The sequence below is a fragment of the Phocoena phocoena genome, chromosome 1 (genome assembly GCF_963924675.1).
Source record: "Phocoena phocoena chromosome 1, mPhoPho1.1, whole genome shotgun sequence".
NCBI lineage: Eukaryota > Metazoa > Chordata > Mammalia > Artiodactyla > Phocoenidae > Phocoena > Phocoena phocoena.
In genome coordinates, this window is record NC_089219.1 from 166,606,414 (window position 1) to 166,678,502 (window position 72,089).

The 72,089-nt window shown below is 45.1% G+C and overlaps 1 protein-coding gene and 1 non-coding gene across 2 annotated transcripts; one reads left to right on the plus strand and one right to left on the minus strand.

The window, feature by feature from the left end:
- The first annotated feature begins 3,993 nt into the window (after nt 1-3,993).
- HHIPL2 (HHIP like 2) lies at nt 3,994-18,860 on the plus strand. The gene is given in 9 exon segments (XM_065871824.1): nt 3,994-4,127; nt 6,830-6,932; nt 6,935-7,042; nt 7,044-7,173; nt 7,176-7,509; nt 8,600-8,745; nt 12,901-12,982; nt 17,648-17,730; nt 18,436-18,860. Coding segments are annotated over 9 exon segments (1,545 nt in total).
- A 6,944-nt stretch (nt 18,861-25,804) lies between these two features.
- On the minus strand, nt 25,805-25,877 carry TRNAT-UGU (transfer RNA threonine (anticodon UGU)). Its single transcript has one exon. It is a non-coding gene; the product is annotated as a tRNA-Thr (tRNA).
- Between the last annotated feature and the right edge of the window lie 46,212 nt (nt 25,878-72,089).

Below are 72,089 nucleotides of genomic sequence, written 5' to 3' on the forward strand. Positions count from 1 at the left end.
AACTACCAATGAATAGGGTCGGCTTCACCACTGAGAGTCCATGCTTGGGTGGTAAAGGAGTTCTGTATAAGATCAACACTATAAGGGTGAAATTCCCAGAGGATGTGGACAGAATCTCACAACCTAAGCCAAGATTATCAGGGCATCTACTTCCTGAAACCTATAGTCAAAAACTCTAAAATAGGATTTATGAATTCTCATGGTCCCTAGCAGGATGGAGGTGAGAATGAAGGAGAAATGAGTAGATATGGTTATCAAATGTTTGTATCTAATTGTGCAATAAGAGCAATGTGAAATTTTTTCCAACTGTGAAATTTTTTTAAGCCCACTAAAAGCTAGTTTCATGAGTCATAATGGCTAAAATTTATCAAGCACTTTGGGCTTTACATTTCATCATCTCATCACTGCAGTCCTATGAATTATCCCTATCTTAACAAGAAAGAAAGTGGTGTCTTCAGAGATTAAGTCACTTGCCCAGGGTCACAGCTGGTAGGTGCTGGCTCCAGGACTATAACCCGATCAGTGTGGTTCCAAAGGTCACACTCTGTGTACTGCCTTCCAGTTTAGTCATGTTTATAACCTGTAGCGCCCTGAGCTAGGGAGCAGGAAAAAGAATAGAGGGGATCCATCACCCATCCTTTCTCCTGGGCATGGAAGGTTCCCTCTCTGTGTCCTCACTGATCCCTCCCCATACAGACTCTTGTGAAATCACCACATTGTTTAATGGTCTTTGTACATCTGTCTTTCTCAGTAGTATATTACCTAGCCTTAATAATCTCCATATCACCAACACCTAACAGAATTTCTGGTTTATTAAATACTGAGTAGAACTGAATGAAAATTTATGAAAGCTATGGACTGAGTGCACCTGTCCCATAGGCAGTAATAATCTTGGTGAATTTCTGCCAAGGGTAGGGCCTCAGGAGACTGTTAGGTTTGAATCCTGGGTTTATCATATGCTTTCATTGTTTCTTTACCTACAGAATGGAGACAAGTAAAATTGATTGCTGTAGTTTCTTTTTTATTTTTATTTTAATATTTATTCATTTTGGTTGTGCTGGGTCTTAGTTGCAGCATGCAGGATCTTTAGTTGCCATATGCGGGCTTCTTAGTTGTGGCATGTGGACTCTTAGTTGCGGCATGCATGTGGGATCTAGTTCCCCAACCAGGGATCGAACCTGGGCTGCCTGCATTGGGAGTGCAGAGTCTTACCCACTGGACTACCAGGGAAGTTCGTGTACTTTCTTTTTAAAAAAATACTTTTATACATCATGATGGAATGAGAAAAATCTGGGATGTAATTCAGAACACCTAAACTTTCTTGCCATCTTTTGCGGTCACCTAAAGCATGACCCTAAATGTTTCATGAAACCTCTGACTTAAGCCACTTGTCTATACATTGGTAATGGCATATCTACCCTGCTTAGCTAATAGAATTATTGTGAAGATCACATGAGATGAAGTGAGAAAATACTTCATAAACTATAGTACATAATGCAAATGAGAAGAATTGTTAATACTTTCCCTAAGCTTAAACGCGCCTGCTCATTTTCAGACTGTGAGAGAATGCAGATAGATGCCAGAGAAATCAGTAAACTATATGCAAGGCTACTGAGCTGGAGCATTTCTTTTTATATTTTCTCTATTTTATTCCATGACCTGATTCTAGGATAAACACCAGACCTTAACCTCACAATATCGTTTTTAAAAGGCACTTGCTGGGCTTCCCTGGTGGCGCAGTGGTTAAGAATCCGCCTGCCAATGCAGGGGACGCAGGTTCGAACCCTGGCCGGGGAAGATCCCGCATGCCGCAGAGCAGCTAAGCCCGTGCGCCACAACTACTGAAGTCCGTGCGTCCTAGAGCCCACGAGCCACAACTACTGAGCCCGCATGCCACAACTACTGAAGCCCGTGTGCGTAGAGCCCGTGCTCTGCAACAAGAGAAGCCACCGCAATGAGAAGCCCGCGAACCGCAATGAAGAGTAGCCCCTGCTCGCTGCAACTAGAGAAAGCCCACGTGCAGCAACGAAGACCCAACGCAGCCAAAAATAAATAAATAGATATATTAAAAAAAAAAAAAGTCATTTGCCATAGGAAACGTGTGTGTGTGTGTGTAACTGCTATGGGATGAATTGTGTGTCCCCAAACGCATTGAAATCCTAACCCCCAGTACCTCAGAATGTGACTTTATTTGGAGATTGGATCTTTATAGAGTTAATCAAGTTAAAATAAGACCATTAAAGTGAGCGCTAATCTGACTGATGTCTTTATAAAAGGGGAAATTTGGACACAGACATGCACACAGGGAGAAAGTTGTATGAACACGACAGATATTGGGGTGATGTTTCTACAAGCTAAGGAATGCAAAACATTGCTGGTAAACCCTGAAAAGCTAGGGGAGGGACGGGGGCCAGATTCTCCCTCCTGGCCCTCAGAAGGAACCCACCCTGCCGACAACTTGATCTCAAGACTTCCAGCCTCCAGAACTGTGAGACTATAAATGTCTGTTATTGAAGCCTCGCAGTTTGTGGTACTTTGTTACGGCAGCCCTAGCAAATTAACACAATAATTTTTAAAGGAAATATCATGCCTGCTTCAAAAGTGAGAGCTAAAGTGATTTCAGATACTCGGTCTTGGCCCAGCTGGTGGTTCCAGGTTTATCTCCTAAGCTCACCTCACAGTCAAAATTTGTCCTCCGTTCTTCCCCATCTGTACCTTATCTCAATATCCTGATCAACTTTCATTAAGACTTTTTTCTTTGTCCCCTCCAGCCTGATGTCATCTCTCCCTCCTTGGAATCCACTGGCAGTTTGCTCCTTCCTTATTATCTTAATATAATCTGCCTTGTATTATTTGGAAATTTATTTTAACTTTTCTTCTCAGAGCATAAATTTCTTGCAAAAGTTTGTTTCATGCATCAGTTTTCTGTTCAACATTCCTCTTCCAGCCTAATGCTTTGCACATGCTCATACAAACCTACTGAACTGACATTGAGACATCTATGATAAAATTAATTATTGCATAATTATTACATAACCACATGTATTATGGTATTATATCTAAAATATGCAGTCCCATCTGAAATATTACATATTTTAATAATGAGAAATTCATGCTCTCATTACATCTGATGGGACCTGCAAGCCAGTCTCTCCCTGCTAATTTTGTAATCACTCTGCCCAAAGCAATAAGATCTGATTTACATGTCCTGGGTAGGTAGGAAGATTTGTGTTTTCATATGTCCAAGTTAATTTTTTTAATGCCGAGTTCTAATTCTGTAAACAGGATCATTTAAAATTATTTGCCAAAAAGGAGGCATTCCTTTGGACTCAATTTTTTTTTCATGGCAAAGGAAAACTGAGACAAACGTTAGTACAATCAAAAAGTACTCTCAGGTCCTACACGGAACAAGAGAATGCACTCATTCTTACACGTCACAGGGTAAACGGTCACCTCCCATTTCTGAGGCCTCAGGGCTGTAGATTCACTGGCGGAAGTTGGTCCAAGTGTAGCTCCTCCCGCCCAAGGCTTCCAGAGCAATGACATTATCTGAACTTCGAGCAAACAACCCCGTGGAATCAAGCACAGCCACCAATGAATTACTGATGCTGTATTATGTTTTAAAAAGCAACATTCAACGAGGTATGATGTTGAACAGTACCCCAGGGATCATTCTAAGGACTCCCTCCCCTTGACTTTTCTCTTAGTTACAAAAACGTTTGTATTTTAAAAGCCCTTTAGAAGCTTGCTCACCTGCCAGCTGCCTCCACCTGGGGCTTTGGGCTCTGCACAGACACACTGAGGTGGAGTTTGGTTTCCACAGATTTCCCAAAGCTCTCCCTCTGGGGTTCTGCGGGCCCTGATGCTTTCTCAGGCCCCAGAAGAATGCGATTGGTATTCTTCATGGAGCTGTCTGGGCAGCCGTGGTCTGGGTCCTCCCTGCAGGTCTCTGAGAGCTGAGCACAGCACACATCTGTGGTGCTCACAGAGCGCATGGGGGAAGTGGTGGCATCTGTGGGGATGCAGCCCTCATCCTGGTCATTTGTGCCAGGGGGTCTCTGGTGTGATGATGGGGGCTCTCCCCAGCTTTCCAGACCTGGCCTAGGAGAGCTTCAAGCTGCTGAGTGGCAATGACTCAGAGGTTCTGCTTCTCCTGGCTCTCCAGTAGCCAAAACCCACATGCTTGGCAGACATCACCTCAGTAGGTCTCAGCCCGAACCCACGCTGGATGCAGACTGCACACACTGACTTTGTGGGAAGAGGGCTTCAGGGGTACAGGGGAGAGTCTGTGTTGGAGAGCAGGTGAAAGAGGTTGCTGTGAGGAGTGTTCTCATGATGTGCTGGGGGTGAGACACAGCAAATCCAGGCAGACCTTTGATCTGAGACCCGCCTGGGCATGTCAGCACAATTACTTGGCTCTCCTGCTGTGATTCCAGAGCCAACGGGCCACCCCAACTCCCAGTGAAGGGAACATAGAAGAGGCTGGCACAGAAGCCAGCCACCTGTGAGGCATCGCTCCGGGCTGTCCTCTCTTACCTCGGGTTCCACCCCTTGTCTGTTTCCTGGAGAATTAACTCTGGGAAAACCATCTGGGCAGAAGCTGGGCTCTTATGAGCAACACTGAGACTCTTAATTTCTGAGATATTCTCCTGATAAAAATGTCTCTTCCCTCCCTCTCTCCTGCCTCCCCCTTCCCTTTTGGGTGAGGTTTCAGAAAGCCAAATTCAACAGCTCTCCAGTTTTAAGAATTTGAGGAATAAGAATAACCTACACATGTCCATAATGGGAAAGAATGCGAAAAAGAATATATATATGTATAACTGAATCACTTTGCTGTACAGCAGAAATTAACACAACATTGTAAACCAACTATACTTCAATAAAATTAAAAACAAAACCAAAAATGAAACAAAAAAGAATAAGCTACAAGTGTCTATTAAAATTCACAACTTTATTCTCCCTCTTTCTTCCCCCCCCCCACACGTGGTGTGTTCCCAGCAATGATCCTGTAGGCAGCTATTAGGACCCCCATTTTACTGATGAGGAATCAGGAGTTTTAAAGGACTTACTGAAGGTCAAACAGTGTCGGGGCACAAATCCGGAGGCTCAGGCTCCAAGTCTCGTGCCCTTTGGATCACACCACGCCAAAGTAGAGTCACAACAGCCCTCGCCCATCCACTCAATGGTTCTCTGACCTGGGGCAAGCGTAAGGCCCATTAGAACAGAGCCTTTGTACACCTTGCTCACTGTCATAGCCCCCGTGCAGAGGACAGTGCTTGGCACACAATAGAGACTCTTCCTGGGCCTTCATTTTCTTTTTTTTTTTTTTTGCTGTACGCAGGCCTCTCACTGTTGCGGCCTCTCCCGTTGCGGAGCAGAGGCTCCGGATGCGCAGGCTCAGCGGCCATGGCTCACGGGCCCAGCCGCTCCGCGGCATGTGGGATCTTCCCGGACCGGGGCACGAACCCATGTGCCCTGCATCGGCAGGCGGACTCTCAACCACGGCGCCACCGGGGAAGCCCGGGCCTTCATTTTCTAAGACAGAGAAATGATAGTTACTGAGCTGATTGAGTAAAAGGCAACTGTGCAGGCTCTAAATTGCTGCATAAGAGTGTGCCATGGTAGTGATTATATGTCCACAGCCTCCTTTGCTCCTGGGTATTTCACCCTTATTTTTGTCTTCCATCTCTCTTCTTTCTACTCCCCAGGGGTGGACAGCTCAGCCAGGGACTCAGAGCGGTTCGTATGGCTTCTTGTCAGCAGCTCTGACACGTATCCTGAATAGAAGCAGACAATAGCCCAGGGAGAGATGCTGTGAGTCTCTGGGCTCTCTCTTCTGCTCTTTCTGATAACCAAGAAGTCGCTCTGCAGTCTGCAATCAGGGCTGAAATAAGAAAGAATGGGGAACTCAACATATCTGAGAAACGCTGCTGGTCCCTCTGTTAAAGTGATGAGAGAACAGACGTGAATGAGACGGCCCTGGGGGAGGCATCAGTGACCAGAAGCGGGTTCTGGGCCAGAGGACCCTGCCCTACTCCACAGCCCCAAACTACCCCCTTTAAATTGGTCTTTCTTACTTTCCTCATCTCCTTGCCTCTGCCTTTCGTCACTATTGAGAGTTGGTTGTCTGCCCACAATATTCTATTTTCCTCCTAGAAAACGCTATAGTTTAGGGAGGCCCGAGTAGCAGATATTCCTTTGGTTCACAGTCCTTGTATGTTTGTAAAGAGCAGTCATATGGCCCCATAGCCACCATTTAAATTTGTGTGGCTCCCAGCATGGTGTTTTGTGTATATTAAACACTTCAATATTTTTAATAAATAAGGAAAGAAATTGCTAGATGCCTAATCCCTGGGAATGATGTAGCGTGTTCACTTTGATCATTTTATTTTTAAATTATACAATATTTTGAACGTATGGAAAAGCACAGAAAATTAAGTTATTAACACTACGGATCCAACAGTGAGATTCAACAAATGTAAAACCCTCGCCACATTGCTTCAGATGTGCAGAAAGAAATTAAATCTTACAGACACAGCATTTAGGATAAAGGGGAAGATGGAGACATTTGGTACTCTCTCTTTTTTAGAAAAAATTGATCGTTTAATAAAACTATATGTCAATAATGAACTTAAAATGCTAGAGATGGTGTAATGAATATGAGGCTTTTTTTTTTTTTTTTTTTCCTTTCTGCTTTCCAGAAGCATTAACTGGGTAGAAAATTTGGGTCCCAGAGAGGAACTTTACCAGTAGTTGGTAACAGGAGCTCCAGAATCCTGGTTCTTTCCCAGATCTTTTTTCCCACTGTTTGCTCAAAAACTGGTTCCAGCTCCACCGTGGTCCGTCTGCCCGCTGGGGCTGAGCTGCCTCTTCTTTTCCAGGAGTGCTCGCGCTGCGCAGCCCACCGCTATGATGCTGAGAACCCGCGGACGCCCCCCCCCGGAACCTTCCCGACCTCTGCTCTGACTACTGCTCTGCATTCCACTCTAACTGCCGCTCCGCAGTCTCCCTGGTCACCAATGACCGCCACCTCCAGGAATCCCCATGAAAAGGATGGCGCGCGCTTCTAATAGCTCCTCAACCTTCCCGACAAGGACCACTGTTTCCCTAACGTCCTGAGGAGTGACCATCTCAACCGCAACCTGGGGGTGGTGGCCGAGGACCCTCGGGGCTGCCTGTGGCCAGCGGGCTGAGGAACCCGGTCTCCATGGTCCACGCTGGGGACGGCACCCGTCACCTCCTCGTGGCCGAGCAGGTGGGGGTCTATCTGCCTGATGGGAGTCGCCTGGAGCAACCCTTCCTGGACCTCAAGAGCATCGTGCTGATCACTCCCTGGATGGGGGATGAGAGAGGCTTCCTGGGCTTGGCTTTTCATCCCCAATTCCACCGCAACCGCAAGTTCTATATTTATTATTCGTGTCTGGGCAAGAAGAGGGTCGAAAAGATCCGGATTAGTGAGATGAAGCTTTCTCGGGCAGATCCCAGCAAAGCTGATCCCAAATCGGAGAGGTGAGGCATACCCACGAGAATCTGCAGCTGTGTACTGTGTTTCAAAATGTTGCCAATCAGTCCTCTGAGATGATACAGGGGAGCTTTCCTGGGTTTAGAGCTACTAGCTTATAATGATGATAAAGGAGTCATTGTTGATTACTGAGGTTAACCCAAGTTAGCTTCTTGAGTCCATGGCTTCTTCATGGCTACAGCCACCCACCTTACAGTTATACCTGGAACCATGCTTGCTTGAGTTTACAGAGGGTAAGCAAAGGCCGGCAGCCGTAAGGGTTTGAGAAATGATTTTAGATAATATCAGTATATTAAATGTAATAGCAGCCTCTGATTATTGCGTGACCATTAGATCCCAGGCCCTTTACCATGAACACGGGAATTCTCATCCTTGCAGGAAGCTGTGACGCAAGGCTGTTAAGTTACTGATATCTGGTCAGATGAACGGCTCAGTTCTAACTGATCTTACACTCCTGCTCTTTCACTCTACCATGCTGCCTTCTTTCCTTCTCCTTTCTGCCTTGTCTCTCTCTTCCCATATAGACAGGTTAGGGGATTGAAAAGAGCATGAAGAAGTGATAGACTGACCCCTGTGTGGCTGCCCGAAGGAAGGGACTGAGAGTTCTTGTAGAGCAGAGAGTAAGGCTGAGCCCCAGCTACTGGTTTTGAGCCCTCACTGTATGCCAGACACTTAGTGAGATATTTATATATATTATCTTATTTAACATTCACAATGCTTGCCTATGGTAAATTCTCTTACCATCCCCCATTTTATAGATTGATAGATTTTATAGAGGCTTAGAGGTGTTGAGCAACTCACCAGTTAATAAAAATTAGATTAGTCTTTTGTAGTGGTGCAACCTTCACAGGGCACCAAGCTCCTCTTATAATAGCAAGTGAACTTCCCCATCTAGGGCAAGTGGGTGACTGAAATATTTCTGCAACAGCTCTTTTGATTCCTGAGAGAGGCTAGTTATTGGTCTCCTATGGGAGACTCACTCCTGGTAGTCAAGGATTCCTTGATCCTAGGAGGAAAAAATATCCTGCAGGGTGGAAATATGGATTCCTAAAATATAAGGTTTTGCTTTTCATCTAGTCGACTTATGGCTTTGCAGGAAGATAGAAAAACCAAGAAATGGGAGAAACAGGACATGTGCCTGGGCAACACTGAGTCCTGTGCCTTCCCAGGGTCGATCAGCACATACAGCAGTTTTCTCATCTCCTTTGCTGAAGACGAAGCAGGTAACAAACGTACAAGGTTATTCTATTTCTGCTTACTGGAACTTAGATAATCACAGGCATTGTGAACTGAACATTTATTACCATAATAATCATTATTATTGCGATTGTTATTATTACTCTTATTATTGTTATTGAAAAAGCAACTACCACTTTTTCTATTTTCACTGTAATCTAGTCACTTTTTTTTTTTTTTTTTGGGAGACATGGGCCTCTCACTGCTGTGGCCTCTCCCATTGCGGAGCACAGGCTCCGGACGCGCAGGCTCAGTGGTCATGGCTCACGGGCCCAGCCGCTCCGCGGCATGTGGGATCTTCCCGGACCGGGGCACGAACCCATGTCCCCTGCATCGGCAGGCGGACTGTCAACCACTGCGCCACCAGGGAAGCCCTAGTCCCCTTTTATAATGTACTGGATATTGTTCTAAGCACTTTACATTTTCAAATCTTATTTAGTAATCACAACACCCCCATGATGTAACTGTTATGTTTATTTCACCAATGAGGAAACAGTGACTATGCCGACTTACCCCTTCTTTGTTGAACTGCACTGCTCTATGCAGGGCAGGCCAAGGTCTACACTGTAGTCTTTTCAATTCTTTGACTATGAAGGAGGTGCATGTACTCCTTCCTTCCTGATTTTATTCTAATCTGCAATTATACAAATGTGGACAGGGCCAACAGTGGGGCAGGCAGTGTGGGTGTTTATCCTGTTGGTGTTGCCTGAGAGAACGTACCTCTGATGATCCACCGGCTGGGCTGGGCTCTTCCTGACGCTGCCAACAGTTTGTTAGGCAACTTCTGTGAATGAACAAGGGAGAATTTCTTTCCTGAGAGATCTGAGAAAAGGGTAGACAGCTAGGTAGGAGGCTACTCATTAGAGAGATTAGGCATATGTTAAGGGCATCAGCAAAGCAAGGCATGCGTGCACATAAGAGCGGTGGGGAGGGAGGGAGGGAGAGAGAGAGAGAGACTCAGCTTTAGTAAATATCCTCAAATTTTGAAATCAGAAAATGAGGTTTTAACTTCAGCTTTACGTAAGTTATGTGTCAATTTGAAAGTTAAATTTTTATTTTGTTTATGTAAGTGGTAACAAGGCCTGTGATCCTTCCGGTATTTGGCACTGCACCTAGCCATGCTTGGAGGCAAGGAAGAGAATAAAATGATCTCTTAGGGGTCCCTTCGAGTCACAGGACTCTACAAGTGTAAACCAAAGCCTTGATGGTTTCCCACTTTCTACTCTGAGCCACTGGTGGCTGTACAGGAGCTTCACTTGAGTGGGACATAAAGAAAACCAGTCAGCAGCTGCACCGTTTCCTCTCAGCTAGCTTATGAATAGATAGTTCAGGATGAATATTTTTTTGTTTTGTTTCGTTTTGTTTTTGCGGTACGCGGGCCTCTCACCGTTGTGGCCTCTTCCGTCGCGGAGCACAGGCTCTGGACGCGCAGGCCCAGCGGTCATGGTTCACAGGCCCAGTCGCTCCACGGCATGTGGGATCCTTACAGACCGGGGCTCAAACCCGTGTCCCCTGCATCTGCAGCCGGACTCTCAACCACTGCCCCACCGGGAAGCCCAGGATGAATATTTTGTAGGAGAGGATATTTTGGAAAATTTAAGCGTTCTTAATAGAGAAAAGTCTTTGTGAGTTCCAAATTGGAAGTCCAAACATACTAAAAAGCAGAGAAACCACAGGCTGGCCTGTGATGCTCAGTGGAAAGTAGATGATGTGAAAGCCACAGGCCATGGTGGGGCCCTGTCTCCTGCTGGTGCCCAAAGGAAGCTGGAGCCCCTGAGGCTGGAGACCCTTGGAGGCCACCTGCCTGGGGCCCCTGGGCTGCCACATTCTGTGGCTTGCTCCTTTTCAGGATGCCACAGAATACCCAGGTTTTGAAGGTTTGGTTTGTTGAGCTGGTAGACTTCTCGCAGGAGAAAACAAGGCAGTTTTTGAATACCACTCAAGTACATCTGGCAGACAAAACTAAGTGTCCTTGGCTGAATTGGATGGAGTGGACTTGCCAAAGTGTTCCCAAGCCAGACTTTGCCCAAGGGCAGCCCTAAAGCCAGGGAGGCTGTCCCCGAGGCAAGTTATTTTCTTCCAGAGTTGCTTGCTTTTGTGTTTTTGCAAAGAGTGATTCAGGTTTTCTGCATGTGTTATAGTCTTTCCCATTATTGACCTGTTTAGAACTCAGTATTATTTCATTATTTTACTATTAGTCACCCGCTTGAGATAAGCCACATTTTAGTTGCACCAGAGCTCTGCCTTCACTGTTGCTACAGTTTATTTCCCGAGTCCTTCTAACCAACAGCTGGCACAAATAAACGAGTGAATAAATGAGTGAGTGGCGGGTATGGGGCTACCCGTGGCTGAGTTCTGATGGGTTGGATTTCTGAATGTCAGTCACTGAAGCACAGCCTCAGGAGGACTGGCTGAGGTCACAAAGCCTGCAGTAAATTCACATTGCATGCATTTTGCTTTACATGGCCTGTTATAGTTTTTTGCCCTAAAATACATTTTTAAAAAATGTCAGACCCTACAGATGACATTCACTTCTAGCATTGTCTTCCCCTGAAAATACATGCATGTCCAAATCTATGGCATGTTTGGAACCCAGAATTTACACCAACTGTAGTCATGTGTAGGGAATATGCAGCAATGCAGGGTTTCCAATTCTCCTTTTAGACCAGAAATTGTTTGCGTGGTTTGGAGGGACCTTTGCCCGAGGGTGACCTGTGCACATGCAGACAGTTGGTAGGCACCTCATTTATCTAATGTCAGCATCATCTTGGATGGTACCTGGGGTTTCTAATCAGAGGGGCAAACTGCCTCTAGGGAAGGGTTTGTCCTAAGTCCTCAGACCCCCTTACAAGGGGAAGGTTATAAATACAGTTTGTCAATACACAAAACCAAAGTCTATTATTCAGTTGTTACCTTGTGTGTTACCTTGTTGTGTGTTACCTTGTCACCTCTGCAAAGAACATCAGTCTCTCACACTCGGCCCGAGGCAAACATTAGTCACTGCTCTCCACGAATTCAAGGAAGAAGATTGTTTAACTAGCTCAGAGATGTCTAAAGCTCTAGGCTTTTCCAATTTTTACCTTATTAAGACGTTTCCTTCCATAAGCTTGAGAGAGAGCTTGTGTAAAGCACACAACAGCAAGTGCATTAAACCCAGTGCGATAGCATAAAAGTTGTGTCAGGCTCACAAAACTGTCACGGTGCCAGGCTTTAGGGAACAGAGACATAAGGAAGTAAGAGGAACTGCGGATGACTGAACACTTTCTCATTTAATACCTAATAATCAGGGAGGGTATTCTTATCTCCCTTTTACAAGTGAATAAATAACACGAGCGTTACCCAGGTGGAGAGGCTGCCCAAGACAACACAGATGGTAATGGGTGCTATCAGATTTCAAACTCAGTTTTATCTACCCAAAGTTGGGCTCATAAACCCTGCACTGTCCCTCACAGGGAACCGTGAAACGAGGTGGAATGAGGTACTTACCATGAGAAGGAAGCAGTGTTTTCTGGAGTTCAAACATGAGGAAATGGGAGGAAAAAGGGGTCCCTGGTAAAAGAGATGAGGAAGACAGTGGGTGGAGGTGATTTCTGTGGGGTGTGGAGAAGACCAAGGGGGTGCCGAGGAGTGGAGGGTGTCACAGGAAATAAGGAACCCAAGACTGAAGAAGGTGGAGCTGGAGGACACGGTGAGATGGGGGAAGGGGACTAACACAGTAAGGAAGGGGTAATAGAATGTAAAGTATCTAATAAGTGGTCCTCAGCCTGTGGCTTGCCTATCTCTGGGCTTTACGGAGACTTCCTTATCAGTAGTGGAGAACTGGGGAGGGAGATGGAGGCTCACTGAGGTGAAGTTTCTGAAAGCAAAGAGGTGATAAATGAGAAGCCCTTTAGCTCAGGGAACATGAACAGAAACGTGCCTCTGCTGGGGGACACCCCAAGCCGGTCTGGGGGGCTGAGATGGACTTTCTCCTTGGCGAGCTCACAGACCTTGAGGCCTCACTGTCAGTCAGGATTTCAGGGACCCCTTCCTGGGGCTCACGCATTTCAGGGCCACAACCCCTGGTGATGATTTTCTGTGTGTTCAGCTGTCTTGGCCCGGCCTTGTGTCCTGTCCTTGATGGCCTGTTCCTGTTTTATCAGGGGAGCTCTACTTCCTGGCCACCTCTTACCCGAGCGCCTACACACCGCATGGATCCATTTACAAATTTGTTGACCCATCGAGGTGAGACTTGGGTTACCTTTTCTTCTCAGGTGATTGGAATTCATCTTTATCGCCATGGCAGGTCAGAAAAACAGTCCTCACTCCCCAAGAATTACCAGATATGATCAACGGAGGGTATCTTTCTTTTAGATGCAAAGCAGATTGGTCTGGGACTTCCCTGGTGGCGCAGTGGTTAACACTCTGAGCTCCCAATTGCAGGGGGGCCGAGTTCGATCCCTGGTCAGGGAACTAGATGTCACATGCACGCTGCAACTAAGGAGCCAGTGAGCTGCAACTAAGGAGCCCACGTGCCACAACTAAGACCCGGCGTAACCAAATAAATACATTAAAACAAAAAAAAGCAGATTGGGCAGACAAATGTGTAGGACAATGCATCTGTAGGAATTATGGAATATTTGGGAAATGGTCTCTTTGTGGTTGGAAATGAGGATCTTGAGCCTTTCTAGGATGACTAGTCCAGACCTGTGGCTCCTGTCTTTTTTTTTTTTTTTTTAAATATGCTTCTGGAAACTTCTGTCTGGGATCATCTGACAGTGGGTGTACACCCCTGCCCACTTGAGTAGATATTGCCGCCCTATCCCATGGGCTGGTCTTTGGCACATACAGTTGGCCCTCCGTATCCATGGATTCCACATCTGTGGATTCAACCAACTGTGGATCAAAAATATTTTTTAAAATTCCAGAAAATTACAGAAAGCAAAACTTGAACTTGCCATGCCCTGGCAACTATTTATGTCATATTTACAGCTAATTACATAGCAGTTATATTTATTTACAATTATTTACATAGCATTTACATTGTGTTAGGTATCACAAGTAATCTAGAGATGATTTAAAGTATATGGAGAACGCGTAGGTTATATGCTGAACACCATACCATATCACATAAGAGACTTAAGCATCAGTGGGTTTTGGTATCTGTGAGGTCCTGGGACCAATCCCTGGGAGCTGTATCTAAAACTGTCAGGTTTCTCAGTGTCTCCACCTGATCCTTCCTGGAATTCAGTGAGAGTATTTATTCACTTGGTAGACTCTATGATGTTTAACTCTGCTTCTCTGCCCACCTTTCTCAGAGACTAACCAACCTTCAACTCATCAGGCAAAAGCCATACTACAGCCTCCCATCTGTGAGGTTGTTGAAGGTGTGTCCGTATCTGTCCCTGGGAGAGTGATCCAGTGTATCCATCCTCAGAGCTCTGGGCAGTGTGCGGGATTTATCTCAGGATTCTTACCCAAAGCCAGAAAGTCTCCCCATGAATCAGCTTGAAGGTAGACCTGCAGACGAAGACTTCCCTGTGAGGCGTCTGTTACCATATCCGGGGTGGTGTTCAGAGTACATTTGCTGCTGGTGAGGGCTCAGAAGCCCAGCCCAGCACAGCTCCCCTTGGCAACTGGGCTTGGGTTTGGTGTTCTCAGATGTTCCCAGAAGAGACTCAGTCCCTGAGGTTGTGCCCAGGGGCTCTCCTGGTGGAGTGCAGCGTTGTCAGGGGTGAATTAGGGACTGGCTGTCCCCACTGCTGGGTCTACTCCATGCAGATCTCCTGTGCTTGAGGGATGAAGCAAACCCAGGGTCTTTAAAGTGCTTCCAGAGGCTGAAGGTGCCTGGGCGGGGAGTTTTCTGCTCTTTCTATCAACAGGTTTCCTATGTGAATCCCTTTTTCTTTCCTTTGACAGTTTCCTGATTTGGCTGGGGGATAATTTAGCTTACCTCTAGTGGCATGAGAGATCAATCATAAAGCAACTGTAAAGGCTGCTCCATGCTGAAGACACCCTTTCTCATGCACCTTTCTCTCAGTTGACATTTATGGAGTCATTTCTGTGTCGCAGGCACTGTGCTGGGTGCTGTGTGTGCAGGCTGACATTTGATGCTGGCAGAATCCCAGTGAGACAGGGTAACACCCTCAATCTACAGATTAGGTAACTGAGCCTAGCTACCTTTGATCACTTGCCCGAGGTAGAGCTAGTAAGAGGTGACAGAGGATAGGAACGCATTCCTCTTTGTGGCTCAATCATTTCAGCACTACCTATTCACTTCAGTTATAATGACGACTTGAATTGTACAAACTTCTGTAGCAGTGGGTCCAGATTCTGCTCTGCTTACTTCTTTAGCCCGTCTTTGCACTAAATGCACCTCCCCCAGCATTCTAAGGAGCAGTTGGTTTATTTATGTATGCTTTTACCCTTCCACCTTTTCCTTCTGCCCTTCCCTTAGAATCATAGACTCTGGATGCTGGGTTTGAATCTCAGCTTTACCACCTAGTCTGCAAAGTCCCTTTTGTTTCAGAAGGTACACCCAGGGGACAACAGTTTGAGAATCAGAATACTAGGAGGCAGAGAGGCTGCCATTACTTAAGGGGCCGTGCCATGAGTATCTGAAGAGATTTTCTTTAAAGGGAATCACTTTTGTATGTGCTGAGCACTGCTCCAATCGTTTTTTTAAAATCTCATTTAAAAAATAATTTAGGGCTTCCCTGGTGGCGCAGTGGTTGAGAGTCCACCTGCTGATGCAGGGGACACAGGTTCGTGCCCTGGTCCTGGAAGATCCCACATGCCGTGGAGCGGCTGGACCTGTGAGCCATGGCTGCTGAGCCTGCGCGTCCGGAGCCTGTGCTCCGCGACGGGAGAGGCCACAGTGGTGAGAGGCCCGCGTACCACAAAAAAACAAAAACAAAAACAAACAAAAAAATAATTTAAAAAATTATATATCAATCACTTATGGTGTGCCAAGCACACAGTTCTTTTTTTTTTTTTTTTTTTTTTTTAAACATCTTTATTGGGGTATAATTGCTTTACAATGGTGTGTTAGTTTCTGCTTTACAACAAAGTGAATCAGCTATACATATACATATGTTCCCATATGTCTTCCCTCTTGCGTCTCCCTCCCTCCCACTCTCCCCATCCCACCCTTCCAGGCTGTCACAAAGCACCGAGCTAATATCCCTGTGCCTTGCGGCTGCTTCCCCCCAGCTATCTACCTTACTACGTTTGTTAGTGTGTATATGTCCATGACTCTCTCTCGCCCTGTCAAAACTCACCCTTCCCCCTCCCCATATCCTTAAGTCCGTTCTCCAGTAGGTCTGCGTCTTTATTCCTATCTTACCCCTAGGTTTTTCATGACATTTTTTTCCCTTAAATTCCATATATATGTGTTAGCATACGGTATTTGTCTTTTTCTTTCTGACTTACTTCACTCTGTATGACAGATTCTAGGTCTATCCATCTCATTACAAATAGCTCAATTTCATTTCTTTTTAAGGCTGAGTAATATTCCATTGTGTATATGTGCCACATCTTCTTTATCCATTCATCCGATGATGGGCGCTTAGGTTGTTTCCATGTCCTGGCTATTGTAAATAGAGCTGCAATGAACATTTTGGTACATGACTCTCTTTGAATTTTGGTTTTCTCAGGGTATATGCCAAGTAGTGGGATTGCTGGGTCATATGGTAATTCTATTTGTAGTTTTTTAAGGAACCTCCATACTGTTCTCCACAGTGGCTGAACCAATTCACATTCCCACCAGCAGTGCAAGAGTGTCCCCTTTTCTCCACACCCTCTCCAGCATTTATTGTTTCTTGATTTTTTGATGATGGCCATTCTGACTGGTGTGAGATGATATCTCATTGTAGTTTTGATTTGCATTTCTCTAATGATTAATGATGTTGAGCATTCTTTCATGTGTTTGTTGGCATTCTGTATATCTTCTTTGGAGAAATGTCTATTTAGGTCCTCTGCCCATTTTTGGATGGGGTTGTTTGTTTTTTTGTTATTGAGCTGCATGAGCTGCTTGTAAATTTTGGAGATTAATCCTTTGTCAGTTGCTTCATTTGCAAATGTTTTCTCCCATTCTGAGGGTTGTCTTTTGGTCTTGGTTATGGTTTCCTTTGCTGTGCAAAAGCTTTGAAGTTTCATTAGGTCCCATTTGTTTATTTTTGTTTTTATTTCCATTACTCTAGGAGGTGGGTCAGAAAGGATCTTGCTGTGATTTATGTCATAGAGTGTTCTTCCTATGTTTTCTTCTAAGAGTTTGATAGTTTCTGGCCTTACATTTAGGTCTTTAATCCATTTTGAGCTTATTTTTGTGTATGGTGTTAGGGAGTGATCTAATCTCATACTTTTACATGTACCTGTCCAGTTTTCCCAGCACCATTTATTGAAGAGGCTGTCCTTTCTCCACTGTATATTCCTGCCTCCTTTATCAAAGATAAGGTGTCCATATGTGCGTGGGTTTATCTCTGGGCTTTCTATCCTGTTCCACTGATCTATCTTTCTGTTTTTGAAGCACACAGTTCTTATTTAATCCTCCTTGTCTCCCTGTGAGGATGGGTGATATTACTTTTTCTATTTTACAGAAGCGAAAATCGAAACTTAGCAAGGTTTACTTGCCCATGGTCCCCAGGTACCCTATTCTCTCTGTTGCCAAGCCCATGCTCCAACCCCCTCACTACACTGTCCCTGAAGTGCCTCACTACAGTGTCCCTGTGATGTCCATGTCCTTTCTCCTCTCTGTCTGAGCTCATCGCAGATTTCCTGTTACATCTGTCCCATCCCTATGGATAAGGGAGGGCTGAACCCAGTTCTTGCACATGTATGCCTTTTGGTGACCGGAATTTCATGGTTCCATCTTCAGAGTCTTGTATCCTCACTTTTTCTCTCTGTTTTTAGGCGAGCACATCCAGGCAAGCGCAAGTACAAGCCAGTGCCGGTGAAAACCAAGAGTAAGCGGGTCCAGTTCAGGCCACTTGCTAGTGAGTCCCTCTCTGTCTTTAGGCTCAGGCCTTGGCATCCAAGTGCTGGCACAGTGCCATCTGCAAACAGCGGCAATCCCGGGGTGGCAGGTCTTATTTTCTCACCTAAGGCTTATCCTCTGGCTGAGGACTATTACCTGTGGTCTGTATGTCTCCTCTGTGTACCAGGGTGAGAGGTGGCAGCACCTCCTTCTGCTGTGACCTGCTGTCATTCATTCTTTCATTCATTTATTCGTTCAAGTATTCATTCATTCATTTAGTACTTACTTTGTGGCAGTCCCTGTGCCAATCCCTGAGGATACAGCAGTGAACCTGACCTGTAGGAGTCTAGAATCAAAGGAGAGGAGGGCATGTAGTGCAGGCAAATGAAGAAATAAATATAGCATTGAGGTTCTGGCTAGAAGCATGCCCAGGGGACTGAGAAGGCCCTCAGAGTGAGAACCTCTTCCTCCCGGGAGGGTAGTCAGGAAAGACTTACAGGGGAGGGACAGTATCTTCAGGGAACTATTCTAGAGTCATGCATCTCTGGAGTGATCCCATTACAAAAGTAATCTATTTAGATCAAGGCCAGGGAATTAAACATATTAACTTCAAAAGAATTTATATTCAAGAACCCTCAAGTGGGCATAGGCTTCCTGGGCGGCACTTCCCTTCGAGCTACTTTCCAGAACTAATATTTCTCCTAAATAAACGCTTGTTTCCCAGAAATGGTCTTGGACTTGCTAAAGAAGAAGTCCGAGGAAGCTGCTAAGAAACTGTCCAATGCAACTTTAGCTTCCAGTCCAGACCGGACCTCATCTCAGAAAGGCTCCTCCAAGAAGCCGGCTTCTGCCACAAGCAGCGGGAAGACGTTTCCAAGGTCTGGTGCAAAGCAGAGAGCTACAGCGTGGTCCCCAGGCCCCCAGGGGAAGAGAAAGAAGAGCCCGAGATGCCCCCGAGGCAGAGGCAGCCAGTTGGCACAGTGGAGGCGAGCTGGCAGAAGTGTCCCTCTGCCTCTTCGGTCACGGTGGCAGGTCAGGGGACGAGTGCCCAGAGAACCACCTTGCCACGCGGAAGCTGCTACTGCTGAAGGTGACCTTAGACGCATGGGAAGCCAGGGGTGGAGGTGGGAACCGGCGGAGAGAGCTTGATTTAGGCGGCACGGTTGTCCTGTCCACGGGAATTTTTCCATCTAAACGGATGCTCCTTGTCTGCTTCTGCGGGGAGACCAAACCCCATGTTGCCAGGGCACCTGGCTACTCATGTGCACTAGTCTGTAAACCTGCTTGGAATTCCACTGTGTGTTTATGTTTTGCTTTGTAAATGCCTTTGACCTAAGGTAGTAAATCAACACTTGCTCCAATAGACAAGCTTCTTTGAGCTTGGAGAGCCCCTCTAAAATGGTCATCTCCTTTGCCCCCTTTAAAGATCAGGGTCTGAATAAGGTTAGGTCCTGTTCTGTACCTCCAGTGCCTACTATTTTGCCCTGGCAAATAGCATAATAAACGTGACTACTTTTTGCATACCTACTGTGTGCTAAGTTCATATGTTATATTATCTGAAACCTCAAAACCTTGCTTCTTATGTGTTGCCATATAATTTATGTTGAAGGTGAGGGAAGTGAGGCTTGGTGAGGTTAAGCCATGTGCCCTAGACCACAGCAGCCAGGGAGCAGGGAATTGTTCAGCTGGACTTGAGCCAATGCCCCTGTCAACCTCCGGTGAACTTGCCTCCCTGGAGGGGCCTCAATGAGGGTTGGTAGCTTTTAACCAGGTATTTGAGGAATGAAAGGGCTAAGAGAGGAAATGACCCCTGTCTTCAAGAAGTTCTCCAAATTGTGCAAAGCATCCAGAACGGTATAGGCAATTTGACTTAAGCAGAACGAAAACAAAAATGCCCGGGTTGTTAAGGACTTTTAGAGGTCACGTGATCCTTGCTTTAGATGAGATTGGACATATCCTGGACAGGTTATTTTAGACTTCCAAAGAAGTAGATTCCATTTTGTTTCTTTAGCAAACTCCATTTGTAGGGTAACCTAACCTAATCTAAATACACCAAGCTTCTCTGATTCTCTTCCTCTTGCTTTCTCTTTATTAACGATGCAAAACACTGGTCATCACTTTCTGAAGATCATTTTTAGATCATCTCTTATCTACCTTCCTTTGCCCTGTCTCATGGTTTTGCTTTTCTTTACTTTTGCCTACCTTTGTAGCTCTTATGAACACTCTAGTTGACTGAAAAAAATCACACAATCTAAAAGTTGAGAATTATACTTTATTTGGCAGACTTACTGAGGACTATAGCACAGGATAGCAGCCTCTCAGTTAGCTCTCAGGGGCTGTTCCAAAGAGGTAAGTGAGGAGCCAGGATATATGGGAGTTTTTGCTGAAAACAGACAGACAAACAAACAAACAAACAACATGTGGTTGAACATCAAAAGATTAATGCTAATCACAACAAAGAGACATTTCAAGTTAAAGATCTTAGTGCTTTTCTATGTATGGGAAGATGCAAGAGTCTGGGCTCACTGAAATTATTCCTTAGGTATGCATCTTAACTCTCTAGAGCCAGTCTCCTGTTTTTCTCCATCCTGAATTCTCCTCAGGGTGCACTGTCAGGGGAGGCTGCAGTGGCTGATGGCTTATAGCCACAACACCCTTTGTTTACTGAAATGGCGGGCGACATTCTCTGTACACACTCTCCAGGATAGAAATGAACTTCAGGGTCTGACCTACCCTGATATTTTACAGTTTTAGCTTCTCAGATGAAGATATCAACATAAAGATGGGAGGGCTTACACCCTGCATCATTTTGTTGAAAGATGGCTGAAAATCCTGGTGTAGTTCAGGGAGACTGGATCTAACCTCTGGAAAGAATACATGAGCTCACTCTGTCTCATTTTTTCCCTGTACAATCTTTCTTCAAAGACGTGTGGCAAAAATAGGGTCTGGCCCTATTTCATGAATATAAATGCAAAAATCCTCAACAAAATATTAGCAAACTGAATCCAGCAATACATAAGAAGGATCGTACAACATGATCAAGTTGGATTCATTCCAGAGTTGTAAGGATGGTTCAACGTATGGAAATCAATCAATGTGATCTAACAAAAGAAAAGACAAAACCATATGATTTTCTCAATAGGTACAGAAAAAGCATTTGATAAAATTCAGCATCCATTCATGATAACGACTCTCACCAAAGTGGGTAGAGGGAACATATCTCAACAAAAGCCATGTATGACAAACCCACAGCCAACATGATACTCAATGGCGAAAAGCTGAAAGCCTTCCTGCTAAATTCAGGAACGTGACAAGGATGCCCACTCTCACCACTTCTATTTAACATAGTATTGGAAGTTCTAGCCACAGCAATCAGACAAGAGAAACAAATAAAATGTATCCAAATTGGAAGGGAAGAGGTAAAATTGTCATTATTTGCAGATGACATGGTCCTCTATATAGAGAACCCTAAAGACTCCACGCAAAAACTATTAGAACTAATAAATGAATTCAGCAAGGTAGCAGGATACAAGATTAATTCACAGAAATCTGTTGTATTTAACACTAACAATGAAATATCAGAAAGAGAAAGTAAAAAAAAAACCAAACTGTTTAAAATTGTGTTAAAAACAAACAAACAAACCTAGGAATAAACTCAACCAAGGAGGTGAAAGACCTATATGTTGAAAACTTTAAAACATTGATAAAGAAAATTGAAGATGATTCAAGAAATGGAAAGATATCCCATGCTCTTGAATTGGAAGAATTAATATTGTTAAAATGGCCATACTACCCAAAGCAATTTACAGATTTAATGTGATCGCTATCGAAATAACCATGACGCTTTTCTCAGAACTAGAATAAATAATCCTAAAATTTATATGGAACCACAAAAGGCCCAGAATTACCAAACCAATCCTGAGGAAAAAGAACAAAGCTGGAGGTATAACCCTCCCAAACATCAGACAATACTACAAAGCTGCAGTAATCAAAACAGTGTGGTATTAGCACAAATCAGACATATAGATTGATGGAATGGAATAGAAAGCCCAGAAATAAATTTACTTACCTATGGTCAATTAAGCTATGACAAAGGAGGCAAGAATACACAATGGAGAAAAGACAGTCTCTTCAGCAAGTGTTGGGAAAACTGGACAGCTCTATGTAACTCAATGAAATTAGAACACACCCTCACATCATACACAAAAATAAACTTGAAATAGTTCAAAGACCTAAATATAAGACATGACATCATAAAACTGCAAGAAGAGAACATAGGCGAAACATTCTCTGACATAAGTCATGGCAATATTTTCTTAGCTCAGTTTCCCTAGGCAAAAGCATTAAAAGCAAAAATTAAAAAATGGGGCCTAATCTAACTTAAAAGCTTTTGCACAGCAAAGGAAACCATCAACAAAACTAAAAGACAACCTATGAAATGGGAGAAAATATTTGCAAATTATGTGATTGACAAGGGGTTAATATCCAGAATATACAAACAGTTCACACAACTCAATATCAAAAAAACAAACAATCCAATCAAAAAATGGGAAGAAGACCTAAACAGACATTTCTCCAAAGAAGACATACAGATGGCCAACAGGCATATGAAAAGATGCTCAACATCGTTAATTATTAGAGAACTGCAAATCAAAACTACAATGAGGTATCACCTCACACTGGTTATTAAAAAGTCTACAATAATAAATGCTGGAGAGGATGTGGAGAAAAGGGAACCTTCTTACACTGTTGGTGGGAATGTAAATTGGTGCAACCGCTATGGATAACAGTGTGGAGGTTTCTTAGAAAACTAAAAACAAAGTTACGATATGATCCAGCAATCCCATTCCTGAGCATATACCCAGAAAAGATGAAAACTCTAATTGGAAAGACACATGCACCCCAATATTCATAGCATCACTATTTACAACAACCAAGACATGGAAACAACCCAAGTGCCCATCAACAGACAATTGGTTTAAGGAGATGTGATATATATATATATATATATATATATATATATATATATATATATATATGAGTGTGTGTGTGTGTGTGTGTGTGTGTATGTATACACACACATACACACAATGGACTATTAGTCATAAAAAAGAATGAAATATTGCCATTTGCAGCAATGTGAATGGACCTTGAGAATATTATACTAAGTGAAGTTAGGCAGAGAAAGACAAATATTATATGATATCACTTATACATGGAATCTAAAAAAATAATACAAGTGAATCTATATATAAAACAGAAACAGATTGCAGACACAGAAAACAAACTTATGGTCACCAAAGGGAAAAGAAGGTGGGGAGGGATAAATTAGAGTATGGGATTAACAGATACAAATTGCTATACATAAAATAGATAAGCAACAAGGATTTATGTATAACACAGACGACTATATTCCATATCTTGTAATAACCTATAATGGAAAACAATCTGAAAAAAATGTATATATATAACTGAATCACTTTGCTGTACACCTGAAACTAACACAGTATTGTAAGTCAACTATACTTCAATTAAAAAAAAAAAGGCTCTGGCCTGGAAGTGGGTTTTTTTGGTCATGCTTTTATTTAATTTAATGAATTTATTTATTTGGCCATGCTGGGCAGCTTGTGGGATCTTAGTTCCCCAACAAGGGATTGAACCTGCACCCTCAGCAGTGAAAGAGCAGAGTCCTAAACATTGGAAAGTGTTTTGAGCCCTGAGAGAAAGGTGCTCAGAATTCATCTGTTAAAGTAGAGGACCACATCCATCAAATTCAAGGCTTTCTGAACACAGCTTTTCAACAGGAGGATAGCGGGTCTAGAGAAGGGCACTGAACAGGTACCCTGAAATGCTGGGAACCTGGGGGAGAGGCAGGGTATTCCTCTCCGGCAAAGTGGCTTTATTTTTTGGAAGGTGGCTGGCAATGCCCGTGAACTTTCATGAAGGGGTAGGACTGTGAGAAAACAACCACTAGGTCACAGCCAACATGTATTCAACTTCCTTAGAGCCTGAGGAGTTGAAAGGTTCAGAAAAATGCACGCATGCATGTGCTTGTTCTTTATAGAAACCGGCAGGAGGGGGTGAAGGGGATGAAACATGAGGGCTGGGAATGGCTGGAGGGAGATGGGACTGGATTGCATCTTTTTCTTACTAACTCTGTTACTTGATGACCACGTAAAGCCAGGGTAAGGAGTCTTGGTATTAAGGTATTTGAGGATCTGAAATGGCTTTGCAAAAAGGCATTCAGCGCCAGTGAAATGATGCCCCTTATGTGATAATTATGTATATTTTTCCTGCATAAATGGGGCCTATTTCCTGAAGGCACTCTGACCACTTGTCTCCCAGCACTCCTAGCAGCAGATATCCAGACCATAGAAGGGCAAAATAACCAACAAAAGCATGTGTGTTTTTCCAGAGCTAAAATCTTGCAAGCCAAGGTAGAAATTCTTACAGTTACATCATTCTCAAAACTAACGCACTTTAAGAAATACATTCTCTTAATGGACTTCAGGACACCATGGGGTAGGGGGAGGGTAAGCCAGGACGAAATGAGAGAGTGGCATGGACATATATACACTACCAAATGTAAAATAGACAGCTAGTGGGAAGCAGCCACATAGCACAGGGAGATCAGCTGGTGCTTTGTGACCATGTAGAGGGGTGGGATAGGGAGGGTGGGAGGGAGACGCAAGAGGGAAGAGATATGGGGATATATGTATATGTATAGCTGATTCACTTTGTTATAAAGCAGAAACTAACACACCATTGTAAAGCAATTATACTCCAATAAAGGTGTTAGAAAACAAAAACAAAAACATTCTCTTGTTCTTTGTGGAGTTTTAGATTACGTTGGGGAGATATGTGATTTCATTTCAACCAATGCCATGCTTACTGCTTGCCAGGCACAGTACTGGCTCTGGGAGACCCAGAGATGAAAGGTTTACCTGGTGTGAGCACGTGTTAAGAATTAACCTTGAACTCAAGGTCACAGGACCCTGGCTCCTTGAACCCACATCATCCAACAGAAATATGAGAGCTGCAAGTGGGAGCCACACATGTAATTAAAATTTTTCTAGTAGCCACATTAAAAAAATAGGTAAATTTAATGTATTTATTTAAATTAATCCAATATATTACAGTATAATCGTTTCAATATGTAATCAATTAAAAATTACTAATGGGACAGTTCACTTTTTTTTTGGTACTAAATTTTCTAAATCCAATGTGTGTGTATTTTATCCTTTCAGCACATCTCAATCCGGAATATCCACGTTTCAGGCACTCAGTGGCCACATGTGGCTAGTGGCTACTTTACAGACAATCCTTTATCAAGAAATCCTGGGTGGAGAGAATTCATTTATTCAGAAAAGGCTCTCGTGACCCTACTGTCACGCGACATTCTGGAATTCAGGGAAAAAACGGAGAAATGAAACCGGTTGCAAAACTTGGCTTCCCAAACCGCCCGAGACTATTTTTATGAATCGCTCCCCCTTCCTCTCGAAGGGGGCAGGACCTTGGAGCCAGGCTGGGCTCCGAAGCCAGGGCTGCCACGTGTCATCACAGCGCGGGCCTCAGTCCAGGCCACGCTGGCCATTCTCTGAGCCCCGGGAATAGTGTCGGAAGGTGCACTCGCCGGCCGGGAACAGGAGAGTGGGAGCCTGGCCACAGCGCCGCCCGCCGGCCTCGTGGCGTAACTGCAAGCGCCGCACCGCCTCCGCGCGCCCCGCGCGCCCCGCCGGAGGTCGAGTTCCCAGCGCCGGCCGCCCCTTTTCCTTTTGTAACTCAGTGCTGGGGGTCTGCAGGGCGTTGAAAACTAGCCGGTGGAGCCTCGCGCCTCCTTTTTGCCGGTTCTTGGGCCGCAGGTCCGGGTAGCGCTAGGTCGCAGAGGACCGCTTTTCTTTTCTTTTTCCTGCTCTTTGTTGCATTCCAGGATTTTCTCTTCCGGGTCACTTCTAAAGCACAGTAAGGATGCTCATGATTTGCATTTCAGGAGTAACTTTTAATCCTGCCAGAAGTAACGTTTTCAGAAATCACTTTGCATTTTGGTGGGTGTTTACACAGGACGATTTTAAAAAATAGCACGAACGAACACGAGGCCCCAGCGAGGATCGAACTCGCGACCCCTGGTTTACAAGACCAGTGCTCTAACCACTGAGCTATGGAGCCTGCCTTCTACCTGCACTTCTGTAGTTCAGGGACATTGGAAGCAGCATTGCTTTCTGGCAGTCTGAAACTGACCCTGTGCATCCTCTATCAGTGACAATTATAAAGACAGCATAATAAGTAGAAAAAAGCCCAGTCTCAAAATTTTATGATTACAAAATACTAAATCATACCTACGATAAGTTATGCATACAGATAAGTGCTGGAAGGGAAAATGCAAAAATGAAATAATGTTCCGACGACGTTATGAGTGGTACCTTTACGTCTTAAAAATTCTCCAATCTAGTGTTTATATGACAAATTGTATCAAGTTTTGCACTTATAAGGAAGTTATGGGGGGTGTCTTTGGTTCTTATAAATTAAATAAGTTATTGATTATCGATGAATTAATTGATTCAACACATTTATTAATTACATACTATTAGACATTAGAGTGAATAAGTAAAGCTCTGTCCCTGCTCTTTTTTTAATGATTGGGATCATGAAACGATGCCTTATTTCCTTTTGCTTAATTAACTCTTTACTGAGGGGATGAAATTATGCCCGCAGCATGACCCGTCACCGCGCGAAGGAGGATGGTGGTCGCCCGCTCGCAGTGGTCTGCAGGCTTCTCTCCCTCACCTTCTTCAGGTGTCTGCTCACATTCCGTTTCTCAACAAGACACCCACCCCCTGCCCCTTTAAAGCTGCACTGTCCTCCTTATCCTGCCCTTTTGCCCCATGCTACTTAGCTTTCTTTCCTTCTAGATAATGTGCTTATTATTATTATTATTTGCGGTACGCGGGCCTCTCACTGTTGTGGCCTCTCCCGTTGCGGAGCACAGGCTCCGGACGCGCAGGCTCAGCGGCCATGGCCCACGGGCCCAGCTGCTCCGCGGCATGTGGGATCCTCCCGGACCGGGGCACGAACCCTTGTCCCCTGCATCGGAAGGTGGACTCTCAACCACTGCGCCACCAGGGAAGCCCTGCGCTTAATATTATGTCTATTATTCTCTCCAGGTTAGGATGTTCCTTCTTCGAGGCCAAGGGTTTTTGTTTTATTCCCCGCTGTATTCCCAGCATCTAGAATAGTGTCTAGCATACAGTAGGTGCTCAATAAATGCTGAATGAATGACATCTACGATGATGTTCATTTTGTGAGCCAGGAGAAATCAGGGAGACGTTTTGGGAGGTGTCGTGTCATCATTTTCCTTTACTTCCACTTCCACAGCCTCTCCATACAAGTTGGAAATTTTAACACCCTTTAGTTTCCTCGGCCTATCGGATTTTCTTATTGTCCTGTTTCCCCGCCCTTTGCTCTGAGATTGATTGGCCTATTGCGAGGCTTTCCTCCTCCCTCTGCTCCAGGAGCCTCCAGGGGCTTCTCATTGTTCTAAGGATAAAGGGCAAACTCCTCGGGTAGTTTCATTGTTTGCATACAAACTTCTCCTCCCTCTCAAGCAAGCCTAGGAAACCCCTCCATTTCTCATTTTACGTCGTGGCTTCTTCTGCTTGTAACATCTTAGCCTGATTTTAATGTCTCACGTCATCTTGCCAAAAGCACCAAGAACTGGCTTATTTTCCATCTGAGGTGATTTTGAGGAGTGCATTTGTTTCTAGCCCTGGCAAAATATCAAACACGGTGGGGCTTAAACAATAGAAACGCATTGTCTTACAGTTCTGGAGGCCACAAGTCCAAATTCAAGGTGTTGGCAGGGTTGTTTCCTTCCGAGGGTTTTGAGGAAGGATCCCACCCAGGCCTCTCTCCTTGGCTTGTAGATGGCTGTCCTCTCCCAGTGTCTCTTTCCTCTATATGTGTCCATTTCTGTGTTCAAATTTCCCTTTTTATAAGGACACCAGTTATGTTGGATTAGGATCCACCCTAGTGATCTCACTTTAACTTGATTACCTCTGTAAAGACTCTGTCTCCAAACAGGCCACATTGTGAGGTACTGGGGGTTAAGACTGCCACATGAGAATTTTGAGGGGACACAAGTTAACCTGTAACAAGTAGATCAGGCATTGAATCAAGGCAGCAGCAAGGCATCCCTCCATTCTCTTGATCCCATGCTGCTTCTGGCCAGTGGGAGCTTCACTAGCGATTTTCACCTGCACCAGCCTTCCCCACAGCCCTGGTGAAGAGGATCTGCAGGCAGCCACGGGTGGGATGTGACGGAAAAATGGACCCTCTCCTCTCAACTCAAACTTCTGAACTGTAGGATGAAGGACAGGATGAAAGATCAGTAGGGTGGGCATCCTATAAAGACTGTAATTTGCTCATAAGTAACACGGCATTAGAGGACCATGTCTGGGAGGATTTTATATTTAATTTTATATCCCTTCCTCCTTCTCTCTTTTTTTTTTTTTTTTTAGTGGTACGCGAGCCTCTCACTGTTGTGGCCTCTCCCGTGGCGGAGCACAGGCTCCGGACGCGCAGGCTCAGCGGCCATGGCTCATGGACCCAGCCGCCCTGCGGCATGTGGGATCTTCCCGGACCGGGACACGAACCTGTGTCCCCTGCGTTGGCAGGCGGACTCTCAACCACTGCGCCACCAGGGAAGCCCCCTTCCTCCTTCTCTTGACCCCCTCCATCGAGCCCTAGCTCAAGCCCTTTCACCACCTGTAAAATGGAGGCCATCATTCTGGCTCTATCTCAGAGCACTTTGGGGGATTCAACACAGTTGTGAACTTGACAGTGGTCAGAGATTGTGAAGTGCCAGATACAAACCTGATAGGCGTTGTTCTTCATAGGCTGAACATCTCCCCCTAGTCTATGGTTGACCCAGGGCAGAACATCTCAGGGGGAGATTCCGGCTTGAGGCACTGGGAGCAGGGAAGGCCTCCAAGGTCCAATTTGGGTGAAGGGAGAGGAGGACATGGAAACAGAAGTCCCTCAACTATGCTGTGTTTGTTTTTTTTTTTTCTGTAAGACAGCAGTCTGCATGGCAGTTTGCTTTGCTTGCCGTCACCCACAAGCTCTCCTTTCTCTCCAGCTGTGCAGGGCTGAGTCACCTGCATCCGGGAGGTGGGGAAGTAGGACGGAGGTCAGCTCTCCACCCACCTGGGGCAGCGGCTCTGCTGTACTGTCCTTGGCATCACTGTTCCTGCATCCGCTGTCCTGGGAGCAGGCCTTATTCTATCCCATCCAAAATCAGGTGAGGATGTGAGGTGTAAGGGTCAGGGGGGACTTTCAAGTTTATGTAGCCTGCGCTTCATTTTGAAGATGAGGAAGTTTGGCCCCGGGAGGGGAAGGGGCTGACGTCCACGATGAAAGGTAGGCTCTTCAGTGGGGACCCGAGGGCCAGGATGTGAAGAGAGGGAGGAAATTGGAGGGTCCTCCCTGGGATCTGGTCCCTCTGTACACCCACCCACAAGTGATCTAGGGGTGTGGGGTGGGAATAGGACCCCTTAGCTGGGAGAACCCCAGAGTCTGGGCTTGGAGAGAGAGAGGAACAACACTAAAGAAGGGGAGGGGCAGGAAGCCGAGGACCCTATTGCTTTATAAACCCAACACAGATTCACAAGTGGAAGTGACAGCAGTTAGGGAGTGTGGCCCCATGTCTCAGGAAGCATAGAGCATACAGGGTTGTCTAGTTACAGGAGATTCAAAATGAGCAGAATAGGAATCCCTGCCATCCAGGTTTCCATTTAGTGCTAGAGAGGAGGGATAAATACCCGAGTGCATTGCAATGTTCTTGGTGTCCAGTGAAGCTGGCTGCCTGGCCCAGGTGTCTGAACTCTGACCCGCACCTCCCCCCCACCCCCAGGTTGATAGGAACTCAGGACACAGGAGGGGCTCAGGGGCTCAGAATCTGGGATGCTGGGGTCAGGGACTCTGAGTCCTAGATGACCCTCTCCTCTATTTGCCCAGACCCTTGGTGGGAGGGGCTGTAGCATCCTCTAGAATGACTCAGGGCACACAGCTCTTCTCAACAACCCGGACCCATACCGCTTCCAGCTGTCAAGAGTTCAGAAAAAAAAAACAGAAGTAAAACCAATGAATCACTGAAGCAGTAAATAGTAAGAGTATTGTTCACGCACCAAAAAGATGGTTTGCAAATGGGGAGCACTGAAACCGAACCATGTTATGAGGCTCCAAGGAATATTGCTATAGAGCAGCTTATATAGTGTGGAGTCCGTGACTGTTGATTCTTCACAGCGATTGGTTACAGTATTAGAATTGTTTACAATATTAGAATTTTCTGAAATGAAAAAGAATTGGTTTCTTGGTTACCTCGTATCAGTTTTGGGGAACAGTTTATGTTTTGCTTCTGATTTTCAGCAGCATAAGGAAGAAGTGATCTAGGTCAAGTTAACCTTTTGCTTGTTTTGCAAAAGAAGCTAAATTAAGCTTTGCTTGTATAACTAAACTGGTCTTGTCTGCTCAGGGACTTTGTGAGTCTGGTCTCTGTGTTTGAATTTTTATTTATTTATTTATTTTTTTGCGGTACGCGGGCCTCTGACTGCTGTGGCCTCTCCTGTTGCGGAGCACAGGCTCCGGACGCGCAGGCTCAGCGGCCATGGCTCACGGGCCCAGCCGCTCCGCGGCACGTGGGATCCTCCCGGACCGGGGCACTAACCCGTGTCCCCTGCACCGGCAGGCGGATTCTCAACCACTGCGCCACCAGGGAAGCCCTGTGTTTGATTTTAACAGGCCAGATGCGTCCCACACGTGGGTGGGCAGAGTCTGACCTTCCTGGGGGCAGTTCAAGAGCGAATGCCTCCCTGCCCTATGCCCGATGGAATGCACACGCTTATTAAAATCATTGTAACAAAATTCATCTCCTGGATGTTGGTCCCATCTCATGCAAAATAGACCTCTCTCAGACAGGATTTTAATCAGATTGCTGGCCTTTTGGATGGGATCAATGCACGCGCTTCAATTCTGAGTCTGGAGCTAGGTGTGCACCAGCCGCGCGGGGGTGTCATTGGGTCAGGGCGCACGGCCAGTTAGTGGTGGGACCGGGGTCGCTGGTGTTTAGGTTGTTCTGGGAGGGAGGACTCTGGAGGGGTGAAGACCAAAGAGGCTGGAGAAGATGCACCCCTAGCCCCACCACCTGCTGAGCTAGTTTACTAGCTCAGACACGGTCTCATTTGGTTGGTGCCGCTGGTCCTGGCATCTGTTCACGAGCTGCTGAGCCAACAAAGACTGGCTCACCCCGGGAGGGTGAAAGTTGGTCACTTGCAGATCAAAGTGCAGGGGGAGGGCAGGGCACTGGGAAGACCAGGGACTCTGGGGTCTGGTAACTGAGTTTGAATCTAGTGACACCTGGTCCTGGTCACCTTTTGCTGACTGCAGAGGGCTCCAGGCTGCACCATGGACCAGCTCAGTCTTCATTGTCAGAGGGGCCTGGTGCCCAGCCCAGCTCCGCCCTCTGCTGGCTGCACCGAAGTTACCTAACTTTTGAGGATCCGTTTTTTTCACTTGTGCAGAGGGGCTAAAGTGTCCATCCTTCTCAGGGTGGTCGTGAGGGTAGAACAAAATTCTGGTGTAAAGATGCCAGCCCAGGGCCAGACTCACTTCCCCTTCAGGTACCACCACCACGTGGACCTGCGAGGTCTGGTCGGCCCTCTGGCCTTCCCTCTGGCTGTGGCAGAGACAGCCGGGGACCTGCAATACCTACTCTGCCCTCTATTCCTCGAACATTCAGCCTCTCAGTCTCCACTGGCCACTTCCCATCAGCTTTTAACATGCTGGAGCCTCTCTCACAAAAAGCATAATAAAACAAGACAAAACAAACCAAAACAAACTCTCCCTCCACCCTAGGGAGTTGTCTTCACTTGTTCCATAATAAGGAAGACACTTTGTATTCTGTTACAAGTTAATCACTAAAGCTTAAATTATACATAATGGCCCCTCTCTGGGAACCCTGCCTCCAAGGTAATGAGCATTAAGCTAAAATACCTTTGTTTAGCTCACAGGACCAGGCCCTTGTGTGAATGGCTGCAGGGAGGAAGCAATTAACACATCTCCTCTGGAGTTTGGCTGCAACCAGGACTCTCCCCCCTCCTCTTTTAGTAGAAAAGAAGCCTGAATTCCAACTTGAGGAGGATGGTTCTTTGGGACACTAGTCCGCCATCTTCTTGGTCTGCTGGCTTTCCAAATAAAGTCCCTATTTCTTGCCCCAACAATTTGTCTCTTGATTTATTGGCCCGTCTTGCGGAGAGCAGTACAAACTTGGACTTGGTAACAGTTCTTTCCGTTCCTCACCTCCCACTCATTCAACTCTCCAGCTCCCTTCTACCCCAGAGCTCCCCTGAAATGACCCTCCCTGGCCTCGTCATGGATAAAACCTCGGTGTCTTGGCGGCACTTGACACCACCGGCCATTTATCCTCCTTCGATTCTCTCTTTCGTGTCCGTCATGGTCCACACTCCTGACAGGTGGCTCAGCTCCCAGGAAATGGTTTCTCAGCCTTCTTTACAGACTGTCCAGGCACGCAGGGCCCAGCCTACCTGAGCCTGAATTCTGGCTCTTTTCCTGCCAGTCTGGGGGTCAGTGGTGAACCAAACCGGATGTGGTCCCTGTCCCTGTAGATCTCATGGGCCGGTGGGAAACCGCCATCATTCAGATAGTTGGTGGCATCATGGGGACCAAGGCTGAGGAACAGGAAGAGTGAATGCAGACAACTCGCTTTCCTCATTTGTAAAATGGGGATAATGATGATGTTAATAACAATATGCCTTCTCATGCGGGTACTTGGGAAGAAGAAATGAAGCAGTGCGTGTAAATACTCTATCCGGAGCCTGGTGTCTGGGGAGCGCGTACTGATGTAAATTACTTTTATTACTCATTTGTACCTAGAAGTACTGAGTGAAGCCCTCCTATCGTCTGTGGGAAACGGAGGTGGCAGGAGGCAAAAGAGGGGATGCAGCCCCATTTCTGCATCCAGAGCTCCTCTCGGGGACCTGCTGAGTGAGATGTTATCACTCTTCTTTGAGCTGATATAGGAGGCAGTGAGTCATGTCCAGAAAGAGGAGATTCTCTCACCTCCCCAAAGACCACGGATTAGAATTAACCTTATTAAAGTCAGGCCGGGCAAGCGCTCAGTGAGGCCAGGCGGGGGATAGTCTTTCTTGGATGCAGCTGTCAGCTGTCTTCTTTCATGTTCCCTGCTCTTTGCAGCCTTTTGTAGAAGGAGTTTCCACCCACCACCTGCCATAGACAGTGGGGTGGGATTTCCAGACTTTGGGTTGGTAGGATGAGAGGCTGGAAATGTTGAGTTCAGGGACTGGAGGGCAGTTGAGACACTGAGGAGGTCCCAGGAAATTGTTCAAGGCTTTTGGGACAGTCTTAGGAGACAGAGAAGCTAGGCACCCCCGAAACAGCTTTGTGTGTTGTGGAAGGGGGAAAAGAGGACCTCCCGTCTAAGGGGAGTTGGGTCCTAAGGTAGAAACACAGAACTTGAGGGGCTTAGTCCCATGAGTCTCAGTTCTGGCCGCACCCTGAGTTACCTGGGGGCTTAGAAATGTTATTGCCCAGGCCCCAGAAATTCTGCTTTAATTGGTTTCGGGTGACTCCTAGGCATTCCTTTTAGTATGCTCCCTGATTTTAGTGTGCATCCAGGGTTGAAAACCTCATTTAACCCACCCTTTTTATCTTGTAGATGAATAAACAGAGACTTTGAGAGCTTAAATAATTCACCCCAAATAAAGGCCATATAGTCAATTATTGGCCACAGGGTCTGAACCCAGACCCAGGGCTTTCCCCTGGAGCAAAATCTCTTCTGCCATAACACTTTGGATTGATTTTCTTACAGAGAAGAGCTACAGTTTTTATGTCTTTAAACCTAAATCTGGATATATTATTTTAATGGTGCTGGCACACTCTAGAAGGACTGTGGACAATCAAGACTGTTCCAGAGACACTCGTGATCTGTGGTCCCAGGATCTGGAAGTGGTGATGAGCTCAGGGTTTGGAGTCACAAAAGCCTGGTTTTAAATGGTAACTCTGCCACTGCCGGCTGTGTGACCTTGGCCACATTACCTGACATCTCTGAGCTCCAGTCTCTTTATCTGTAATGTATTTCCTCAGAGAGTCAACACAAACTGGTTTCTTGGTTGTGAAGATTAAATAAGATAATGTCATAAACCCCTTAGCACGCAATTTGTGCCTTTTAAATGGTAGCAGTGGCAGTAGTAGTAGTTGTTGTTAGTATTACTGTTTTATATTTCTATGTACTTGCCTTCTAGAAGAGTGGTTCTTAACTAAGGGTGATTTTTCATGCCCAGGGAACACTTGGCATTGTCTAGAGATATTTTGATTATCATAATGGGGGAGAGGGATGCTACTGGCATCTAGTGGGTAGAGACTAGGGATGCTGCTAAACATTCATGGTGCACAGGACAGGCCACCCCCCCGCCAAACAAAGTCATCCAACTCAATGGTGCCAAACTCTGGTTTGATGGTCGAGAAACTCTGCTCTAGATATCTGAAAAGAATGGGGAGCTTGAAGGCCAGAACCATTGAGTGATAACGGGATGATAGATTTTGGTTCTTGCACTGGCAGGGGAGCAAAGGGGCGCTGAGTTTACAGGGGCTGTAAACAGCCCCATCTCTGGGTAGCTGCCACAGAGGAAAGACTTAACACCTCTTACATATGAGTTCCTGCAGGTAATAATAACACGGAGATTTATACTCCTTAGGGGTGCTGTGAGGATAATACTGCATCCAGAGCTTAGAGTCGCTGGTATGAAAGGCTAAGTGAAGCCAAGACGATTGCATCAGGTCCCGCGGGAGGGCTGCCTTTCTCCACGGTTGTGCTTTGGGCACCTGGGGGTTGCATTAGTCCTCGTCTCTCATGAGCTCATCGTTTATAAATGACAGCCACCCAAGTTGGAAAGTATGACCCGGAGCTGGCAAGTAGAAAACTTACTCAGCTTTCTTGTTGGAGCCTTGTGTCTTAACTTATTTATATTAAAAATAACACAAATATAATACTGCTAGGCAAGCTCTATTATGCGAGAAGAGAAGAATGCGCGTAGAGATTCTCCTTGAGAGCACAAAACTTTTGTCAAGGTTAACCACCGTTACTTATCTTGGCTGCGGTTGAAAGAATGGACACTAGGTGGCGCTACGTTCTCACGCGAGAGGACGGTGCCTTCCGTGTTAAGTTATTAATGTCAGTCTTGGAGTACATGCACCCCAGAGTGAAAAATATAGTAACAGGAAAGATTTAGTTCTTAAAATAAGTCAGCAGCCCAATGAAGCAAATACTACCGTGGCAGGTACATTTTCTTGCTGGAACTGATGGAAAAGGGCATTTATTGCTTACAGGCATCTGGCTACATATATCAAATGATAAAAATACACAATTAAATGAAACCTCCCAGCAGGCCTGGCCTCAGAAGAGAATGAGAAGCAGCTGAGCTCAGCCATAGGCCTGGGATCTGGCACTGATGTGCCTCTGTCACGACTGTTGCATAAAAGTGTAGTCGTCATGCGAAGACCCTTCTAATTGTCTGGTTGGCTCTTCCTGAATTACGAGCGGCCTGGCCCTGCACTTAGGCAGCCATGCCACTTTTTTTGACCCTCAGGTTTTTTACCAGTTAGAATAGGGATCACTTTTCTGGCCCACGTTAGAAGGTAAGCAGAGTGAAGATCCCAGGTGGCCATGGATGGGACTGGAGAGGAGGAAGTGCTGTTTGCATGTTGTCATGGTGATGGGGCCAAACTTCTCATTGGTCCCTCTGCCCAGCAGTTACCATGCGGTCTCTCCAACCCAATTGTAAATGGATTTGGACTCACTGGCTCTGATGCAGATTCACAATCATCTTGCCACTGGTCTCCACAATCTGTAGCCGCTACTGTGAAGTCCCACGTGGGTCAGGGCTTTAGAAAGGGAGGTACAGGATTGAGAGGGTAGCTGCAGACCCACCAGTCCTGCATTCTAGCTCTGCCACCAACTAGCCCTTTGACCTTGGAAATGTCATTTCACTGATGCCTTCATGTTCTGCTCTCATCTGTAAAATGTAGATTAAATGGGCAGGATGGTTGCGAGAGGGCCTGAACTTCTCCAAAGGCATGCACATCGATCAGAACCTAGAAGGTTTGCAAATCAGGTGGCCAGACAGCCACACGTGATGTCAGAAGAAGTGTTCAAGCTAGTAGAGGGGCCTCGAATTGAGATGGGCTGATGCCATTCCCACCAATTCAGTCCCTTTTCATTTTTGCTTGTGTCTGCCCAGACTCGGTCCCTACATATGCTTAATAAACTGTTACAATTTAGTCTCTGCTCTTCAGTTTCCTGACGTGTAATAATGTACTGAGAGCTCTCATGGATGGCGCAGTCGGGGCACTGCTAGCACTTTAGGGACATCAGCTTTCTCAGTTAATGCTCACGGCACGTGCAAGGTCAGTACATCTGAGGAAATGAAGGTGAATCACTTCGGAAAGTCCTGGGGCAGGTGGGTGGTAGAGCTGGGAGGCTAACTCAGGTCTCTGAGAAAGCAGGTAGGCAGGAGACTCAACTGCCCCATATGAGAAGCAGACTCTGCCTTTTCCCTCGGATTAGAAAGTGCCTAGAGGCTGCTCTGGAAAGAATATGCAATGAGTTCTCGTTCAATCACTGATGATAATTCAAAGGACATACAGATATACATCTACTCCTCCACGTAGGTGCAGGGCTTTATTTTTATCCCGAGTTGCACACATTCATCGTGTTATAAAGAGCCATGGACTCAACTGGGTGTCCCACAGGGTGGCTCTCCTAAGGGCCATTTTAAGACATCTGTCAGCATGGAAGCGGGACATGAGCTTGCTGGTCCAGGCCTGAGCGAGTGAGCCCCCATGCTCCCCCATTTGGTTTAGGACAGGCCAGTCCCCTTACTGCTGGGCTATTAAACCAGGGCTGTCTGGGCCAATGATTCTTCGGGGCTGAACATTCACCTTCCTGCCAAAGTGACAGAGTGGTGGACAGTCTCCAGCTCCCTGCTGAAATCAAACCTTTGAGATGCAAATGATTCTTGAAATAACTCTGATTTTGAACTTGCTAGCATCTCGCCATCTCCCAAACCTCGTTTCAGGCCTCCCAAGAGTCAAAGGGCAACTTGTCTTCCACATATTGTCAAAAGAGCTGAGCCCCACCCCCCTCCCTGGGGCCAGGATCTTTGAGCTGTGGAATGTAAAGTACATTTGTCAGCTTTGCCAGGTCATTCTGTGTCGTCAGTTTCAGGTAGGGTGGCTGGGCAAGGGAACTAACAGTTGTTGAGGGCACACTGTGTTTTAGGGACCCACGAGGTGCGTTACCTACGTTTATCTCACTTACTACTCACAACCGCCCTGTCTGGTAGCACTAATTAGCCTCGATGTAGAGATGTCTTCAAGGATGACCTTGTCTCTGATTATGCAGCTTGAAAATGTTGTAATTGGATTTTAGGCTCAGATCTGAACTCTTCCTAGTACATTGTACTATTGAAGTTCATGCCTCAATCAACATGTACTTATTTAGGTCTCTTTTCTGCAAAAAAGTGCTGCCCTAGGTAACCTAGAGAGATGCAAGGAGTACAGGACACGGTTCTTGCCCTTAGGGAATTAGAATAGAGTTGCGGTAAGAAGACTTACACAGATGGAAGTTAATGAATAATATGAAGAAGTATCACAAATGCCCAGTAGGAAGAGATGACATATTCAGTCTGAGGGATTGACACCTGGGTGGACAGGAGAGGTTCACGGAGAAACTGGGAAATGAGTTAGGTCTTGAAATATGTATATGATTTGGGCGGGGCCAGAGATCAGATAGAATCTAATTGAAGCAGACCTGCATGATATGTTCTGAGAGCAGGAGTTGTTTCATGATGGGGGGTTACTGGTGGGGGAGTAGGAAATTTGGGGTGGGAGCCTTAATGCCAGATTCTGGAGTTTGGACTTTGCCCTGAAGGCAACGGGGGAACTGTCAAAGTTCTCCAGATGGGGTGGGGAGTAGGGAAAGATTTGAGAAAAGTAGAACTTTCAGAAATATTAAAGAGGAAACAAAGGGTAGAAAAGAATAGTGAGAAGGCAGATCAGGGAGAAAGGAAGAAGGGAGAATAGTTAGGAGGCTAGTCATTTGCCCATCATGTACCAAGTAATATGCTAAGAAACTTTATAATCTCTTATCCTCAGCCTGTCCCTCTAAGGCAAATATTATTATCCCAGGTTAATAAGGTATCCTTGTGGCATTACTGTTCAACAAATCTGTTTTCTCTTCTTCCTGGGAATACAGTTAGACCAAAATTTCCAGATCCTCTTGCAATTAGGTGTGGCCACGTACATCACCTCCAGGCCTGGCTCATACCTACTTCTTGGGAAATTGTCTACTTTCTCTCTTCTGTTATCAGCCAGGTGGGTGTTGAGGACCAAGGTGACGGAGCTTTTGTCTTTGTTATTCATGATGGGCCCTGGGACCACAGCTGGGTTTGTGCTAATGAGGTGACCCATTATGGGCACGCTGATAGTTTCAGTTGGCCGCTGGCCATGGGAAAGAACAACCATGGGGTCAGAAGATGGAAGTTTTGAGTCATGTGATATCAGCCTGATCTCCTGACTTCTGGGAAAGGGATGGGGGTGGTGGTGCTGGAGCTTGAGTTCCATCATGTGACCAATGATTCAATCAATCGTGCCTATGTAATGAAACCCCCATGGAAACCCTGGATGCTGAGATTGGGTGAGCTTCCTGGTTGGTGTGATGTGGCAGAAGGGTGATTCCCTGGGGAGAAGACATGGAAGCTCCACATTTGAGACCCTCCCAGACCTTGCCTTCATTTGGCTGGTCTTGATTTGTATCCTTTATAATAAAACTGTAATTGCAAATACAGTAATTTTCTAAGTGTTCAAGTCATTCTAGTGAATTATCAAGCCTGAGGGGGTTGTGAAGACCTCTGAATTTGTAGCTAGTTGGGCAGAAGTGTGGGTGGCCTGAGCTGGCAGCGGGTGTCTTAAGTGGGGGCCATGCCCTAAGCTTGTGGGGTCTTTGCTGAGTCTAGATAGTTGGTGTCAGAATTGCACTGCAGTGACCTTGGAAGCCGGGTATTGAAGATGCCTGACGCTCGCTTAGCCTGGATCCTGAATGACTATATGGACCAGCCCTCCATCCACCTCTCCAGTACCCAGTGGATTTTATGAGAGCAATAATTAACTTCTTTTGGATTAACTCTTAATATTTGGGGGTTTATCTGTATAAAATTTAGCATTACCTTCATTGACAAGCCATTGAGAGGCCTGAATAGCTTAGACTTTGGAAAATATACCCATGTTGGATTATTTTATCGTTGAGCTCCTAGAAAATGGCCAGGTCCTTACAGGTAGGGATGGGATTTTACTGTTCAAGAAATTGATGTTTCAGCGGTCAATCATCCTGGGCAAGAGTAAGACAGTCCTTGGGCTGGGAGAAAGAGCATCTTCCTCCTTTCTCAGTCCCAGACTTATTGTGTGAAGGCCTGGGGCACCTCCAACGCTGGGGATGAGCTACCCTTGACCCTGCAGGGTGACTCCCAGCTGTGGCAGTGGGGGAGCAGCTTCAGCAGTGTTTGGCTTGTGCCTGCCAGGTACACACCTTCATGCAAAGCCACGGGAGAAGTCAGGACTGATTTTAGGCATCCACAGAGCTGTACTTGTTCCCTAAAGAATTTGTGGCTGGAAAGAGGTCATTGCTAAGAGCCATTGCACCTGGTCTAGGCTGTTTCTGCTGAATGAACAGGTCAGAAGACGAGAGGTCTGGTGGTCTTGGGATCCGTGGGTGAGTGTGGAGAGCACCTGTCACAGCAGCTGTGGCTCCTGGGGGCCTTCTCTTTGCCCTGCTTTCATTCTCTGGGCTCCATCAGGGAGCCCAGATGGGCAGGAGGCAGCGGAGACCAGCATCTGGAGGGCCATGATTGCGGGAACAGGCCTCAAGGAGCGCCCCTTCTCCACAGACCATGTCCAGCGATGGGGAGAAACTTCTTGGCCTGCCCATCTGGGCAGGCGAGGGCTCCCTGTGATTGTGCTTTGAACGCTGAAGCAAACATATTTTATAGAGAAGAAGACTTGTAATAATAGAGCTGTGAGTGAGAGCAGTGAGAGCAAAAACCAAGCGGTGAAAGTGATCGACAGTACGGGGTGAATAAAAGACCATGTTTGGCCATTGATTCAAGACTGAAGAATCTGGAGTGTAGATTAGAGGCGAGATTAGGGCTTCAGGGAGATGTCAACGAGACCCTTTCCTGCTCCTCTTGAAAGCACGCTGTCCACAGGCACGCCGGGTCCTAAACCTTCTCTTCCATCAAGTGCTTTGTTTCTGCAACGACCTCTTCTCTTTGCTCCACACATTTTCCTCCTCCACTGGATTACACCAGCATACAAATAATATGCGGTAACCTCCCAAAGTAACAAACCCCACCCTAGATTTTGTTTTCTTTTAGCTGCTGCTCCAGTTCTTTGCAAAGCTCCGCGGAAGACTTGCTGTTTCTAGCTCGTCCCTCACCTCTCGTTCTCTCACCCATCTCCTCCACACGCCACTGAATCTACCCCTGTCTCGTCTCTGTGACCTCCATGTTGCCGGATCCAAGGGTCTATTCTCAGTCTTCACCCCACTGGGGCACTGGCCTCGGTTGACCTTCCTGAAACATTTTTCCTGCCTTTGCCTCGAGGCCCTCATTCCTCGTTGTCCTCTTACTACCCTAGCAGCTCCTTCTTGGTCTCCCAGGCTGCCTCCCCTCCTCTCTAGACATCAATGCGTCCCGCGGTGAGATCTTCTCTTCTCTCTCCAGACTCACTTATTGGAGGAGCGCATCTTGACCGAGCGCGATGAACATCCGTGTAAAATAGAGCCTCTCGCTGCAGCTGTCTCTGAAGCCTGCTGTATTTTCTTTCATCACCATCTGCGTTGTAGTTTATATCTATTTCTTTGATTACTGTCTGAGTTCTCTCATCCCTGAGGGCGAGGGCCGGATATACTGCCCGCTGCTGCATGACCTGCCCTGTGCTTGCGGAACAAGTGGATGGACAGAGACGTGGCATCTCTGACTGGGAATGTGCTTTGGGGAAGATGATGAGGAATCCAGTGTTAGAAACATGGAGCTGGCAGGACGCCCAGGTGCAGGTGTCCAGGGCGCTGCTGGAAATTCCAGCCTGGAGCCTAGAGGGGCCCGAGTTGGAGGTTGTGTCCTCATGAAGGGGAGGTGGGAGCCAAAGCATAAGTGAGCTCTTCAGGAATGAGGGGTCAGAGGTCTGAGGCTGGAACTTGGGGAACAAGGGTGGGTTAGGGATGAGGGAGAAAGGGTGCCAGGAGGTGCTGTCGTGTCCCGGCAACCGAGGCAAGAGAATGAGGAAAGAGGGGCTGCTTAGTGGGTTGAAATCTTGCGGAAAAGTCCAAGAAAATGCTAACCAATCTGGCAGTGGGATTGGAGGATGCAGCTGAATGGGAGAGGGTGACCCCCATTTCAGGAGCTTCAGGTATGGGAGGGCATGACTCAAGTTACTGTGACCAGGGTTTGATAAGGAAAGGGAGGTGAGAGCCAGGATGGCAGTTTAAGAGGGCAGCATGTGTGACAGGAAAGGCTTCTTTCTGTCCCTTAGGATAGAGGAGGCATGGGTACATGAATCACACATCAGGGTTTTTAGAGACTCAGGATTTACAGATGAGTAAAACCAGCAAGTTGATATAACAAATTATTTATACTGACAAATAATATTTATATACCAGCCCAAAGAAATCAGATTAATACAATGCAACAGCATAAAGATTCTGTTCCCATAAATGACTGAAGTCTTATAATTGATCAAGATCTATTACACTTTGATGAGAGCCGTGAACTTGCCCAGCAGCTCAGCTCTGCCTAGAGATGTGAGAGGCTTAGGGATGGCATTGCTATCTGGATGATAGCATCACATTTTGATCTGAATCTAAAAGACTCTTCCATGACTTGGCTATTATAAATAGTGCTGCAATGAACATCGGGGTGCATGTAGCTTTTTGAATTATTGTTTACTCCGGATATATGCCCAGTAGTGGAATTGCTGGGTCATATGGTAGCTCTATTTTTAGATTTTAAGGAACCTCCATACTGTTCTCCATAGTGCCTGTACCAATTTACATTCCCACCAACAGTGTAGGAGGTTTCCCTTTTCTCTACACCCTCTCCAGCATTTATTGTTTGTAGATTTTTTGATGATGGCCATGCTGACCGGTGTGAGGTGATACCTCATTGTAGTTTTGATTTGCATTTCTCTCATAATTAGTGATGTTCAGCATCTTTTCATGTGCTTTTTGGCCATCTGTATGTCTTTTTTGGAGAAATGTCTATTTAGATCTTCCACCCGTTTGTTGATTGCATTGTTGTTGTTTTTTTTTTTTGATATTGAGTTGCATGAACTGTTTGTATATTTTGGAGATTAATCCCTTGTCAGTCGCTTTGTTTGCAAATATTTTCTCCCATTCTGAGGGTTGTCTTTTCATTTTGTTTATGGTTTCCTTAAGCAACCTAAATGTCCATCGACAGAGGAATGGGGAGAGATGTGGTACATATATTCACTGGAATATTACTCAGCCATAAAGAAGAATGAAATAATGCCATTTGCAGTAACATGAAGGGACCTAGAGATTACCATACTGAGTGAAGTAAGTCAGACTGAGAAAAACAAGTATCGTATGATATTATTTATATGTGGAATCTAAAAAAATGGTACAAATGAACTTATTTACAAAACAGAAATAGAGTCACAGATTTAGAAAACAAACTTATGGTTACTGGGGGGAAAGGGGCTGTGAGGGATAAGTTGGGAGATAGGGATTGACATTACACACTACTATATATAAAATAGAAAACTAATAAGGACCTACTATATAGCACATGGAACTCAATACTCTGTAATGAGCTATATGGGAAAAGAATGTACAAAAGAGTGGATATACATATACATATAACTGAATCACTCTGCTGTACACCTGAAACTAACACAACACCGTAAATCAGCTATAGTCCAATAAAAATTTTTAAAAAAAGACTCCTTCTGAGATAAGGGGCCCAGCCGGGATTTTCTCACTTGATTGGGAGTGAGGTGTTAACGTCAAATGCTCTTCCTCAGAGAAAAACTGATTCAATTAATATGGGAGGTTTGATTAACTCATACTGGGACTTACTCATTAATCTTATGTTTGTCTCATCTATTGAATACCTAGTATATGCCAGACCCATTGCAAGATATTGAGGAATGCCCAAATAAGAGTAAAAATAAGTGATCTCTGTTCTCAAGGAGACCTAATGTTATCTGAGAGATGGGTTTTATCATCTTAATGTTTATAGCTGAGGTTAAGTGAATTGCCCAAGGTTGCCCTGGGCAGAGCTGATCCTGGTAAGCAAAGGAGAAATAATTTATGGAAATTTAGAGGGAAGATGCTGGAGGGAGAGGGCAAGATTGGGAGAAATCAAAATAAGGAACAGGGTCCTGAGCCCAGGAAAGGACAGCCTTTGGAAGGAAGAAGGCTGGGTCTCCTAGCAATGTGGGGAAGGGGGGAGGATGGGCGTAAGTGGGGAAAACAGAGGCATTCACTCTGGTGGCCCCAGGATAATGGTAAAGTGTGCCATGAGGTGGTAGGCCTTGAGAGACTGTGCAGTTTTTAGGGAGGGCAAAGAAGGTTTGAACTATGTGCTATGGGCATATGGGAAGGCCTCATGAAACCGAGCAAGACCCTGTGGGCCTCCTGGGCACAAAAGCCTTTCCGTGTCCCCCATTTCTTGATTACAGGACATAGGCTTCATTCAGCCTCCATGACCTCCCCTGAGTTCCAAGGGCAGGTTCAAACAGTTGCTAATTAGGGAAGGGAGGGTTTTCAGAGACAGGGGAGGAACAGTCAAGAGAAACAATAGTGCATCCTTGGGGCAGGGTCCTGGTTCCCCATCAATGGATACACAGAACAATATCTTTGAGCTGTTTTGCAGATACTGAACCCCCCTCCAGGTGGGAGAAGTTAACGATTAACAATGGTATGCTGCCCACAAGCATGTAGACCCCAGACCAGTTGGAACCTGAAGGTTGATGATGCTGACTCCTACTTACCTCACCACCAACCCATCAGAATAATATCCATGAGCTGATTATGTCCTCTTTCAACCATTACTATAAAACTTCTCACTATCCTCTCCAAGTGGGGAACACGTAGTTTTATGAGGCAGGAGCCCGCTGTGTTCCCCCTTTGCCTGGCAAAGTAATAAAGCTATCCTTTTCTACGTCACCCCAAACTCTGTCTCCGAGATTCAATTTGGCACCGGTGGACAAAGAAGCTGAGATTTTGGCGTCAATTCTGGGGGAGGGGAATTGAATTGATGATCTCCTGTTTCTTTAAACAGGTTCTTGTAAGAGGCCAGAGAGCCTCTTTCTCCTGGTTGCTAGCCTAAATTCTCCTTCATTTATTCCACACTTATTTACTGACTCCATACTAGATGTGAGAGATTATACTGTGGGAAACATATGGATGAATAACATACTGGTTCTGCCCTTAGGGAGCTTCAAGCTAAGGTTTGAGCTATACAGTATTAAATGCTATATGAGAGGAAAAGTGAAGTGCCCTGTGAATTGAGGAGGGGGCCACACCCACTGGGATTAACCTGGAAGGCTTCATAGGGGAGGTGGTTGGGAATTCAAAGAGTTTGGATTTGGCCGTGCAGAGAAGGAAATATGGTCTAGGTGGGAAAGTCCTGAGGGCAAGTACGGAGATGATCAGGTAGTTCAATTTATTGTGTACTTAAGAGGTATCTCTTAAAAACAAATATCGTATAGTGACGCATATATGTGGAACCTAGAAAAATGGTACAGATGAACCGGTTTGCAGGGCAGAAATAGAGACGCAGATGTAGAGAACAAACGTATGGACACCAAGGGGGGAAAGCGGCGGGGGGTGGTGGTGGTGGTGTGATGAATTGGGAGATTGGGATTGACATGTATACACTAATATGTATAAAATAGATAACTAATAAGAACCTGCCGTATAAAAAATAAATTTAAAAAATTCAAAAAAATAAAAAGAGGTATCTCTTGAATGAATGATGGAAAGTTGAATGAACTAAGGCTAAGAGAGTTTGATGCCACTTAGGTGATCAGAAATGTGGACTAAAATCCAGATAATGACAGTAACAAACTTATGACGCCTATGATGTGCCAGACACTGTTCCTACACAGTTATATACGGTTAGTAACTTCATCCTCATGGTGGCCCCATGACATGCAGTCATGATAACCCAGCTTACAGGCAGGGGCTTGCGCAAAGTTTCACAGCTCGTACATGGTGACCTGGGGTTTGACTCCAGTCTTGTTGGATGACTGAATGCTAGGCTGTGATACTGTGACTGAGCCCTTAACGTGTGGGATCTAATGCTATCTCTGTGTAAATAGTGTCAAGACTGAGTCGAATTGTAGGACACCCAGCTGGTACCTGAGAATTGCTTGGCAGTGTTGAGTTCCAAGTCCCGTTGGAATTGAGGTGCTCAGAACGTTTTACAGGCCAAGAAGTCAGGATCCTTCTTATACTTCTAACTGCTGTCACCAGGCTGCTCACACAAGGCCTCACCTCCATTTTCATCTCATTATTATATGCACCCTCTCCCTCTCTCACACCTCACATTACTACCCTCACTCTCTCCGCCTTATTGAGGATGGAGATGGCATCGGGAGGCTGCAGGTGGCACCAGAGATCTCATCAGGTTGCATGCAGAGCCCCAGGGGAACACTGGCTAGTTCTACACAGCTCACTGCAGACTCAAGCAGTAAGTGGTAATTGCAAGTAACTGCAGGAGTGGGTCTTGGTTTAAACTTGCCCATTACCAGAATTCTGCATTTTTTTTTTCATTTTATTTATTTAGTTTTAAATTGAAGTATAGTTAATTTATGATGTTATATTACTTTTAGGTATATATAGCAAAGTGATTCATATATATATATTATTTATATATTTATTCTTTTTCAGATTCTTTTCCATTATAGGTCATTACAAGATATTGAATATAGTTCCCTGTGTTATACAGTAGGTACTTGTTGTTTATCTATTTTTAATATAGCAGTGTGTTTCTGTTAATCCCAAACTCCTAGTTTATCTTTGTTTCCCCCTTTCCCCTGTGCTAACTGTAAGTTTGTATTCTATGTCTGAGTGTCTATTTCATAAATAAATTCATTTGTATCGTTTTTTAAAGATGCCACATATAAGTTATATCATATATTTGTATTTGTCTGACTGACTTCTATGATAACCTCTAGGTCCATCCATGTTTCTGCAAATGGCATTATTTCATTCTGTTTTATGGCTGAGTGATATTCCATTACATATATATATATATATATATATATGTGTGTGTGTGTGTGTGTGTGTGTGTGTGTGTGTGTGTGTGTATACACACACACACCACATCTTCTTTAGACATTCATCTGTTGATGGATATTTAAGTTGCTTCCATGTCTTGTAGACTTTGCAGTGTGGTAATAAAGCCAAAATAATTTGGATAAATATAAGCTGTGCAAACTCCTTGCCCTGGGATCAATTTTTTCCTTTTCCATATCTAGTTTTTCACGTGCACTGGCGAATAGGCCAATCTGTGTGTCTGTATTAATGAGTCATCACAGTGATGAAAATGCTTCATTGTGGGGCTTCCCTGGTGGTCCAGTGGTTAGGACTTTGTCTTCCAATGCAGGGGGTGTGTGTTCGATCCCTGGTTGGGGAACTAAGATCCCACATGCCTCGTGGCCAAAAAACCAAAACATAAAACAGAAGCAATATTGTAACAAATTCAATAAAGACTTTAAAAATGGTCCACATCAAAAGAATCTTAAAATAAAAAAAAAAGAAAGAAAGTGCTTCATTGTGCCTCTGTGGGTCAGAGACCTGGAGAAGGCTGAAGTGGTGGGGTGTCTAGGGAAGGAAAGTTGGCCTAAGAGGGATCCCATGTATTCTGATTTATATTTTAACAGCTTATGCTGAACCCCTGTAAAGGCACAAGGACCTCCTGACATCTAAGACCTCGGTAATGTTGCTCACTTTGGCTTGATGGTTGGACTTTAACCCGGACCACCAACGTGAGGACAAATCACATGCCAGGAACAGGGCAAGATGTTGGAGATCTACTGATACCTAAGACCTGGACCTTGCCCTGAGGGTATCCCAGCTTAGCAGAAGAGACAGATACATACATGAATGACTCATCTGCCGTGTGCACGGACTCATTCAGAGATGTGTGGGTATAGGGTGCTCAGGAACACAGGTGAGGGGGCATGAGGAGCGAGGGAGGAAGGGAAGGAGAGAAGAGCTGACAGGTGCAGGATGGGTGAATGTGAGCCTCCTACCGCTCACGTGTTAGTAGATCTACAACACTATTTCGTTTGAAGGGTCTGCTTGGGCTATTAAGTTGTTCTGCAGGTGAGTGATTGGGTGAGACATGAATATTCATACCGAGGTTGATTACAGTTGCTGTAGTCTGAATCATGCCACAGTTCCCTCCATGACCTCACCATTGCCTCCACCCCAGCCTCCAAGGACCAAGTGCAGGTGGTCTCTGTGGTGTTGATTCCTTCTTCTGTGATGAGGGAGGCTGACACAGGTGGGAGAGACCCAAGGAAGGTGGGGACACTTCTCTCTAGAGTCTTGCTAGAGAGATTGGGAATCAACTGAATCACCTCACTGACTCCATCCAGGGCTCCTGGATCTGGGAGGATTGAGAGGATTTACAGCTGCTTCCCTGAAACCATCACAAGGTCATATTGTTGCCCTCAACACCCCGAACCTGGGGTAGGGGGTGGAGGACCTAGTCTGTGGTCATCCATGCTCTGTTTTTTTCTAGTTCTCCCTGCAGCTGTGAGTCTCTAATCCAGAGTATTCCATACCTTGTCTTGGAGGAGTGAGGTGAGAAGGCACAGACTCCACATCAGGCAGCCCCACCATTTACTCACTGCTCGACTTTGGCCAAGTTACTTTATAAGCTGCAGTTTCCTCATTGGTAACATTCAAGTCGAGTTAATACTAGTTTCTACCTCTTTGTAACTCTGAAGCTTTTAGTTACTCTGAAGCTTAGGTTAGACTGTGTATAAATACCTATTTATACAATGCTGAGCACATGCCTGGACATTACATAAAATATATGAAATCATAAAAATATGTAGTTTTTTTAAGCTCTTAGTTGCTCTGATGAAACGCTTGTTTGTTTATTTATTATTATTTTGAAAATTGATGGTATAGTTGATTTACAATGTTGTGTTAATTTCTGCTGTACAGCAAAGTGAATCAGTTATATATATATATATACACATTCTTTTTAATATTCTTTTCCATGGTTTATCACAGGATATTGAATATCGTTTCCTGTGCTATACAGTAGGACCTTGTATTTTTATCCATTCTATATATAATAGTTTGGAAATGTTTGTTGGTTGAGTCGAGTGCTTTTGGAATATTTGTGGCCTTAGTCATTTGAGTTATTTTCCTCCCACAGACTTTTTGAGAATTTGTTGACTGTCCTGCTTGAAGTGTTCCCGATATTATGACTCATTTGACATATGTTTAATGAGAACCTACTACGTGCCAGGCATTGTTCCAGGCCCTGGGTGTGCAGCAGTGGACAGTTCAGACATTGTGTTGTGAGCATCCCCTGGGGTTTCCACCGTGGGCTGTGCTGGCTGGACTGTTACCAGGTGTCCTGGGGTGGGGCTGGGGGCAGAAGCTGTTTCCATGTGGTGGGCTGGGGAGTGCCAGGTTGACCCCATAGATGGTGAGCCGGTGATTTTTCAAGTCTTCACCTGCCACTGACCTGTCTCTGCAATGGACTTACCTCAGCTCTCTGCCTTCTCGGTGGGCAGAGGTCAGCCACCCACCAATACACCTTCTGTTTGTGAAGATGCCCTGAAAAACTGAATGAAAACGCAACACCATTCCAAAGTGAGGACCTACGCTTTGGGCTGTATTTGTAAGGAACATTCTTTGAGTCTTTCCACCGACAAATCTGTCCCGCTCTGAACGCAGTATATTGAGGCTTGACCTTGGCTACATTTACCTGGAAGCTTTTACAAGAGGCTGATGTGCCAGAGGGGAACCCCCCCGCCCCGCCCCTCCCCGGACCAACAAAATTGGCCTCTGAGTGGGCCTGAGCATCATTTATTTGAAGTTTCCCAGGTGGTTTTAGTGGCAGTCAGGGCTGAAGCAGGTCTTGTCAAGAACTTGCAGGACAGAAGCTCCTAGATTTTCTTCAGCCCTCAGCAGGTAGTTTGTCGATGATCACTGGTGAAAGTGAGTCATATCAATTCTCCAAATTGCTTCCCTAAACTTCCTCCTGAGAGTTTGGTGTGTTTGTTAGGAAGAGCTTATTTTCAGATGTGGCTTCTGCTATTTTGTTCCAGGTGGATTCCCTTCTTATTTTTTGATGAGTTCTGAAAGCTGTTTGGAAAGAGATAAGGCAACCTCTTACCTATGAAAATGGGACCAAAATAATACATGATTTCTCACTTACAAATTAGGAACATAAAAGAGACAGTCAGGTAGAGTTAACTAATGTAAGAATTAAAATTTTACGAGGCACTTATGTGCCATGTATTGTGCTAAGGGTGTGTTTGTGTGTGTTTATACATACACATATATACAAGGTGAATAAAATTTGGTCACTACGCTTAATCTAATGAGAAAAGAAGTCCTCCCTGCCATGAGAGTAAAGCAGGAGGATGGGAAAATGGAGGGCTTGGAGTCTGTGTGGGCTCTGGAGCCAGGCTGCCTTGTCTGGATTTGAATTCTGGCTCTTGCACGTTTCAAAATTCATTTGACCTTAATTTACTTTAGTCTTCTCCTCCCTGAAATGAGAGACAAGAATCATACCTAGTTAATTACGTTGTTGTGAGGATTAAATATGTAACATATATAAATTATGCAGAATAATGCCTGGCAAATAGGAAGCACTTGATGGATGAGGGAAATTATTGTGTCAAGATTACAAATGCAGCATTACTGTTTCCCATTTTCAACGATATTCGAAGTTCCTGGAATGGCAACTCAACAGTGACTGAGTCAGATGTCTACCACTTCAGACACAGGGAGGTTGGCTGTCCAGTTCCTCAGTCCTCTCTGGCCTTGCCTGGGATATAGATGCTGCGAGAGCATCCTTGGGTATGTTTTGAATGTGTCTGAGCCATGATTTTATCATCTGTCAAATGGGAAGACTATCTATTTAGCAGAGCTGGTGTGAGGATAAGATCCCCACACAGGGCTTCCTAGCATAAGAGCTCAACAGATGGTTCTTCATTCTGCAGAAATGACAGTGTGTTTTGTTGGAGCAGGCACTGCTCTAGGCATGGGATGATACTGAGAAGAAGGCAGCTGGAGGGAGCTGGGAGGGGTACGCGGGGACAGGGGGATATTGAGGTTGCAACTTGGTAACATTAACACTTATTTTTAAAGCTCTCGCCTCCACCTGGCCCAAGTCGATACCATTATGCTTTGCATTTGATTTAGCGGCGGGATTAAGTGTGCCCCGGGATTCAGGGGACGGTGGTGATGGCGAGCCGTCTGACATTCTCATCTGCATGAAGGGATAAACTGTCCTTGCATCTAATCCACAACCTCGTGTGAAGCTTGTAGGCAGGTCACTAGGCAGAGCTTGATTGGACCACAGCGTCTAGAGGGGCTCTTCACACCTGGCAGATAGTTTTGGAAAGACAGAGCATGCATGTTAATTCCCTTCCTCTGCAGGGTGACATTTACTTACAAGCAGGCTTGGCCGTGTTTCACAACTTGCCAGGATCCGCAACTGATGAGTAGAAGTGACGATGACAATAGAAGACAATGTTAAGCCTCTAAATCAGAGCCTCAGGGAGGTTATGCCCTCCTCTCATGGTGGTTTGCTCTCCAGCTGCACTGTCTGGCTGTCGGTTTCTAACTCTGCCAACCGGGCACGCAAGTCTTTAGCCTGCTTCCTTTACGAGGGTGTGAGAACTTAATAAAATGGCTGAAAATTTCTCTGTTGCTACAAATTGGGCCAGAAATCCCTATTTAGAGTACATTCATATATGAGGCATCCAATCAGACAAACACCTAAAAAAAATGCCTAATCATTCACCCCTCTGCTTTTATTTTTGGCCCCTGTTTCTTCCAGAAAAGCAAGTGCTGGGAAACATCAGCAGAGATAATTAGCAGTGAAGCTGAGGCAGCGGGTGCTGCTAGATGGTCCATGTCTAGCAGAAAGTTAGGGCTGGGATAAGCACTCCTTTTATGCAGTAAACTGAGTTTGACTTCTCTACTTTGATGATGGTTTCCCTAAAGGGAACCAGTGGCTATTTACATATTCCAGAAGAGGTCGTCTGAACAGTGTGGCATCTAGTTGCTCTATTCTCTTTAATTGAAAGCATCATTTCCTAAATGATAAGCCGCAGAGCACTGCCCCCGAGTGGTGTCTATGAAGAGGGTTTTGTGGTCACAGTGGCCTGGGAAGCCTCGGTACTCTAGTACCTCCTGGAGATTCACAGCTCATGTTGGCAGGTTAAAAGCTCTGAAAAGTCCTGCAGAGAAGAAATGGGTTTAAAGTTGTCTAACCAAGCATGTTCCAAATTTATTTGCCTATGAAGCCCTTTTTACACATGTAACACCTACCTTCTGGGAACCTGGGTCAAAGTGAAGGGAGTAGCATTTACTGAAGTTCTTCCATTGCAGGAAACCTGCTAGATGCTTTATAGACATTAGGTTGTTTCTTACATTAGCCTTCTGAAATGTACACTTTCATTCACCTTTTACAGATGAAGAACATGAGGTTTGGCAAGATCAAGGAGCTTGCTCCAGGTTACACAAGTAGTAAATGGTGGAGCTGAGATTGGAACCTTGGTCTCTGTTACTCCGGATCACGTTCTCCTTTTACTTCGCCAATTCATAATGCCATTCCCATTTTTAACCAAGGAGGCAGAAGGGCGATAGATGGGAAACACTGAAGGACTTAGTTTGAGGGTCAGTCACGTGCAAGTTTGATGTTTTTTTCTTCCTGATGGAGGCAGTCAAGACCTTCCACCTTGTAGGAACATCCCTCTGATAAGAGAAATGTTTGAGAGGTGGCCAGGTCCCATAAATTTAGGACTTATTGTGCTGAAGAGGCGGCTGCCCTTGAGTCTGGAGTACAGAGATATTTAGATGGGTTAACAGAGGCCCACAGCCTATATTATGATCCTCCTATTTAGAGTGATTCTTTTTAATTTTTTTTTTTTTTTTGTGCTACGCGGACCTCTCACTGTTGTGGCCTCTCCCGCTGCGGAGCACAGGCTCCGGACGCGCAGGCTCAGCGGCCATGGCTCACGGGCCTAGCCGCTCCGCGGCACGTGGGATCTTCCCGGACCGGGGCACGAACCCGTGTCCCCTGCATCGGCAGGCGGACTCTCAACCACTGCGCCACCAGGGAAGCCCTTTTTCTTTTTTTTCAAATTTTTGTTGGAGTACAGTTGATTTACAATATTGTGTTAGTTTTCAGGTGTACAGCAAAGTGAATCAGTTGTACATATACATATAGCCACTCTTTTTTTTTTCTTTATGATTCTTTTCCCATACAGGCCATTACAGAGTACTGAGTAGAGTTCCCTGTGCTATACAGTAGGTCCTTATTAGTTATCTATTTTATAGATAGTAGTGTGTATAAATCAATCCTTATCTCCCAATTTATCCCTCCCCCTTCAAGTGATTCTTTCATCGTCATCCCCATCAAGTTTTCCATCTGCTGAAGTTCTGGTGGGTTATGAAATGTATCGTCTAGTTCTGGTAAAGAATAGTTGCCCACCAGCAGGCAGCAGGGTAAACATGTCTGATGAAGAAGCCTGTTCCCTGTGGGCTGCCCTCCATCCTCAGATGCCCTGTGTGGGAGGTGCTTCTGCCTAAAGGCCCTCGGGGGGAAGGGTCTGCCCTGGGGCTTGGGGAGCTGGCACAGGGCTGGCATCCTCAGGGCATCGCTGCTGCTAAGTCAGGATCTGAGGTCCTTCTGCTTCTCCCTCTTCTGACTCTCTCCTAGTGTGTTGTTGACTCTCCTGGTGTGACAAAGGGGTTTTGCTACCAAACCTGGTTTCCAAAGCATAGTTTAAAAAGATTTTTTTTAGGTGGCCTGTGCTAGGAGGTTATCTAGAGTGAGAGGTGTGATAGAAAACTGTCAGGGATGATGAACACCCTTCACGACTTCCCTCCGTGCTCTGAAAAGCAGGGCGGGAATGCAGCTGTGGCTGAATAATGCTGGTCTTGGGAGAGAGTTGGAGAATTAAGTAGAGAGACCAGGGTCTTGGTCAGTGTATTCAATTCATCTAAAATGCTTCTCATGCCGGCTGGGGGCAGAGCAATGAAGAAAATAAAGACGAACAAAATCAGATACTCCTGGGAGGACACATGTAAACATGTAATTGCAAAACAGTGTAGTCAAGGCTTTAGGAGAGGCGCTTACTTCCAAGGTGGGAAGGCAGCGAGGGGTCAGCACAACCTGGAAGCGGGGTTCCCAGCTGAGCTTGGAAGTGGGAATTTCTTGTTGGACAAAAGGGCAAGGAGGGAGAGAAGGACATTCCAGGCAGAGGTAACAATGTGTGAAAGAGAATAAGGAGGTTTCTGTAGCCAGTGAGGGTTGGGGAGGAACTTCCCCTGGATGGAAAACACAAGCTCTTGGATGCAGGCTTGGGGCAGGGAGTAGAAAAGCAGAAACGAAGACCACGGTTCAAGGATACAGGGTAGGGAAGAGGACATTCAAATACCTTTAATATAACAGATGTTATGCCGAGTCACTGCATGGAGAACGAAATTATCTTTGGCGGAGAATCATGGGCTTGGTTTTGTCTAAGGGGCATAAGATTTATCATCTTAACCGCCGTTCTTTTCCCGGAAAGACAGTGGGAGAGGGAATGACAAGGCCTCTGTCCAGACTTTTGCAAAGCCATGTGCTACATCTAAAGCTGAAACTTAATATGACTGTTCACCACGTGGCTCAGGCAGTGTGGAGGTGATGGCAGGACCCTTCAGGATCCTTACTTCTTCCCAAACCTGTGGGGCAGACAAGTGAGCCCTTTTCCCAGCTGTGGTGGAGCCACCTTCCTGCTGGTGCCTGAAGGCCAACCCTGTCCCAGCTTCGAGTCGCAGGCTGCAACAGAGAATACCCGTGTTGGGTGGGGAAAGGCATTCTGTGGAGCTGTCAGGGCCTGAATATTTATATACAGCGACTGGGTTGCAATATGTCCAGAGTTGCCATCAAAAAGAAAATAAGGGAGGGAGCTTCCCTGGTGGTGCAGTGGTTGAGAGTCCGCCTGCCGATGCAGGGGACACGGGTTCGTGCCCCGGTCCGGGAAGATCCCACATGCTGCAGAGGGGCTGGGCCCGTGAGCCATGGCCACTGAGCCTGCATGTCCAGAGTCTGTGCTCCACAACAGGAGAGGCCACAGCAGTGAGAGGCCCGCGTACCGCAAAAAAAAAAAAAAAAAAAAAGAAAATAAGGGAGATCTCCACATTTGTCAAGATGTCACACCTCGTGTATTTATAGCTGGACAGGGTGACTTGCTGACCTCTACACTACTCACAGGGGCCGCATCCATCTTGCCCTTCTCTAATCCTTCAGCCTCCCTTTGACGCTGCCGTTGGGCCAGGCTCTGCTGATAAACACTGGCCTGAGGCCGCATGTCACTCTAGCAGCTCTGCCTGCGGACTGAGGCCCATGCGTCCCCAGACACGAGGGCTTTATTTGCTTTTTCCTATTTCTCTTCATCACCCTCAATGACCTTCATCATGGTTTTTATGGAATGGAAACAGGAAAATGTATGGAAGAGAACCTGGGACGATGATGACAAACACCAGCTCCGTGGCCTCATGAGTTCCTTCTTGTGCTCTGAGTTGACCGTTCATTGAGGTCTCCCCAGGATCAGCTGGATCAAGGGGTGTTTCCAATGGACAGGACTGGGATACAGCTGGGTGCGCACAGCCAATGAGCATATGGGCCTACAAGCAAAAGGCAGGAGGGAGGAAAGGCTGGGTACCAAGGGACCTCGGAGAGAGGGGCAGCGAGGAGTGTACACATGTCACAGGTGAGGCCAGGGCCAGGCTGCGTGGGCCCAGGGGTTGAGATGGAGAGGGCTTCCAGAGAGTCAAGGGCAGGGAAGGAGCTACAGTTTCCTTCTAGGTCTCTTTCTCAAAACCCTTAGAAAGGCTATGGTGGAGGAGGATGGTCATGAACTTGCAAAAAAGAAGACTTGCCTTGGGTCTTGACCCCAAACAGCAGGGTCTTATGAACCAACTTTTTTCTTTTTTTTCTTTTTATTATTTATTTTTGTTGTGTTGGGTCTTCGTTTCTGTGCAAGGGCTTTCTCCAGTTGCGGCGAGCAGGGGCCACTCTTCATCGCTGTGAGCGAGCCTCTCACTATCGCGGCCTCTCTTATTGCGGAGCACAGGCTCTAGACGCGCAGGCTCAGTAGTTGTGGCTCACGGGCCTAATTGCTTCGCGACATGTGGGATCCTCCCAGACCAGGGCTTGAACCCGTGTCCCCTGCATTAGCAGGCAGATTCTCAACCACTGCGCCACCAGGGAAGCCCCCAACTTTTTTCTTTTTCTCCTCCTTCCCTCCCCTGCCTCTTCCGGGCTGCCCCACTCTGCACAACTCCAGGTTTGAGGGGAAAACCTGCATTCTGTTCCCACCCTCAGGCATGAAGTTTCATGGGTTCAAAGGCTGAGGTTCTAACGTAGATACTTCAGGCTTCTGATGATGGGCTGGCGTGTGTGTGTTTCTCCCCTCAGGGTAGGAGAGGTGGTGAGACTGCAGAGAGGTCTCTTGTCTGCTGCCTTTTCTCTTGCAAACTGTCCATCTCTATTTGGGGGAATTGGGTGGGTCTGGGAGCTGAGGGGCAGTCACGGCCATCAGTGGGAGGTGTGAATGTTGTGGACAGGCTGGGAGAGGGCAGGTGTGTCACATGGGTGAAGCCAGCTTGCAACACTGAGTCAAACTTTGGTCCCCCTCCCTGTGAGGAGGGTGAGAAATTTCGATGTAAAAGCAGAATTCCAGGTTACAGAGGCTCTGGTGGTTGACATCTGTCTCTGCTTGGAGGCAGCAGCGATGGCCACCTGGCGGTCTGAAAGGCAGGAAGGGGCCTAGGTGCCTCCAACGACTTGCTCCCTATTCTGCTTTGGCAAAGGAAAGTGGTTCCACAGCCCAGAATTAGAATAATTCGATTCTCTCTTGGCATCATTGAATCGTGAGCCCAGGGTGTTTATCGAGTGGAGTAATCAGTCACCCAAATCCTTTCTCTTCCTCCTTCTATTCCCTGGGTTTTTCAAACACACACTCAGATGAACAAACTGGGAAAAAAGACAAAGCAAAAAAGGGGACAGCCTGGACGCAAATCATAAGCAGTTAGAATAGAAATCGTCTTCTTCATAGGGTCCCCCGATTTAACTGCCATTTCTCCTACCCCACCCACTTGGAATGATGTTGAAAGATGGAATTTTCATTGTAGGAAGCCAGAGTCTGCTTTCGGATGGCTTCATGAGGTTGGGGATCGTGTACTGCCAGGGAATATCAGCTTGGGGGCAATGGAGACCATCCTTTGCCTCCCATTGGGCGTGGTGCAGAGGAGGGTGGGGTGTGAGCGTGGGACTACAGTCCCTGAGCTCAGAAGGGGCCCCTGGGTGAATGGGGGTCTTTGCTCTTGACCTCGGCTCTCTGGTTCTATTCATTTCCGCCATTTCGTAAAACACTTTTGAAAGAACAGTTTATAATTTTGAGGTGTTCTAAATGTTTTCTTTTTTTTTGTTTGTTTTGCGGTACGCAGCCTCTCACTGTTGTGGCTTCTCCCGTTGCGGAGTACAGGCTGCAGACGCGCAGGCTCAGCGGCCATGGTTCACGGGCCCAGCGGCTCCGCGGCATGTGGGATCTTCCCGGACCGGGGCATGAACCCGTATCCCCTGCCTCGGCAGGCGGACTCTCAACCACTGCGCCACCAGGGAAGCCCTCTAAATGTTTTAATGCTGGGTAAACCTGGTGGCCTTGACCTTGTCATAGCTCTGGATGCAGAAATAAAGAATTTATGCAATGACCTACATTATTTAAAACAACTGAAAAATAGTCAAGAAATATTTTATATTAATACCAAATCCTTTAAATATGTCAAGTCCTTAAAAAGTCCTGTGGGGAGCCAATAAACTTCTAGGAATTGCATACTTTCGTCCACCACTAGGCAATCAGTGTTAATGGTTTTGACACTGGCAAATCGAGTCTCTCCCCCATGACATGGTATCCTTGGGGACAGGAGGAACTGATAGCTGTTCATTTCAGCCACGCTTGGATGCTTCTTATTTGTTATCTCAGTCCCTCTGTCCTGTCTCCCAGCCCTCGACACATGTAGGTGTCTCTCGCTACTATGCAGGTGAGGATGGATGGTGAGGCTGTCCAGCTAATCAGTACTAAGCGGCAGGAGTTAAGAAGGGTTAACGCTGGGATTTGAGCCCAGGCTAGTCTGACTCAGAAAGCTTTGCTCTTTCCATTACCCCATGTCATCTTTCTGTGGCTTTGGTTCCTGTTTTAAAGGTCACGCACACAAAATTCCATCTTCTCAGGTCAGGTGTGCCAAAATTCCTGGTTTGGCGTTGGACCCTTGGACTCCGTGAGTGCCTTCGAGGGGAAGTCGTGATTTGGGTGTATGCCCCCTTCTGCTTCCCACAGGTGTGGGCTAAGTTGGGTTGGTAGGGCAGGTGGCACATAAGGTGGATAATTGATTTTCTTCTCATGAATATTTATTCGAGGTTACTTCTCCAACACAGGAGCACACCTGTCCCTCTCCTTCTAGGTCACTCCTCTCACCACTGGAGGAACAGGGCTGAGCCAATGATCACTGGGAGGCCTGAATGGAGAGCACTGGGTACACTGTCTGGGCTTGGGGCTTTTCCAGATTGCATATCCTTAAGTGCACAGATCTCTTTGGAGCCATCTGACGAATTGCTTCTCAGCACGGCCATCTGCACAAACATGCAGGGCTGCTTGCAAGACTACGAGGCAGTTATGCCCGAGTTATGTAGCTGAGCCCCTGGGCAGCTCTGGAAAGGGGAGGATACCTAGGTCACCGATAATAGCTTATGATGGAGAGGAGGGACCATAAAGTGCAGGAGGCTCATTAGTTTTGATGGATTGGGCTCAAATAATACAACATTTTAGTCCCTTGTGTAAAATCTAGGCTAAGTACAGAATAGAAATGTCTCTTCGGGCCCATGGTAACTGCCTTTTGGGGGAAAGGAAAATTGGTGATCCTTTTATTATGGTTCAGGGGTTCAAAAGTGACTAAGTTCCTGTAGAAACCATGTCTTTGCCTCAGAAAAGGCTGTTTGTCCAGTGTTCTATCAACAAGAACTGAATATCAAGCGACTCATCCCCCATAAGTGAAACGTGATAACTGATATTCCTACTTATGTCTCTGAAAGATGGAAATACCTTAAATGTGCACCCCCATATTATTATGGATGGACAAACTATGTTCACTGAAGTTTAAATGTAAGATGTATTTCATAGGTTCAATTCTGGGACCGATTACAATGTAGGGGCTTTCTTCTCCACACCATCAAGCAGTTCTCAGACACCAGCAGGGTGACCTACAGTTCAACTCCATCTGACACTATCTACGTGGAGATAGTGTCAGATCCCTCAGGCTCAGAGTTCAGTCCCACAAGACTGCCCGCCACTTCAGATGCCAATTGTAAGTCCGGGTTGTCATTTGTGCTTCTGACCGACTGGCTATAGATCAGAGGTGACCACAACCCCTTCGCTGGGTTCAATTAATTTGCTAGAGGGGCTCACAAAACTCAGGAAACCAGTTAAGTCACTTGATTTCTGGTTTAATACAAAGGATGGTAAAGGATAGGAATTAACAACCAGGTGAAGAGATACATAGGGTGAGTTCCCGAGCAAAGGAGCTTCTGTCCTAACGGAATTTGGGTCCCAACACAATGGCACATGGAAGTGTTCTGGTTCACCAACCTGGAAGCTATTCAAAACTTGTCTTTTTTGGGGGTTTTTATGGAGGATTCATTACATTGGCATGATGGATTAAATCATTAGCCACTGGTGACTGATTCAACATCCAGCCCCTCTGCCTCCCCAGAAATCAAGGGGTGGGACTAAAAATTCCAACCATCTATTCAGGTTGGTTCCCCTGGCAACCAGCCCCCATTCTTAGGTGATTTCCCAAAGTCCCCTCATTAACATAAACTCAATTGTGGTGGAAAGGGGCTGATAACGTGATACCCATTTCACCTTGAGGGCTCTGAAGGGATTTCAAGAAATGAGGACAAAGGACAAAATATTATAACAAAAAGTGATCCCATTTCTCTTATTTTTCAGGAAATTCCAAGGGTTTGGGGAGCTGAGCCAGGAACCCTGAAGGATGACCCAAATATATATTTATTATAATCACAATATCACAGCAGGGTACGAATTCTTTACAAATTGTTAGTCTTTGCATTGCATATTTAGGAATATGCTCAGTATTGAGATAATTAGTATAATTCTGACCATGATGGATAACATGTAGCTTATATCAGGTTTCCCATTCAATATTCATTCATTCGTTCCTCACTAACAAGTTACCCTTTCATCCTTTCTTAACACAGTGCCTGGCACGGGGTAAAAAGGTAATAAAATTTAGATTTTAGTATTATCAAGAAAAGAGTATTAATTGAGCACCAGTCTTAGGCACTGTGATAGGCGTAGGCGATGGAGTGCTGAGTAAGACACAGCTAGTGCTGGAATGGAACATACATCTAGTGGGGGAGACAGGCAGGAGACCAGGCAATGAATGCCTCTGTGGGGGACACATGGGAGGGGCACCTTTCCCAGACTTGAGGTGCTCAGAGAGTCTGAAAGACAATTGGAAATTATCCAGGCAAAGAGGACAGGTAGCTGAGGGAGCAGAGTATGCCTGAAGGCGAGAGTACACTGTATTCCCAAATAACGGGTGCATTCCTGGAGAGAGACCACTGACCTCTAGTTTGGAGTGATCACGTTGTAGCCTCCACACTTTCCTTGCAGGTGTCATCTGTGTGAACTCTTGGTCTACACCAGTGGTCCTCAACAGGATTTTGCTCTCCCTCCTCCCCATATCCAGGGGCATTTGGCATCACCTGGAGACATTTTTGGTTGTCAAAACTAGAGGGAGGGGGTTTGCTACTGGCAGCTAGTGGGCAGAGGCCAGGGATGCTGCTAAATGTCCTATCTATGCACTGGACAGCACCTCAACAAAGAATTCTTCAGCCCCAAACGTCAGTAATGATGCAGCCGAGAAACCCTGGTCTGCATTAAATCTCTGTACTAAGTCTTTGGCCCTGAAGTCCCTTGATGAACAGTCCCTGAATGAGGAAGTGGGAGGTGGGCCCTGGTGGATGGGGTACAGGGGCACCAACCAGGAGCCTTTTGTCACGTTTTCCGCTAGATGCTGGAGGAGGAATTTCCTCTCCACCCTTCATGTTCCTGTCTGTACTAACAGAGAGCACTTGGCTAATAACTCTAAAATGTATCAGAGTATTGTACAAGCTGCTGCCTTCCCAATGGCATTTTAACCCTAATTGTGATGTCACATTGAGTGATGGTGACAAGTAGAAGAGATAACGTATGTGAAGTGTGTGGCATGGAATGATCCACAGGTGCATCTTCTTCTTCTTATTGCGTTTACTATGGTGTGACGGCTTCTTTGATGTGTCAACTTGTGTAGGCTACTGTCCCCAGTTATTCAACAAACACTAATCTAGGTCTTGCTGTGATGGCATTTTGCAGATATAATTATCTATCATGTTGCCCCCAAGGAAGTGACTTTAACTAAGAGAGATCATGCTGGATCACCTGCGGGGGACATGACTGAATCAGGTAGAAGGCCTTAAAAGCAGGGCTGCGGCTTCCCAAGGGGAAGAAGGAATTCTGCTCTTGGATGACAGCTTGAGTCTGTGCCTGTGGATTCCAGCCCCACGTAAGCAGCTTTGGGCAGGAAAGAGCTCTCTGCGGGAGACCCCTTTGGTCTTGTCACTAACCTTTAACCAGGTCCCCCCCTCCCCCCCATGCTCCACTCACCTCTGGCCCAAGCACACCTTTCAAATCTTTTGATCACACAATACCTTGCCTAAGCTGTTGGTTCTCTCCGTAGATCAAGTAAGTGGAAGTGAAGAATAAGTGATTAACAGATGACTAGATCTCTTCCCTAGCTTCCCCTTTAGTAATCTCCCAAACTGTGTGACTAAACTGTGTGAACAAGATAATATCTAGAGGAGGATACAAGGCGTCAACAAGCCTGCACACAAGCCCTCACACAGTGGGGCACGGTAATGACCCTGACCCCCTATCTCACGGTAATGACCCTGACCCCCTGATTGAGATTACTTCCCCTTTTCCCTTTAAAAACTTTCATGGCCGAGCAGAATCTTCGGAGATGGTTTCTGGGGGACACTGATTCCACCATCTCCCCAGATTGCTGGCATTCTGATTAAAAGCATCTTTCCTTTCTACCAACATTTGTCTCTCTCTCGAGCATTGATTTTTTTAGCGGTGAGCAGCCCGACCTGAGTTCGGTAACGCTGAGATCTTTCTTTCCTGACTCACTGCCTTAGGGATATCGGTGTGCTCAGCCAGTGCCCACAACTGCATAGGTAATTTCTTGTAATGAATCTCTTAATATAAGCTCCTACTTCTTCTGCTTTTCTGATTGAACCTTGACTGAGATGATTAGTTTTCAAAGTATTTGATGCCCACTTGGTAAGAGGTATTTCAAGGTTCTTGAAATGTATTTAAAAACAATTTCTGCTGAAACCCCTGTCCCCTCCCACTTCTGAGTGGACAGGTGATGATCACAGAATACATAGAATAAAAAGAAAGATCTTTTTGTCAAATCTTTCAGGAGTGGAAGCCAAGAAGGTTGATCGGATGTGGAATTTGTCTGACTGGTTAAGTGGACATGATCTCTACCCTCTATGAACTTGCAATCTATAAGTAGGTTTCAGGGAAAGCTTATGTAATTTTGATATATAGTTCAGCTTTCTAATGAGGGTGGATCCCAAGGTGAAGCATTTATTTGTTGGGCTGGGTGATGATGGGGCAAATGCAAGTTGGAATGAATCTTTGCTACCTAAAGCATGGATTTGGACAGAAGCTGAGGAAGGGCTGAGAGAGGAAGGGGGCTGTGTCCAGGGGGCTTCCGAGGCTGGAAAGGGGGCCGTGAGAAGAGAAGATGGGTGATGTGGCTATTAGGAGAACTTCATGGGAAAGAATAGAAAAGTATGCAGGGGATTTTAAAGAAAATTTTCCTTATGGTATGAGAATGTAAACCTCATTCCTTGTCTTCCTATGAACTCTTCAATACAGTATTCATTTTTATTAATGAAGGATGAATTTTAATCAATTTTGGGGGTATATTGAGGTGTTGAGCCCTGCTGTAAGGGGAGTGGATAGTGTGATGGAGGCTTCATATGGGACCTGGTCACACATGGCTTATACATTTTTAAGGATGCACATTACATTGTTTTGTTAATGCAGTCAAAAAGTTTGTTATTTATGATAAAATGGCTCATCCATGCATTTCTCACCTATTTATTGCACTGTCTGGGGGCACTGTGATGGGCACTGGACATAATGTCTGAAACCAAGACTGCCATGGGAGTTATGGTCTGGTTCAGGGAACATGGTACAGATAAATAAAAGGCAACTATAATATAATGATGAAATGGCGAGTGAGAAGGTGTTATAGGGGCCCTTGAGAGCTTACAACCTGGACCTGGTGGGTCATGGAGGCTTTCTGGGGGAAGTGATACTGAATCTTAAACCAGAGGATAGTTAGGAGGTAAGAAGATAAAGATCTAGGGACAGGTGATTAAAGCTCTTAGTCTAGCAAACAATTTGTTAAATAGGTTCCATGTTTCTTGTCACTTTTCTATTTATATTCTTTCCTGGAAGTTCCATATCGACCTCATACCTTGATATAAAGTGGAGACTTAATGTGAGGCTAAGGCTTTTAAAGTTTGTTTTTTTTTTTTTTCTGGTAGAAAATCATCCACTGTGAAACCCTTCCAGGCAGAAATAATAACAGTCCAATCTGTCTGTTTTTCTGGCTGTCCTGTATGTACAGGTTGAGGGTGGAACACTAGAAGTTAAGAAAACTATAAGGGAGCAAACATAGCACAAACATGGGCTTGATGGTAAGTTTCACAGTAACAGAATTTAGAGGCAACCCTTAAAGCCTGAGAGAAACAGCTTTAAGGACAAACACAAGCAAAGTCTTCACTGACTCTATTATATGGAACTATTATTCTCTAAAACACATCACAGATTGAGATTACAGAAAAGTCCAAGACGTTAGACAAGTTAATATATGATGGATTCATAATGAGCTACTAGGGGAATCAAGGAATATTGGGAATAAATCACATTACCATCAAGTTTTGACATCATGGAAGTCTTAAAATGCCTCAAATGCTACCAAAGGGAGACACTGGAAGAGACAGTCATGAGACTCCAAAAGACAATGACAATGCTTTTTCCCTAAGCAATATATATCTAGAATGTTTTTATTTGCACACTCTCTTGAACTTCTCTCTCTCTGCCTCTCTCTTTATCGAAATAGTTGACATACAATATTATGTTAGTTTCAGGTGTACTACATAGTAATTTGACATTTTCATACATTATGAAATGATCACCACGATAAGTCTGGTAACTATCTGTCCCCATGCAAAGTTATTACAATATTATTGACCATATTCCATATGCTGTATATTACATCTCCATGGCTTGCTTATTGTATGACTGGAGGTTTATACTTTTGTGGGCACACTGGCAGGCGGGGATGAACCCCACCGTGGTTTGCTACAAGGCCATGTCTTGTGCAATGGCTGCAGGTCTGCTGGAGGGTGAGTTACGCTTCTTTTGTAGTTGTCTGCACAGTCCAGAGGGGCTCCGGGCTGGTTCCAGCCTCTTGGTGGGTGGAGCCATGTCCCTGATGCTTATAGGCTAGAGGGAGGATTCCAAAACTTGTGGCTTGCTACCATTTGTGTTATCACTGTAGAACAAGCTCCCCGAAATGACTGCTGCCAGTGTCTCCATCCTTGGGGGGGGGGGGGTTGTCCCAGTTGCCTCCTGCCTCACCAGGAGGCTGTCCAAGATCAGCAAGTGGGTCTGACCCAGGCTCCTTTCAAACTACTGCTTCTGCACTGGCCTTGGAGTATGTGAGATTTTGTGTGCACATTTAAGAGTGATGTCTCTGTTTCCTATAGCCCTCTGGTTGTCCACATGCAGGCCCTGCTGACCTTCAAAGCCAGACATTCTAGGGTTTCATTTTCCTAATGGGAGACCTCAGGATGGGGAGCTGAATGTGAGGCTCAGACCCCTAGCTTCTTGGGGAGGGCATGTATGATTGTGATATTCCTCCCATGTGTCAGGCGCTGACCTGGGGTGTGGGTCCTGACTATACTAGATCTTTGCCCCCTTACTAATCTTGTTCTGGTTCCTTTTCTGTGTCTTTAGTTGTGGGAACTCTTTTCTGCTAATCATTAGGACATTCTCATAAATAGTTGCTCTGTAAGTAGTTGTAATTTTGATGTCTGTGGGAGAAGGTAAATTCAGGGTCTTCCCACTCTGCTGTCTTTTTTTTTTTTTTTTCTGGAATAGGGACTTATAGCATCAGAGAGCTATGATTAACTGCAAATAGCAAACTGAAGCTCTGTTACATGTCTCACTACTCATTTCCACCCATCATGCTTTATCCATGTCCTCTGTCTGTCTCTTCTTTCCTTGCTTCCTTTCCTTAGACCTTGATTCCATACAGCTGACTTTATTTATTTAAGCAGAGGGAGCTTTTTTTTTCTTGGGAGGGTGGGAAGGAAGACTGTTAATCTTTATGGTGGGACAACACACTGAGACTGTCCCCAGCCAACCCCACTTGTTACTTGGCCTATTTCAGGGATTGCTAGAGCTGACTTTCCATGTTCGTCCATCTGAGGGCTCTGGTTGAACTGAAGCTCTTTGAGGACAGAGACCCTTAGTGTTCCCCTCTCCTTGTGCCTCACACCATGCCGTCACGGGGTGGTGTTGCATTTATTTCAGTATGATGGATGTCCCAGGCTGCCCTTTACTCTCAAGTGGTTGGTTTAGGGAGTTTAAAAAAATTTTTTTTATTTATTTATTTTTGGCTTCATTGGGTCTTCATTGCAGTGTGCGGGCTTCTCATCGTGGTGGCTTCTCTTGTTGTGGAGCACGGGCTCTAGGCGTGTGGGCTTCAGTAGTTGGGGCACACGGGCTCAGTAGTTGTGGCTTGTGGGCTCTAGATCACAGGCTTAGTAGTCATGGTGCACAGGCTTAGTTGCTCCATGGCATGTGGGATCTTCCTGGACTAGGGCTTGAACCTGTGTCCCTTGCATTGGCAGGTGGATTCTTAACCACGGCACCACCAGGGAAGTCCCACAGCTGACTTTTTAAAAAAGTCACCAGTGTCTGCTGATTTATTCTTTTCAGAACTCTGGTATTGAGTCATTGTGGGAGTCTCTTTCACATGTTAGTAAGAGAGTCTGCCAGAGCAAAAGGCATTAGCTCATCATTTGATATGGCTCATGGATGAGTTGATTTGTAAGTGGAAGTCTCTTATGTTGATTACAGCAGGATGTGGAGAATAATCTTCAGGAAAGGACTATGGAAAATAATTTCAGCTGAATGGGAAAAGAGTTGTCATGCTTTCTTTCTTTTATTATTAAGATTTTATTTTTTAAAAGAAGTTTAAGGCTTCCATTCTATCTTGTTTTTAAGGGACCTGCTTTCCTAACCTCAGTGGAATGGAGAACCAGTTATTTAGCCAACTCTTGTTTCCAATTAATTTCTCTGAATCATCCAGGTGTATGTTTTAGGCCGTATTTTTGTCAGCATTTTTATTGACACAGTTTTCCATTTTACTTTGCCGTGTGCAAAGATTAAGCCATAATTTGATGAATTACAGGAATAGGAAGAAGATTTGTCAAGGGGTAGTGGTGAGGGTGATCTTGGGGATCTACTCTGAGCCCTCCTTGAACTCCTTTCTCTAGCCGTTGCCTGGCCCCTCTCTGCTGGGATGGGTTTGGGCTTGGTGATCCTCATCTACCTTCAGAACTATATTGATACCCTGCCGTCCACTATCCATTTCTCAAAGTAGCCTTTGGCCTTGGTCTGACTGGGACAATGTCTTTTTACTTCTTCCTGCTATTAACTGACTTGTTAAATTCTGGTGTTTTCATTTGAAATGTGAAGAGAAACTTGGGTTAGGAAGGCAGTTGGTTTGGAATGGGATTCCTGGCAAAGGAGTGACCTTTTAGTGCTGGCTATATCTGGTAAGACACCAAATGTTTTCCTTTCAAGCTGAGGTGGAAGAATTTCTTTGAAGGGGCAGGAGGAGGAGTTGACTTCTGATTCTCCAATATTCTTTGATTCTAAAGTTCGAGTAACAACTTATTATTTTTCTACATCATTTCCAAACAGATTTGTTTTTGCCATTAAGTGTGTTGAGTTAAATATAAAATTTCTTTAATTTGCTTTCTTTCTGAAAGCTTGTGCTCTGATTGTTATATCAACTAAAATTCTCCTCTTCTTAAACCCATTGCCCCCCAACTTTTGCCAATCTATTTGGTAGATTGAAGACAAAGTAAAAAAGTAATACAGACTCATTGTAATGTGTGAAACAATACAAAGATGTATGTAAAATAGCTAGTAATATTCTATCTACCACCCAGCCCATTCAAATCGTATAAAAGCCTGATGCATATACTCTTTAACATCTTTCTTCATACTTATCCAAGCCTACATAAATACACCTGATATGTGTAGGTTCCTTTTTCCCCTTAAACATGAACTCTTACTATCTAATATCCTCTACCTTACACTTCCCCCCTAAAAACACACCATGAGCATCCCCTTGAATGAATAGATTTCTCTAACCTTGCTCTGTTCCATACAGTAGCCACTAGCCACGTGTGGGTATTGAGCACTTGAAATGTGGCTAATCCAGATTTCCAGGACTTAGAATGAAAATAAAAAGGATGTAAACTATCTTGTTAATAATTTTTTTGTTGATTGCATGTTGAAATGATAATATTTTGGATGCACTGAATTTAAATAACATATATTATTAAAATTAATTTCACCTATTTCCTTTTACTTTTTAAAATTGTGGCTACCAGAAGATATGAAATTAATTGCATTATATTTGTATTGGACAACACTGCTTTAATCCATTCCTTTTAATAGGTAATTATATTCCAAAGAACTTCATGTAAGTTGGTGATCTATATCTGCACAAAAGTATTTTGTTTAAAACTCTTTCCATAGAGAACTCTTTGACCATTATGGTCTAGAAAAGTGGCCTTTTTTTCTTAAAGACCATAGCAAAACAGTCATAGGTAATGCCAAATACACATTTCTAATAGGGTACTGAGCTCCTTGCAAAATCCCAAACTACACCTGTTGTACCAGCAATTCCTCTGAGCCCTGTTCTTTTTGAATAGCTGTCATACAAACCGAAAAATTGTACAGAATTCCATATATTTAGTACTGAGACTGGAGACACTGAACCTGTTCAAACAGGTAGAGCTTTAAAGTCAGGGAGGCTTTAAATTTGATATAGAATTTGCTCAGCAAGATCCATGTGGTGTTGTAATTTGGAAGAATATTCTAGGAGGGGCAATAACTGGTAAGTTTCAGTGATAAGTTGTGCAGAACCTGCAGCATTTTCCTTTCGTAGAGAATGAACCATATTTTGGAATCAGAAGACCTGGGCTGGAATTTGGACTTGGCCATTTAAAAGCTTTGAGATCTTGGATAAGTCATCTAATTTCTCTGGGTCTTGGATTTCTCACTGGTGAAATGAATTTAGATGACTCCCCATATAGTACTCTTTCCTTTCATGCCATGATGCTTCTCAAAGTTGATGGAAGGAGCAGATGATTTGAAATGAATAAATTTAGTCATCAAATTATTTAGTTCTTTTTATTAAAAGTAAGGTCCATTTTATACATGTGCAGCAGTAATAATGTCATGGATATATATGTATATATATTCACATATATTATATATGAATTATATATATGTGTGTGTGTATATATATATATATATATATATATATATATATATATATAATTTACTTCTAGTTACCTGCATTGTGTTCCTTATTTTTCTTTATTTTGTGGTCACGGATACAGAGAACTCCAACTTGGTCACTGTTGTACGTACATTAGTGGTGGAGACAGGTCCAGGTTTTCAGTCCTGTCCTTAATTGGGTTCCCTGCCCTTTAATACATACCACCACACTGTTTCCCAATAACTTCAAGCCTTCTTCATGTATTTCAGTGACTAAATCCTTCCAAGAAGGAAAACTATTTTAGGAGTGGAAAATCTGGGGGCTATATATCTTGGACATAAAGTTTGGCTAAATCGTATAAGCAGGAACTTTAAAACATGGCTTTACCTTACTAATGACTATTACAGATGGTCTCACATTCACTGGCAGGAATCTTCTTTGGGGGATTCTGGCTGCCCCTGTGCAGTGGTCCTCGCTCTTAGGTTCCAGTGTCTCGCTGTGTCTCGCATCTGTGATGCTGTAGACTAGAGGAAAAGTGGAGTTACTCCATGGCTAATAGAGAGCATCAGCCTTGTGACTGCTGCATTGGGTTTGGCTGACTGTCCAGGATTAATGACCTTGTTGCAAGGCCTTTATCAGTCACTGATGGAAGTTGGATGACTTCCATCAAGCAGGTTGGGCAAATATCAAAGCTTCAGACTGAGTCTCCCAGGGAGAAATGAAAAAGCAGAGGAAGGGAGAGAAGGACATCAGAGATTCTGGCTGGGGCAAAGTAAGCTGTGTGTGTGTGCGTGTGTGTGTGTGCGTGCACGTGCACACGTGTGCGTGTATGTCTCACTCTCCAGATATGGTTACTCTCAGATACCAGGCAAAGATCACCCTACTCTTGTAAGTTATCTTCAAGTCCTCCAAGAAGAAATTTATCTATTGTAACTCTGATAGTCCCGGGGCTGACTGTACTTTCCCAGAGTTTCACGTTATTCATTTCCAGAAAGTAATTTTAGTTGATTGCCTTGTGGTCTTTTTGAATGAGGCATTTTAAGAAATAGGAGACAATTGAAAGGTTTGGCTCACCGTCAAAATACATCTCTTCTGAATGCTCCTGGGGGAAGTTCAACTGCCAATTTGGAATGGAAACTTGTTGGAATTTCCATCTCTGGAGCATTTTAATGGGCGATGAGACAACTATCTTTCTTGGTCCATTTAGTTGGATGCCTGCCTGGAACAGAGGCATTTGATGACCTTGTAGTCCTTTTCAGTGTTGACTTTTTATGATTGGGTAGTAGATTCATGAGACAATACTAGGCTGAGGATTTTACTCATCTGCTTTATTATTTGGCCCAATGTCTCTCCACCTTGTCTTTCTAAGCAGATTTTAAATTATTTGAAGGCTGGTATATTGTTTTTTGTTTCTTTCATGTTCTTCATGGAATGGGGAGTAAGTTATGGAGGTTTCTGGAGGAGACCATGTCCAGGGAGATAAGAGCAAGGTCCTAGGTGGAAGGATACCACATCTTCTGAGGTTGGAGGGAAGGAATCAAAACTGATATGGGTGTAAATAAATTAACAGATAATTGTGAGAAAAGATGAGGAAGATCACACTTCATAACCTCAGCTTCACTGATGAAGAATGAGGTAAGATCATCCACTGAAAGAAAGGAATCTAAGGGATAGAAAGAGAATGGTAAACATTTGGAATAATTATTGCAGAGAATGGAAAAAGGGACTGACCAAGGACAAGTCAAAGGTTTGCTGGTTGGTGTTAGAGCTCAGATGAATTTTGAAGCCAAGAATATGTAGTGGAACCAATCCTGAGAGCTGCCTGATTTTTGTCAGTGGTGCAGCTGGTGGATACAGGAATGGAGAAGGAGGATTGGAGGGTTGACTCAGGGTTGGAATATTCCTAAGTAATGTGGTAGACAGATAACAATGCAAGGTAATCAAGGTTAACAGACAAGATAGTTCAGGTAACCTATTCAGGGATGTAGACTTGGATGGGAAGGAAAAGTACTGCTGACTGCAAAAGTTTGAGAAGCCAAGAGACTAGAATACTCTGTAAGGCCAGGGAGTAAGTGTAGTAGGAATGAGAAACTACGGGAACTTAAAGGCTAGCAGAATGACCAGAGAGTAGCATATTGGAGTTCAAGATTTTTGGGTGATGACAAAACCAGGTGTGGCCATGAGGATGGGTGGTCCAAATGCAGTGGAGTAAATGAGCAGAGTTAGGGAGATCCATAAACTTCAAGATCACATTGCTGGATGTATCATCACGTGGGTGGTTTATCTTCATGGACATGCGTATCGTCTAGGATTTGGTGATGAGTAAGGGTGGAAAGGACTGTGAGTGAGGACTTAAAGGGCTATAATGGGGGGAGAATACAGTGCTTTGTGGGTCCATAGGCAGGTCTTCTAACCCAGACCTGGGGAGTCTATAGACTTCTTGGAAAAGTGATAGCTAACATGAGCCCCAAAGGATGAGTGAAATTAGCCAGGGGAGGGAAAAGTAGAGCAGGGAAGAGAGTATGATTGTTTCAGGTAGAGAGAAGAAGACTATTAAATAGATCAATGTTTTATAAAGTGCCTAGGTTCATAAAATTAATGATAATCTGGAGATGTAGAGCCTATTATTAAATAACATAGTCTATAGCTTGGCAATTTTTCCCACTTACAGTAGCCCTTATTCTGTTATTTTTAATTAAAAAAAATTTTATTAACTCAGACTTCTGGGGGTTAAAGTTTATATCCTCACATTCATAACATCTGGTGAAACCATTTAATATAAGGAGGGAGATGAAATATTCCCCGGGACCTGTCCTCCTCACATACTGTACGACTTAGCCCTCTGTTTTCAGATTAATTTTCAATTGTAGAGCAAGTGTATTATTTATCCTACATGGCTGAATTGGAAAAAGGAAAAAGAAAAAGAAAACATGGAACTGGCAAAGCAGAGGAGAACATAGAGTGGAAGATGGATAATATACCCAAGAGCATTTTGACTTGTGTCTTGGTAAGATGCAAATTAGGGGGTGTTATTTATATGTGCAAATATTCTCATGCTACAAGTAGATTAAGAAAAGAGAAAAGCACTCAGAGAAGAGAGCCAAAATGCCTGCAAGCGAGAAAAAAGTCATAAAAGAGGCCAACTCTATTTCAACCAAGTACTGGGGTCATAAATTACATCCAAGGAGATTTAGTTAACAGACAGGTTGGACTTGGAACCCACATTCCTTTTTCCACCTTGTTCTCACTGTGAGAAGGGGTTGGTTGTAGCGCAGTGTGAAGAGCCCAGGCATTGGATCAGAATGGAGCTGGACCTGCATCCTGGCTCTGTCTCTGCTGGTGAGCAGTGTGACTTTGATCATGTGTCTAAGCTTCTCTGAGCCTCCATTTCAGCATCAGTAGAAGAAGAAGCAAAAACTCAAGTCAAAGTGTGAACGTGATGATTGGAAATTATGGATGTGAAGCACTCAGAACAATATCTAATACATAGGAGGCAGTTAATAAATGGTAGCTATTAGCTATTACAACTGATGCCACAACTACTTCGATTCCTAAGGATACCAGCGCTCTGTTGGATAAATGAATCTGTGCACCAGAGGGAATGCCTACCAGGGATATGTCACATGTGTATGTGTATGCTACACTTGTAACAAATTCTTGCCCTAATAAAACAATTCAAAATACAAATGGAACCTCTGTAGTCTTGCAGACAGTGTCACACTTCCTCCAGGAGGCTAATAGACATTTGTCCATGACCTTACATGTGTGTGTGTGTGTTTGTGGGGAGAGAGTACTGGGGAGACAGGAAGGTGATTGGGAAGCTGGAAGCAGCTTTCCTTCCTCTAAATAGAATCTGGAAGTTTAGCACCGTAAGACCCAACCCTGGTATCAGTGCACACATGTCTCTGGGATCCATCTTTCAGATGCAAGATGTGATTCTTGGCAGTATCCCCAGCTCCTTCTTTGAGGAAGGACCAGAAAAGGAGTGTCATTGGAATGCTTGGCATAAGGACTGTGACCTGCCAGAAGGGGAGATTAGTGCTGAGCCTCCTTGTAAGAGCTCGTGTGTTACAGGTCTGGATGGGGCTCCAATGCTCACTTTCTTGGCTTAAGCCATGGCATGTGTCCAGCTGGACTGGGTACAGTGCACTTTTGGTTCTAATTGTGCACATGTCCTGAGTTAGGTGCCAGGGAGCTTCTGTCTTCCTGCCTGATAAACA